This window comes from Salmo trutta, chromosome 20 (assembly GCF_901001165.1).
Source record: "Salmo trutta chromosome 20, fSalTru1.1, whole genome shotgun sequence".
Taxonomy (NCBI): domain Eukaryota; kingdom Metazoa; phylum Chordata; class Actinopteri; order Salmoniformes; family Salmonidae; genus Salmo; species Salmo trutta.
The window spans coordinates 54,581,048-54,653,136 of record NC_042976.1 but is presented as its reverse complement, the minus strand read 5'-3'; the positions used below and the strand labels follow the sequence as shown (position 1 = coordinate 54,653,136).

At 41.8% G+C, this 72,089-nt stretch overlaps 3 protein-coding genes across 3 annotated transcripts; 1 reads left to right on the top strand and 2 right to left on the bottom strand.

Moving 5' to 3' along the window:
- Nucleotides 1-1,603: 1,603 nt before the first annotated feature.
- Nucleotides 1,604-5,925, bottom strand: cln5 (CLN5 lysosomal BMP synthase). The gene is made up of 4 exons (XM_029703692.1): nt 5,755-5,925; nt 5,316-5,490; nt 2,826-3,051; nt 1,604-2,282 (listed from the first exon to the last, which is right to left on the bottom strand). The coding sequence occupies exons 1-4, from the start codon at nt 5,856-5,858 to the stop codon at nt 1,795-1,797; spliced, it is 993 nt and encodes a 330-aa protein (XP_029559552.1). The 5' UTR covers nt 5,859-5,925; the 3' UTR covers nt 1,604-1,794.
- Nucleotides 5,926-10,356: 4,431 nt separating this feature from the next.
- Nucleotides 10,357-15,693, bottom strand: acod1 (aconitate decarboxylase 1). The gene is made up of 5 exons (XM_029703691.1): nt 15,532-15,693; nt 15,115-15,276; nt 14,597-14,686; nt 11,731-11,930; nt 10,357-11,467 (listed from the first exon to the last, which is right to left on the bottom strand). Exons 1-5 carry the CDS (start codon nt 15,541-15,543, stop codon nt 10,504-10,506), a joined length of 1,428 nt encoding a protein of 475 aa, XP_029559551.1. The 5' UTR covers nt 15,544-15,693; the 3' UTR covers nt 10,357-10,503.
- A 32,974-nt stretch (nt 15,694-48,667) lies between these two features.
- Nucleotides 48,668-50,134, top strand: kctd12.1 (potassium channel tetramerisation domain containing 12.1). Its single transcript, XM_029701932.1, has one exon. It carries the CDS (start codon nt 48,725-48,727, stop codon nt 49,598-49,600), a length of 876 nt encoding a protein of 291 aa, XP_029557792.1. The 5' UTR covers nt 48,668-48,724; the 3' UTR covers nt 49,601-50,134.
- The last annotated feature ends 21,955 nt before the right edge of the window (nt 50,135-72,089 follow it).

Genomic DNA, 72,089 nt, shown 5'->3' with positions numbered 1-72,089 from the left:
TAAAATTGTATTTCAAATGCATCTTAAAGACAAAAGTTTTTTTGCTTTGTCATTATGCAGTATTGCGTGTAGATTTACAATGCAGCCTTGTTACAAGTTCTAACACTGGAATGTGTGTTTTTATTCTACACCTCGATTAGGCTGATGTCAAACCTTTTTGTTAAATGATTTTCAATTTGAGTGTCTTTATTTCTGTCACCTACACTTTCTCATTCTGATTTTTAACGCAGGTGGGATTTAAGGACGAGTGTGGATTTGTGACAATGACGAGAAGAGCAGCCACTCAGGGGTTTGACAGCTCCAACGCAGTTATACAAACGTTGCCTAAACAAAAACTGCTGATGAGAATCTCAGGACTGTGCATAGCAACACTATTATCCTGTCAAGTACACAAAACCCTTCTTGCAATGGCCTTTCTCAGCGCATTTTCAATCCCAGCATTCATAAACTATGCGTACATTTTTTAAACAAACACTCCCATACTGAAAAAAAAAAAATTAAAAAAAATTGCACTACATTCCAGCCAAATGGAAAGTTAAGAGGCTCAGCAATATGACATTGCCACGAGCAGCAGGATGAATTGCAGATGAGCGCAACGCAAGAAAATGCACTCAAAAAATATTTGCGCATGTGCACTTTACACTGCTCCAACGTGATAAATTGCAGGACCAAAACATTTACATTCTTACTTGTGGAAGTCCGGCAGATATTGCTGTGTACTTCGTGCATTGCTGTCTCTACCTAAAAAGTTGCAATATGGAATAGTTCCTTACAAGCAAAAACTGAAGCAGGACGTACCAGTGACTCGCTCAATACGGAAGTGGTCAGATGACACGGATGCTACAGGACTGTTTTGCTAGCACAAACTGGAATATGTTCTGGGATTCATCCAATGGCATTGAGGAGTATACCACCTCAGTCACCGGCTTCATCAATAAGTGCATCGACGACGTCGTCGCCACAGTGACCGTACGTACATATCCCAACCAGAAGCCATGGATTACAGGCAACATTCGCATCGAGCTAAAGAGCGTCCTGACCGATTGCCATATCAGGCGGTGATGCAACTGCTCAGCATCTGACCGTAAGGCGCTACAGAGGGTAGTGCATACAGCCGTACATCAGTGGGTCCAAGCTTCCTGCCATCCAGGACCTATATACTAGGCGGTGTCAGAGGAAAGCACCACAAATTGTCAGACTCCAGTCACTCAAGTCATAGACTGTTTTCTCTGCTACCGCACGGCAAGTGGTACCGGAGCGCCAAGTCTAGGACCAAAAGGCTCTTTAACATCTTCTACCCCCAAGCCATAAGACTGCTGAACAATTAAACATTTGGCTACCAGACTATTTACATTGACCCCCCCCCCCCCCTCCATTTGTTTTGTACACTACTGCTACTCGCTGTTTAATATCTATGCATAGTCACTTCACCCATACCTCAATGTACAAATTACCTCGACTCAGTACCCCCTGTAGATAGCCTCGTTATTTTGTGTTACTTTTTACTTTAGTTTATTTGGGGAATATTTTCTTAACTCTTTCTTGAACTGCACTGTTGGTTATTAAGGGCTTGTAAGTACGCATTTCACAGTAAGGTCTACAGTTGTATTCGGCACGTGACAAAGTTTAATATTGCGGTTCAATGAATGGCAAGTTCAATTAACGATAGTCCTTCGATCCATAGCTCCATCTGACTTTGAGTGGTCAAAAATGTTCCAGCCCCATCCCTCAGCTTTATTGCAAAGAAGTGGCTCGGCTGAAGTTTGGCTGAAAAACCAATTACAAATTGTGGCCTTACGGCAAAGGCACTTCCTCATACGTGATCTGCACATATGGAGATTTCATGGGTAAGTGCCAATATTCAAAGTTATAGTACAAGTAGAAGCTCTTCTCCTCTACCACCTTCTGATAAGCCTCCGCGAGACTGAGGACAAAGTCCATGTACGACTGGTGTGGTCGGAAAGGGTGATAGAACTTGCGGATGTCTTCGGCCAGGGTCTTCGCAGAAGGCTCCCTGAAGATAGAATCATCGTCCCCCAAGTAGGTCGGCTCCCCACTGTACAGGTAGATCTTAGTGTAGTTGGTCTGGAATCGGCTGGACAGCTTGGCTCGCTGTTGAGCAAGATACCTGTAGGTGCGATGGACGAACTGGGAGCAGTCGTAGGAGTCAAACCACACGGTGGCGTTGGGGCCGGGGTCTGAGCGGACCGTCCACGTCTCATAATAAATCCCAGTCTGGTTGTCGTCCTGGACCCACAAGGCCATCTCGTTGAACTGGCCACCTAGAAGGAGAGACAGTAATCGTTATTTATCATACCAGAGGGGAGTTTGGGTTTGCAAAACTCTAACATGCACAATAAGTAATTCATGCTGCATTCACACCCTATGCCTTCAGTGATTGCAGATCTAAAGGAATCAATATGGTGATGGTTACACCTAACATTCCAACCCCATTGATTAGTTATTTGTTGACTTTAATGTTAAAGTCTGGTCTTCAGCAGAGCATAGTAGTGATGATGGGCCTAGTTATTAAACAAAGTTAAGTGCATCACTCTCCACGTCCTCATTTTTACATTTAGCAGACACTCACATAGCAATTAGGGTTAATCTCAGGGCACATCGATAGATTTTTCACCTAGTTAGAACCTGATTAGAACCAGCGACCTTTCGGTTACAAGTCCAACGCTCTTAACCGTTAGGCTACTAGCCGCTCTTTAAATCACTAGGCTACCTGCCGATCCTAATGGATCAACCAGGCTGCCAAAAGATCTAAAAGACAATACTACCAGATTTCACATTGCCCTTGGCCTACTCAGTCTTGTTACCTGAGATCTCTCCCACTTTCTCCAAGGTGCCATTCTCAGACCAGTGGATGTCATCAATCCCCTCAAAGAAGCATGCAGCTCCCTGGTTGCACCAGAAGGGGTTGTTAGTCTCACGTCTCAGGTGAGGGAAGGTGCAGTTGCCCAGCTGGAAGAGTTCATACCACTCCATGGTGTAGTTTCTCCCCGTTTCAGCACTGCTGAACCCAATGGCATCATGCATGATATGCTAGGAGTGAGAGAATCAAATCAGTTACAGAGATTTGTAATGCACCAGAGATCTGTGTGTGTGTGTGTGTGTGTGTGTGTGTGTGTGTGTGTGTGTGTGTGTGTGTGTGTGTGTGTGTGTGTGTGTGTGTGCACATTTGGGTTTCTGTTATACAAAATGTAGTGGCAGACATTTCAATTTACCAGACATGAGAAATTTACTGGACCCACATGCATTGGGTGTGTAACCTGATTAGGGCGTCCACCCAACGATGCCCAGAATGACAGAAATCACATTTAGATGATGGTAATTGGGGCGGCAGGTAGCCTAGTGGTTAGGGCGTTGGACTAGTAACCGAAAGGTTGCAAGATCAAATCCCCGAGCTGACAAGGTAAAAATCTGTCTTTCTGCCCCTGAACAAGGCAGTTAACCCACTGTTCCCCGGTAGGCTGTCATTGAAAATAAGAATTTGTTCCTAACTGACTTGCCTAGTTATTAAATAAAGGTCAAATAATCTTAACAGAACATCAAGTCAGCCAACAAGATGAGTAATGAAAAGCAAAATCACTAGCCTATGCATAGTCAGTGTGTGAGTTTCAAGTTTGTGGAAGCAAATTTTCAACAAACATGCACATTTATAATAAAGCATTCCATGCATCTGCAGAGTTATGCAAGATAGCCTACTATTTGTAATGTGATGAGTAGATTGGATAGTCACAATTTAGACAATAACTCACTGTTTGCAAAAAAGAGGCGTGGGTGGCTGAGCACAGGAAAAACCCATTATATACACACACAATTCTACTACACTTTATATGACTGGAGACATTTGCAGAATATTTTTTTAATACGACAAATTACAGGGTAGCCTACTCTGACAAAAAGACCTTAAAAAAACGACATTGTCCATATAATAGGCCTACACAAATAGAATGACATCCAACTAAACTGGAGAAGAAAATGATTGTCCAAAAACTAACTTAAAATGGCACTGACACAACAATGATGAAGTGCATATACGCAGTCACCGGGGTTATGGCCAATGCTCTCCGCTGGTGCCAATAAGATGGGCTATAGGCCTACTGTTCGCTCAATTAAGTTGCATTTTTATAACAACATGACATGAGTATTTTCATTGTCTTCTCGTTACAGTAATAGCCATTTGCTTTCCAAACTACTGTATGTTTTCCTGCGCTAGAAATTAGATATTGCAATATGCCTGGCTTGGCCTCTACTTTTCACTGACAGTTGCAACTCAACAACTTGTATTTGCCGCCCATGCACAATTAATGCCTTCCCTTCCAACTGTAGGCAATGCGATTTAAAAAAATCCACAATTATAAAAAAAAAAAAAAAAATTAAGGCTAGGGAAAGCTAATGATCAATCCTCAAAATAGTAGCCTATTTTGAATGGTTTCATTTATTTCTGTATAGACAGGAGTAGGCTATAATTTTCGGAATTTACTTAGGGAAAGCTTCCCCTAGCCTTATGGACACGCCGCCTATGTCAATCTACTATCCCTCATAGTAGAAAAGTTTACTTATTCTATTGGTCAGGTGAAGAAGTCGGACATTGAGGTCCTGAGCTGGCATGGTTACACGTTGTCTGCGGTTGTGAGGCCGGTTGGACTGCCAAATTCTCTAAAATGACGGAGACGGCTTATGGTAGAGAAATGAACATTAAATTCTCTGGCAACAGCGCTGGTGGACATTCCTGAAGTCAACATGCCAAATGAACGCTCCCTCAAACTTTATACATCTGTGGCATTGTGTTGTGTGACAAGACTAGACATTTTAGAGTGGCCTTTTATTGTCTCCAGCACAAGGTGCACCTGTGTAATGATCATGCTGTTTAATCAGCTTATTGATATGCCACACCTGTCAGGTGGGTGGATTATCTTGGCTAAGGAGAAATGCTCACTAACAGGGATGCAAATACATTTGTGCACAAAATGAGAGAAATAAGCTTGTTGTGCACATGGAACACTTCTGTGATCTTTTATTTCAACTCATGGGACCAGCACTTTACATGTTGAGTTTATATTTTTGTTAAGTGTATTGCCATCAACTGGTATGCATCATTGAATAGGCTAAAACGCATTATTTCGCGTTCTTTTATTGACCCGAACAAAATCGGACAATACCAATTTTATTTATATATATATTTTTTTAAAAGCAGCTATTACCAGCCAACAGAAACCCTGGTGTGTCTCTGGTGTGAGTCACACACACACACAGTATGACAGCTGTGCAACTTCCCCCAAAAAACGAAACATACTACTTACCATTTTCCCCAGCAATGATCCATATTTAAACTCCCACACTGGAGCTTGCATCCGAAATACCGAGATGACATCCCAGTTATTCATGTAGGGGATCCGGCCATCCCTGTCGCCGGTGGGGCAGAAGGGGAACATGGCTTCACAGTACGAGTCCGCAGCGGGACGACAATCAAATCGCCTGTCAATGTCAATTACAGTTTGTTAGAGGGTTGGTTTGGTAGCTAGTTAGTGGTTAGAAAATATAGGTCTACACCAAAGATTATTATTACTAACCATTTATCTCCCTACACTGACAGGGCTTGAAAAAAATATAAAAAATCTTCGCTAGACAGGTATCACATGACATGTTGTCGAAGACAGCTCAACTTTGGCTAAACATGGATGGCAGCAGCTGTCTTACTTTTAATTTAACCTCTTAGAATTGAACATTTGCCATAACTACCTGTAAGGAATCGGCCATTCTTGCTTTCCATGGACACCTCGGGAATGTACAATCTCCAGATAGTAAAATAGGACTGAACACGTTAAAACCACCGTTGGCCTCATCTCAAGACACTTCTTTTAACCACAGAAGACAAGCAGACGTTTCCCACGTACTTCCGTGTTGCTGTCTCCTTTGTCTCTTCGATGAGGTTTATCGGCGTTTGGCATTCAATAAATGTTGCATTACCGCCACCTACTAGACTGGAGTATACTTTGCTTGAAAAAAATATAATGCAACATTTATTAATTAACAAATACCCTACCATCTAACCCTACACTCACTAAAACCCCACAACCCTACTCCACTATTTAAATCTATTTAGATTTAAATCTATTTAAATGTAATATTGAATTAAATTTAAATGTAATTTGAAAACTGAATGCAATATTCATTCAATTCAGTTTCAAATCATAATGATGATTCAATTTGTGCATTACAAATAAAAAAATATTGAATTCAAATTCAATGTCCTAACACGTATTCAAAATTATAAAATTAAAATACAATTTCTACCAGGCTCTGTCGCAGCCGGCCGCAACCGGGAGGCCCATGGGGCGGCGCACAATTGGCCCAGCGTCGTCCGGGTTAGGGAGGGTTTGGCCGGCAGGGATATCCTTGTCTCATCGCGCACTAGCGACTCCTGTGGCGGGCCAGGCACAGTGCACGCTGACCAGGTCACCAGGTGTACAGCGTTTCCTCCGACACATTGGTGCGGCTGGCTTCCGGGTTGGATGGGCATTGTGTCAAGAAGCAGTGTGGCTTGGTTGGGTCGTGTTTCGGAGGACGCATGGCTCTCGACCTTCGCCTCTTCCAAGTCCGTGTGGGAGTTGCAGCGATGAGACAAGACTGTAACTACTACCAACTGGATACCACGAAATTGGGGAGAAAAAAGCGGTAAATAAATACAATATCTGTTGGCACTGAAATCACTCCATAGACCCATGTGGACAAGAAGAATAAACTTGTCACCACCTGCACCTTCATGTGCAAGGCCCTGCTCCAGGAGATCTTCAATGCATCGGAGCCATGGTACAGCAGGATGTGCTCAAACTCGCCTGATTCAGACACTGCAGCATCAAAATTGAGGCTTGATTGTAAATCTCTGCCCTTCCTTGTGTTCATAATTGCTGATGTAACATGTCTGGATAGGGGAAAGTTTGCTTTCAGAAACAAGTCATGTCAGATCAGTGATGACCTTAATAAGGAAGGAATGAGAGTTAATTTTCAAACATGGCCATAGCCTCTCTTTTGTGTTGTGTGGCAGTAAGTGAAGCTGTATTGTAGATGTCTATAGTTATGAGAAGTTCTCTCAAAGTAGGAATATTTCCTACTGCTTTTAATAGTGGAAATGACTTATAGGTCAAATAGTGAAAGAGACTTGATCAAATAGTGTTTTTCCTTGCATTAAAATTGTGAACTGTATGCACATTTGTATTCGCATAACAAGAAACACATGTTAATCTCAGGTCTAAATGCGCACAATGCGCATTGAGTTCGGAATGTAAGCAGATTGACCTGAACACCTAGGTGGACTAGCTTGAATTTTATTCCTATCTTAGTTCAGTGTAAATGCAATCAGTTCAGCCTATCCACTGTGGTATAAATTCTATAGGAAGAGAGACTGCAGATTCTTTCAAACAACAACTTCATTATAAGATTTTCAGAAATTGAACAATTTCAACAATCACTCATATAGTTCCGAGTTGAAAAGCCCAACGAACACAGTTGTCTCTTTCCTTTCATAGAAAGTAAATCCTCTTATCTATGTGACAGTTAGCAGATGTGCAGAATCAGGGCCGGGAAACAGAGTTGTAAAAAGTAATTTAGCTGTGCAGATCAAGATAGCTGATATCGCCATTCTCTGTTCCTCCCGGCAATTCACACATAGCTAAATTCCTGCCGATTGTAAACACAGAAGGTCACATACTGCGGTCGCACCCAAGTGGCTCATAAATCTGTACGCTCAGATTTATGACTAAGTCACACAAGATCCGTTTGTGTCAGTAAATAAATACTTGCTTTTAACAATGGACAATTTTTAAGTAAAAAACAGCATAGTATGTCTAATTAAACATAGTATGTAATGAATATTAATTTCCTCTACAACACTCCACTTAAAAATATTCCCACATTATTCAAACTGTCTCAGTGTTCCACCTGTTGAATGTAAAATGAAAGAGAGTAAGGGCAGAGCAGACTGTATTAGATATTCCATTAAATATTGCAACATGGAATGAAAATGTAAGAGGACCAGTGCTTTTGAAATATATTTAGCAATGTTGTTACATTGTAGTCCTATTGCTGTTTCTTAATCAGAGCGTACATGATCTATAGCCTAGTTTTTTTTATTTTGCTATCATCATCAGCCAATATGATGACACCATTGCACGCTCGCTCTCTGTCCTTTCAAACTCCTTGCCAGTTCTTTTGGCTGCTGTATTTTAGGCCTACATTCAACAAACAAGAGCAAGCATCTCTCCTCAAATAGGCTGTTGGATATTAGTATAAAAACGAAATAAGTGTCTAGCTTTGGGCCTCCTAGAGAGCTAAGAGGAATGGCTGGGAGGCCGCAGAGGGCCAGGTGCGTAATTTTGCAAGAGAACAGTAGATGTGTAGCCTTCAAGTTAGAAGCTTATGCATATCAACCAAATAATTTATTAGCTAAATATTATGCCTAACATGCTGACCAAACCGATATGCTTTAATCATTATTTTGTTCCATCTCGGTCTGATAAGGTGTTTGTTGAATTTAGGAAGAAGGGACTGGCCACAACTGAAGACTTATACATAGATTAGACAATTAAAATCATTCATCCAATTAAATAATAAATTCAAACTCTCCCATTCACATTTTTTTCCGTTATCTACAAGTCAGACACTATATATAAGGGAAAATGTAAAATGTTGACACCATCCATGTACAACATTCGTTTTTATGAATTGCTACAGTGCCCTTCCAACTCAAAGCACTTTATCTCACAGTTTGTCTCCTTTTTCTCCAACTACACAGATATTGAGATCTCAGATGATCTATGGGGAGAAGTCCTGTCTATTGAGATCTCAGATGTTCTATGGGGAGAAGCCCCGGCTAGAATTCACTCCTGTTCTCAAAGAGACCTGGGGTAAAGAGTTAAATATTGAGATCTCAGATGATCTATGGGGAGAAGTCCTGTCTATTGAGATCTCAGATGATCTATGGGAAGAAGCCCTGTCTATTGAGATCTCAGATGTTCTATGGGGAGAAGCCCCAGCTAGAATTCACTCTTGTTCTCAAAGAGACCTGGGGTAAAGAGTTAAATATTGAGATCTCAGATGATCTATGGGGAGAAGTCCTGTCTATTGAGATCTCAGATGTTCTATGGGGAGAAGCCCTGTCTAGAATTTACTCCTGTTCCATCAATGCCAGATATCAATTGATGCTATACAAAGTCATGCATAGACTTCATTACTCCAAAACCAAATTACATAGAATTTACCCCCAGGTCTCCCTACTGTGCAACGAATGTAAAGCCTCATAAGGTTATTTAACTCATCCTTTTTGGTTCTGCCCCCTACTTAATCATTTTTGGAAGAACATCTTTGATTGGTATTCAAAGGTATATGAGAGGGCCATTGAACCTGATGCAGCTCTCTTTGGCTGCTCATAGTCTGTTCTAAGATCAACCTATGAGGAACAACAGACTCTGATGTTTGGAATGGTGGCTGCAAAAAATATTATCCTCACAGAATGGAAGTCACCCACTCCCCCTTGCTTCTGTAGATAGCTAGCATAAATGACTAACACCATTAACTAGAAAATATGTGTTTTTTCAGGACTAACTCCTCCAGCAGATTTCTCAAGATTTGGAGTCCGTTTCTGGACTGTCTGGACAGAGACTGACTGCGAACACTGACCCATAACGCTTATTGTTGTTGTAACTGTCATTGTTGCTCTAATCTTGTCCCATTTCTTGCTTAAGTAATACTTAATTTCATATGTCTGTTTTTTTTGTTTTTTTGTGTGCTTTTGTTTTGTATTAATTACAAAAGAAAATCCTTTAAAATAAAAGCTCCACAATACTTTTGTGCTAATATTCTATAAGAGGAACAGGAGCTCCAGCAGTAGAAAATTTGAGGTGCTGTAACTCAGCTCCAGTGAGCTCCTGCCCAAGTCAAGCACTGCATTGCAGTTGTTATTTGATTTGTTAAGCAAATTATAGCTACTGAATTTATTTAGGCTTTCCATGACAAAGACATTTTTATGATTTATTTGATTAATTTGTACAAATGTATACAATTTTCTTTTCACTTTGACATTGAGTTATTTTGTGTAGATCAGTGACAAAGAAAGGACAATTATATCCTACTTTGTAACGCAACAAAATTTGAATATACTGTATCCGATGGTCTGCTGTACAAATACAGTCATGCCAAGCATTATAAAATGGGCCTCTGAAAAAACTATGAAAGCACCACAATACCATGTGATGTTTTGGCTATATTTCATTCAGGCCTACTACTTGAATTGTGACTACGAACTAAGTTGCATAAATGGGAGGAAAAAGTGAGATCTGAACACAATGCAGACACAATGCAGCCAGTGTGCATGCATTTTAATACCAGGTGTAATTGCAAAAAATTCAAGGCCTGTGTTCGGAATGTAATCCTGTCACGGCTGTTCGACGAGGGATAATGCAAATGGGGTCTGAGAGAGTGCTGGGATTTTGGTTAGCCATGGTGTTCTCTGAAGAGATGGGTTGTCGGCCTGCTCATCTGCAGATATGATCTCAGCACCGTACAGTCCGGGCACTTCTCTATATTCCCTATAACGTCCACAACCCTCTCCACAGCTTCTTGGCTAAGCACAGTGGAGGCGTTCGCCTCGAATTTCCCAACTAAGTCCTCCTGACTCAATGGTTTCCTCCAGTGGCCGTAGAAGGTATTACACCTGGCTGTGACACTCTCCCCATGCTCCATCTCTACTGTCACCTCGCAGTACATCTTGTCGAAGCTGGGGTGGTTGTCTTGGGGGTTCTCAACTCTGACCTTGGCCAGGAGTTCCCTCAAGGCTGGCCTGTCTATCTGAGGCCCGCTGAAGGAGTTCACGGACACCTGGTTGTCCAGTAGGGCTGAGCAGGCATTGAACTGAAATGAATGCCTGGCCTGGTGCTCCATGGCTGGGAAGGGGCAGTCAATGTACCTGGAGGGAGGCACTCGGAGCACCACCTTCTGGACCTTACAGAGGTCAGGTTCTCCGGAGGCTCCAAGCTTAGCCCGAGCCGCCAAGGCGGCATCCACCACCCAGTGCATTCCCAGGTGGGCCGGGAAGCGCTTGATGGCCACATCCTGCTCTTCCAAAACCCATCGAAACCCACCACCACAACCAACATTAGTCCCAGGGAGCTCCGAGGGACTATAGTCTGAGTAGAAGACCCCGAAGCCGGACTCGAGATCCAGGATGGCCTGACTTCCCTCCAGCCCCAGCAGGGCGAGCTTGGCGGCCTCCAGGCCTCTGCGGGCGGCATTGCCAGTGTGGAGGGGTTTGGTCTGGGTAGCTGCATTGGCCATGGGGGCCCCCGCGGAGGAGGCAGCGATAGCCAGAGAGTGGACACACTGGGCTGGGGAGAGGGCTAGGAGCTTAGCTGAAGCTGCTGCACTGCCCATCACTCCCACAACAGCAGGAGGGTGGAACCTGGGAGAGAAGAATCAAAAGATTAGGATTGGGAGAAGATTGGGATTAGAAGCTCACCAGAAATGTGGTATTTTAGATTTGAGTGCAATAGCTAATGTGTGTAAAATACATCCTGTACAATGCATGTACTGTATATCTCTACTCACAAATATGATTTGAATAAGCACTTGTGACTACAAATATACAGTAATTATATTGGCAGTACAAAACAAACTGCCAACATGCATGCAAATCCACACATTTATTGGCATTCTCAATTATACCTTCTAGGTATATTGTGGGCCTCCTTGGAGAACCTCATGAGTCGCCCCTGCACCTCGATGCCTGCGTTGAATGCCAGCAGCAGGTCCAGGCCAGATGGCTGGGTGGGCAGGGTCTCTGACAGGGCCAGGAGGGCAGGGAGCACCGCCCCAGAGGGGTGGGTTGCAGGGTGCCACGTATCATCAAAGTCCATAGAGTGCACCTGAGGCGAGGTACATTCAGAGAGGTGAAACAGATAGAATAGAGCTGATACGATTACCTATTCTACATGACAGACACGCATATCTGATACTAAATGCATTTCTGTCTGAATGTTCTGTGACATTGCACCCTCCTGAACAGGCTCCAGAAGTGAACAAAATGTTCAAATTTGGCCATACAAAATGTGCTACCACAGTTTGCTCTATTGAACACAACCCAGTTCAGGATTACAGATACTTTGGAGAAACTAGATGATTACTTCTTGGATTACAAGGCAGAGACCACTATGACACACCAAGCGCGTTTGACTGATCCTTTTTGTCTTCTTCTAATGCCTCTTAAGGGGAAAGTATTCCAAGGTAACTGAAAATAATCAGATTGCGTTACGTAATCCAGAAGTTACGTTACTGATCACAATTTTTGGCAGGTTCTGTAAACGGATTACATTTAGAAAGTAACCGACCCAAGTATTAGGTCACTAACAACAAGTGAAACATACAGGGGGAATTGTGAAAAACGGAATAAAATGCATTCTCTTATTAATATTAACATCTTATAAATAGTAACATTTCAGAGTATAATGCGTCAATCAAATCTCAATTAAAATGTCAACATAATCTCAGCATTTGAATTGTTTTTCAAAAACAGGTTACATTTACCACAGAGAAAAATAAGGACAAAGGGAGGGATTGTAACGTGGGTCGTATAAAGGGGACCAAGGCGCAGCGTGTATAGTGCTCATATTTACTTTTAATGAATATACTTTTATACAAAACAACAAAACGACCGACAACAGTTCCGTCAGGTGAACTACACTAAACAGAAAACAACTACCCACAAAACCCAGGAAGAAAAACCCCTACTTAAATATGATCTCCAATCAGAGGCAACGAGGATCAGCAGCCTCCAATTGGAGATCAACCCAAACAACCCCAACATAGAAAAACTAGAACTTAAACATAGAACAACCCAAAACATCCCCTGTCACGCCCTGATCTACTCTACTACAGAAAATGACATCTTACTAGGGTCAGGACGTGACAGTACCCCCCCCCCCCACCCCAAAGGTGCAGACTCCGAATGCAACATAATCAAAACTCCACAAAACAACCACAAAACACAAAGGGAGGGTAGGGAGGGTGACAAAAGTCTATGACGGCTCAAATGCAGTCCACATAACCTTAACCTTCAGCATAGGAGGCGGCTCCGGTTCTGGGCGTACTCCCCGCTCCACCCGCTGATCCTTCTGCTTTATTACCACCTGACCGTGGATCGTTGTCGAAGGAACCAGACTGTAGATCATTGCTGGAGGCTCTGGGCTGCAGGCCGCCGCTGGAGACTCCGGGCTGCAGACCGCCGCTGGAGTCGCTGGAGGCTCCGGACTGAGGAGCCGTCATAATAGGTTCCGGACTAGTGACCGTTGTTGCTGGCTCCATGCCATGGATCATCTCTACAGGTTCCGCGCCAAGGATCATCACTGGAGGCTTCTTACCATGGATTATCTCTACAGGTGCCGGGCCATGGATTATTCCTACAGGCTTCGTGCCATGGTTTATCCCTACAGGCTCCGGACCATTTATAATTCCGCCAGGCTTTTTGCCAAGGATTATTTCTTCAGGTTCCGGGCCATGGAATATCCCTACAGGCTCCGGGCCATGGATCATCACTAGATGCTTAGTGCCATGGATCATCTCTACAGGCGTCGGACCATTGATTACCACTGGAGGCTTTATACGTGGAGCAGGAACCGGTCTCACCGGACTGGGGAGACGCACTGAGGACCGAGTGCTCAAAGCAGGCACCGGCCGTACTGGGTTATGGATGCGCACTGGAGGGAGAGTGCGAAGAACAGGCACAGGACGTACTGGATTCTGGAGGCACGCTGGAGGGAGAGCGCGAGGAGCAGGCACAGGACGTACTGTGCTATGGAGGCGCACTGGAGAAAGAATGCGAGAGGCATGCACATGTTCACCACAAAAAGCACGGGGAATTGGCTCAGGTCCCAGTCCTGGCCCAGCCAAACTACCCGTGTGCCCCCCCCCCCCCAAAAAAAACTTTGGGGCTGCCTCTCGTTCTTCCCAGGTAGGTTCCGATATCGCTCAATTACCTGGCCCCAAGTCCAGTATCTCCTCTCAATCCACTCCTGATGTGACCAGGTGTCCATTTCTGCCCGGGTACACCGCTTGATCCAATCATGGTGGGTAGTTCTGTAACATGGGTTGTATAAAGGGGACCAAGGCGCAGCGTGCTCATATTTACTTTTAATGAATATACTTTAACAAAACAACAAAACGACCGAAAACAGTTCCGTCAGGTGACATACACTAAACAGAAAACAACTACCCACAAAACCCAGGAAGAAAAAGCCCTACTTAAATATGATCTCCAATCAGAGGCAATGAGGATCAGCTGCCTCCAATTGGAGATCAACCCAAACAACCCCAACATAGAAACAGAAAAACTAGAACTTAAACATAGAAATAGAAAACATAGAACAACCCAAAACACCCCGTCACGCCCTGACCTACTCTACTACAGAAAATGACATCTTACTAGGGTCAGGACGTGACAGGGATTTGAATAGGAATATAATGAGATTAAGAGGAACATTGAAAGATAAATCACTTGATAAGTATATGGGTGTACACTGTATGTGAGATGTCTTACCGCTATGCCATTGACGAAGGCAGCATACTGGGGTGGCAGTGTCATCCCTGATCCTCCCCACACACTGCTCCTCTCCACTGATTTGAAGAACTAGGATCATACACCATCAACAGCATCAGAAACTCTGAGGGTGGACCGATTAGAAACCTGCCTCTAGTCAACCATATAAGTCCCCATTTTAGATTTCATTTTTTTGGGGTCTAAATATCACAATTGTGCAAAAAATATCTCGTACATTATCATTGTTAACTCAGGATATCGGGGCAATGGCATATATGGCATATATGGTATGTAGCATATGGCATGCATAACTATAAACATGTAAACAATTGAGAAAAAAAAGTATATACAATCAGAAACATATTTTGGTGTAAAAATATGACCATACTGTACAGTATATGCCCAGATTGATATCAAAGTTTACAGGCACGTGCCCATTGTGCCCATATACACTGCTGCTTGCCTGTTTCCTGTCTGTTGTGAAGTACAGTACTGTAGTTTACTTATATATAGTTTACCTGGCTGTACTGGAGAGCCTTGCTGAAGACCGCTGTACTGGTCCCCAAGAGCCCCACTCCCAACGTGTCCAGCATCATCCTCTTACTCCTGTGGATCACAGTATCTGTCAGGTGAACTGCGTTGAGGCTGGAGATGGCCGCGCCAAAACTCTCTGTGACACTCTGGAAGAGACAGAGGAGTTCACGTTTTATTGCTACCCCGACAGCAGTCAATTCCAACTGAAATCAATGGGGATAGTATGGAGCCCTTATAGCAATAGTAGTTATTCTCACTGTAGGCAAAGAACCCAAGTGAAGTAACATCAATTTTGTCTATCTAACTACTAGCACTTTGCAAATATGCCTTTGTCTTGCAGAATCTTGTGCCAAACAAAGTACACTAAAAGTTGTTGGTATAACATTGACATGATGGGATACCTTGCGTAGCATTGTGCCACCTCTACTATCCCTTGTCTCCTTTTGGCTGTGTACATGACCAGGGATCACTTTTATATCATAGGAGAAGGCCTTTCTCAATGCTGGTTTACAAACTTTCCAGAATTGCCAAACCAAGGCATGCTTACTGAGGTGTGGGAACTTTCATGACAACCAAAGACAGTTTATACTTCCACTTGTCTTTTTTGATTGCTAGTACGACATTTCATTCCTTTTATGGTCTTGTCCTAATGTGTTGTATCGTCTACGTGTTTATATTTGAGTATTGTCATGTACATTGTCCACAGTTCTTTATGATTGTCATGTCATTTCGCTCCCCCAAAAAACAAACAAACAGGGGATTTACATTTGAATCATTTAGCATATGCTCTCATCCAAGCAACTTAGTTGGTGCATTCCACTAAGGTATGTAAAACAACCACATATTACAGTCATTGGAAGTAAAAAAAAAAAAAAGCATTTTAAAAAGCTGCTATTAGAAAAATGAGTGCTAGAATGAAAAGATGAGGGGGGGGTCAGACATTTTCAGAAGATGGGGACAGTCTGATGGTTGTCATGGGGGAGCTTGTTCCACCATTGGGGTACCAGGACAGAGAAGAGCTTTGCCTGAGATGAGCGGGAGTTGGCCCCACCATCAAAGGGGTGGAAATGCAAAGCAACCAGAGGTGGCAGAATGTAATGCTCAGCTCTGGGTATAGTGACTGAACCAGAGAATTTGAAGACAAGGATTAGACTATCCATGCAGAAAAAAGTACTAATGCATTATTGTTTAATATTATAGTATTCTAGGAAAGCTTTAATAAATTTTATTCCAGCCATTTCACATGACTACTACTAGGGTCATGAGAAAAAGATCAGAGTTCACAGTGATTCTAATAAACAGACTTGAGGAACTCAAGCATGCGACTGCGTTTTGCAACTTCAGTTTTTTTGAGACCCCACACACACTGGAACTTTGACTCGGACTCTGTAATTTGTAAATCCAGGAATTTCCCCATTTCAGATTAATGGATATGGAAATGAAACAAAGCTACAATGTGAGCTAAAAGCACATTGACTAAAACCACGGCAGAATCCTAGACACAACAGCTTGCATGCGTGTATTCAGATTCCCCCTTGGAATGCCTAAAAAGATACCACATCAAATAACACATACTTGATATAGGCTACATGATATGTGTTTTTTGATGCCAGTGTCTTATTTTCTCTTTCTTACCCCTGTCCTGTGGCTGCCCTGCTTTCACATGAATTGTCTGAAAGGACGACAATGAGCCACAAAGGAGAAACACTGTGTTTCCACCTTGGGACCATCAGAGTTCGCTGTTGGACAGCTTTCTGTAATTGAAACGCTCAATTGATATTCTAAACCAATGACTCACTCATCCCCAGGGCCCAGTTTTTCAGAACTTTCAGAATGATCCGGACTCTGTAATGCTCTTTTTTCAATCCAGGATCAGATTGAGCTGGCTTTTTTTATACCAGTTTTTCAGAAAATAATCGGATAGGATTATTCTGATCCAGATAACAGAATATCAAGAACACAGAATCTGGATTTAATGGTTTTATCAGGCCTACATCTTGCCATCTACTGGATAGGTTATGGTACAACTTCTACACTGTCATAGGAAAACATATATGAGTACACTACATGAATAAAAGGTCCCTAAAACAACAAATAAAAGAGCCTGCATATCACTTATTTGACACTTGTTAATATAACAACTGACCACATACCTAAACTGCAGTCAAATGAACATAATGAACATTTGGTTTTCAGGAGTAATAGGGCATTCATGTGCTCGTGGGAAACTGTGTAACGGGAGGTTGTACATCCGACATGATTGTGTGCAAATGCTATTGAAGTCGGACCAATTTTTCAACCAATAAGATTTTAACTAGCTTGATAAGATAGCTAACGTTGCTAATAATAAAGTAAGCTAGCTTAACATTGACCATATGGTCAAACTAGCTACAATATCCACATTGATAAGTGTAATTGTCAAAAAAGGTGAAAGGTCAGTGCCGAAAAATCACAACTTGGCAACTCGGGTAACAAAATGTTTCCCACTTGTAATTACAATTTGGACGGTCTGATTTTAAACCTAACCTTAACTTAAGAAGTCTTAAGTCTTAAGGGGGTAGATCAGCTTTAATATTGCATATAGATTGTAGATAGCTGTCGGCGTATGCTAGCTATCCTGCTTCTCATGGGCCTGTGAAAGGTTCCACGAATTGTGTGAGGGGAAGGAATAGGCAGATTTCTCCATCCCCTTCTCCGGGCGTTGTATTGGACAGTTCAATGGTAAGAAATGTCTCAGTCTCTGGAGCAAAATCGTTGTTCTATCCAGGAGCACTAGTACAGGACCTCAATAAGCTGCTCACAAACATTTTAAACCTGCATCAGGAAATTGAGTCTATCATAGCTAATGTGGGATTATTATGAAGGGCAGCTCAGAACAGCTGACAATGGATTTTAAAGAACAAAATGGGACTGCTTGACACCAACAAACACCCCATAATATCTGGCCCTCTGACCTCCCTAAATCGTGGCATTGAACGTTTCAGCAGACTTTTAGCCCTGCATAACTGGCTACGAGACTAATGCAGCTCTGTGGGTGTACCATTTTTTGACAATTACCTTCTGGAAACAAAGCGAGTTTTATCATTTGGGTTCCTGGATCCTTTCATTGCATTATAAGGCTGCGTTGCGTCAATGATTTATCAATGACCCAAGCCCAACTCATTTAATCCCTACCATTGTGTCGCTGAGTTGTCATAATGCTTCAGCAAATGTACATTATCCCAGGGGCGTTGGAAGACACAATGTAAGTAACCTAATTTATGCCCCTCTAACTGCCCTGAATGCCTCTGCTGATCCTACAGCTATTGATGATTTCATCTATATTCCTGTTCCTATGAACCAGAGTTATACTGTTAGCACTGAGGCGGTGTGCCCTAATATGTCCACTGTGTGCAGCTCACCCTGCACTAACATAAATAACATGAGCATGTCTACTTTTGCTAAACTTCACAGTAAAGCAATGAAAACAATCAAGCATTCCTAAAAAGTACTAAACATAGCCCACATTAAACCTGTTGGGGCTAGGGGGCAGTATTTGCACGGCCGGATAAAAAACGTACCCCATTTAATCTGGTTACTACTCCTGCCCAGTAACTAGAATATGCATATAATTAGTAGATTTGGATAGAAAACACTCTAAAGTTTCTAAAACTGTTTGAATAGTGTCTGTGAGTATAACAGAACTCATATGGCAGGCAAAAACCTGAGAAGATTCCATGAAGGAAGTGGAAATCTGATTTGTGGAATCACCTTCAACACTTTGCCTATGAAACACACCGTGAGTTAGGATTCATTTAGCACTTCCTAAGGCTTCCACTAGATGTCAACAGTCTTTACAAAGTGGTTTGAGTCTTCTCCGGTAAAAACTGACCGAACGAGAGGCCTGGAAAGTTGGTCATAGGGGGAGGGCCATTACTACTATGACGCAGGCGCCCGTGGGTACCCTCTCGTTCCGAAACGTTTAGTAAGACAATGCAATCGTCCGCCTTGAATATTGTTGAAGCTCTGATTGAATAAGGCCCTAAAGATTTATGTTATACAACGTTTGACATGTTTGAACGAACGTAAATATATATTTTTTGCACATTCGTGACGACAAGTCCCGCGTGCATCGTACATTTTGAGTAGCCTTCGGAACGCGCTAACAAGAAGGAGCTATTGGGACATATATTATTAACTTTTTCGAACAAAACTACATTTGTTGTGGACCTGGGATTCCTTGAAGTGCCTTCTGATGAAGATAATCAAAGGTAAGTGAATATTTACAATACTATATTTGATTTTAGATGACTCCAAGATGGCGCTAACCTGTATCGCCTAGCCTATTTTTCTGAGCATAGCACCTCGTTTATTGCAAAGTGTGATTTCCCAGTAAAGTTATTTTTAAATCTGGCAATGCGGTTGCATTCACGAGATGTTAATCTGTAATTCTTTGTATGACAATATTATATTTGACCAATGTTTTTCGAATAGTAATTTTGTAAATTGCAGCGCTGATTCACCGGAAGCATTTGAGGGCAAATTTTTCTGAACGTCATGCGCCGATGTAAAATGCTGTTTTTATATATAAATATGAACTTTATTGAACAAAAAATGCATGTATTGTGTAACATGATGTCCTAGGAGTGTCATCTGATGAAGATTGTCAAAGGTTAGTGCTGCATTTAGCTGTGATTTGGGTATTTGTGATGCATGCTAGTTGCTTTGAAAATGGCAGTGTGATTATTTTTGGCAGGGGGGTACTCTCCTAACATAATCTAATGTTTTGCTTTTGCTGTAAAGCCTTTTTGAAATCGGACAACGTGGTCCGATTCAGGAGAGGTGTATCTATAAAATGGTGTAAAATAGTCATATGTTTGAGAAATTTAAGTTATAGCATTTATGAGGTATTTGTATTTCGTGCGACGCGATTCCACTGGCTGTTGACTAGGGTGGGACGCAAACATCCCAGGTTCCCAGACAGGTTAACATACGTAGCTTAAGAAACAAGGTTCATGAAATCAATAATTTGCTACTAACAGATGACGTTCATATTCTGACAATCTCTGAAACTCACTTAGATAATACCTTTGATGATACAGTGGTAGCAATACATGGTTATAACATCTACAGAAAAGACAGAAATGCCAACGGGGGCGGTGTTGCAGTCTATATTCAGAACCACATTCCTGTAAAGCTTAGAGAGGATCTCATGTTAAATAATGTTGAAGTAATACAGCTACAGGTTCATCTGCCTACTTAAAGCCCATTCGTGTGGGAAGCTGCTATAGACCACCAATTGCTCAAGTTCAGTATCTGGATAACATGTGTGAAATGCTTTATAATGTACTTTGTTATATCAACAGAGAGGTATATTTTCTGAGTGATTTAAATATTGACTGGAATTCTTCAAGCTGCCCACTCAAGAAAAAGCTTCAAACTGTAACCAGTGCCTCAGTCAACCTACCAGGGTTGTTACAAACAGCACATGAATGAAATCATTAACATCTTTACTAATGCTGCAGAAATTTGCTTTAAAGCAGTATCCAAATCCATCAGATATAGTTATCACAATATAGCCATTTCTAGGAAAACCAAGTTCCAATGGCTGGGCCTAATATAGTATATAAGCAGTGGGGATTTTAGCAGGTAAATCTTCAAAATTTAAAAGGCACTCGCACATCTGAGCTATCTTTTTTTCAGGTCCATGGTAACAGTTGACTAACATAGGAAAAAAGAAGAATCCTGTACACTGCTCTTGATAGTCTCACTGCTCTTTAATAAGCTTTACATATCGGCCTCAAGGCCTTTGTCAAAGCTTTTGTGAGTTGTTTTTAATTAGCACTCTTTTGTAGACATAGCTCCACCCACTTCTATTCCATGCATCGAATGGGGTTGGAGTCGAGGGAAAATAAGTGTTACCATATATATATATATATATATATATATATATATATATATATATATCAGCTATGTTTTTTTTAAACAGAAAACAACTACCCACAAAACCCAGGAAGAAAAACCCATACTTAAATATGATCTCTAATCAGAGGCAACGAGGATCAGCTGCCTCCAATTAGAGATCAACCCAAACAATCCCAACATAGAAATAGAAAAACTAGAACTTTAACTTAGAAATAGAAAACATAGAACAACCCAAAAACACCCCCTGTCACGCCCTGACCTACTCTCCTATAGAAAATGACCAGGATCAGGACATGACAATGGTGCTGAAAAGAAAGCTCGGCTGTTGGGACAGCTTTCTGTAGGCCCCAACAGTTTGTGGGCACCGTTTGTCACTGTTATAGTGCAATTAATGTATTGTTTAGTGTTGTGTAGTGGCTTTGCTGGCATGCATCTAAAACAAACAAAAAAATTTCCCCACAAAGATTTACATGCTGAGAAAAAAGAAGAAACTCGCACACTGCTCTTGATAGTATCACTTCTCTTTAATAAGCTTTACATATGGGCCTCAAGGCCTTCCTCAGAGCTTTTGTGACATAGCTTCACCCACATCCGTTCCCTGCATCGAATGGGGTTGGAGTCTAGGGAAAATAAGTGTTACCAAATATAACAATGTGCATTTCATAAATATTCAAATAAAGTGTGTACATAAAACATATTAAACACGTCTGTAAAACCACAATGAGGACATCGACCCACCAGGTAAGTTTTTATAAATCATTTGGTACAGCGCAATAAAAATGTCAAGAGTAATCTGAAATGGGAGCATTAGTTCATGTTCACATTTACAACATAACATACATAGGCATTTTAAGACCTTTAGAAAATAATGTCTCTTTTGCTCAGACTATTTTTTATATCACCTCCTCTGTCTGACCTTAACTTTCTCTATGCCACAAAATCTAAAGGTAGAAATGTCATGTTTTAGGTCATTAAAATGTACTGCGACTGGATAATCCCTGTCGTTTCTCCTGATTGAACTTTTATGTTCATTAATAATTCTCTCTTTGAGAGAACGAGAGGTGTTACCTACATAGCAAAGCCCACATGGACATTTAATAATGTAGATAACATGGGTGGTGGAGCACGTAATAATGTCAATTATTTGGAACCGTTTTCCTGTATATGTGTGGCAGAAATATTCACACTTCATCATATTGCTGCATTGTGCACAACCTTTGCATTTATAGCTACCATTCGGAAGAGGGCGTAAAAGAGCCTGGCTGATTTTCTTTTGTGGCTGGCAGTTGGCATGGACCAATTTATCGCGTAAATTGCAACCTCTCCTATATATAATGTGTTGGATTCTTAAATTCAGCTGGCAAAGCTGGGTCTGATGATAAAACATGGCAGTGTTTCTTGACAGCATCTCCCACTTTTCGTGAGTTCAAAGTATATGTGGTGGTGAACATTACAGAGTGTTCTTTAGCTGTAGTGGGTCTTTTTTGTAGCAGTTCATCTCGTGTTTTCCCCAATGCCAAATTAAGAGTTTCATCCACACGTGGAGAGTTGCCTCTTCTTAGAAACCTGTTGCGCATCTCCGCTGCTTTTTCTAGATCGTCCTCTGTGGAGAGTGGCATATACGGCGCAGTCTGAAAAACGGGTTTCGTGGAAGTCCTCTTTTTAATTGCTCAGGGTGGAAGCTGTAATATAATATTTCTGTCCGTTTCTTTTCGATACAGATTTGTAAACAGGGTTCCATTTGATTTCTCAATCCACATGAACACGTTTAGTATCACATTCAATAGTGAATTTGAGATTGGGCTCAATGTCATTGGGTAATGCCATAAAGTCTGACAGCTTTTCTCTCGTTCCTCCCCATATGCAAAACATTTCGTCAATATATCGATACCACTTCAGGACTTTATTCAAAAACGGATTTTCGTTTTCATAGTTTTTCTTTTGTAATAGTATTTTTATTGGAATTTCACAATTTTCACCCATATTAGGAGATACAAAGACAAAGCAAAAAACAGCACTCACTTACACATACCTGCATACACACACACACACACACACACACACACACACACACACACACACACACACACACACACACACACACACACACACACACACACACACACACACACACACACACACACACACACACACCATCTTCCTCTCCCCGCTCGGCGCTTCTCTCACCCCATCCCCATCATTGCGTCTCTCAATACATACATTTTAAACAAACATACAAACAGAAAATAAACAAAAAAGCTCAGTTTAAACCAAGAAGTTGGTTTCCACACATGGAACGTACAGTGTAATTCTGAAATACATAGATCACCACCATTCTAAGAGAATCCTTGCAGCATAATAGCTGATACCTCAGGTTCTAGATCATTTAGATAAGGTTCCCATACTTTGCATTCTAAAACAGATCAGTTTTACAATGTGCATGTCAGATATTCCAGTGGCACCCATTCAAATAGTATCTTATGCCAATCTTTAATAGAAGGAAGCTTATCACTAATCCACTGTAAGAGGATGTTTTTCCTCGCTGCGAAGGTAAGGCTGGTGTAAAGCCTCCTCTTACCCACAGAGTAACATGCCTACTAGGGAGACCTAACAGTAAAGAAACTGGGTCCAATTCTAGATCAACCCCTAGGATCTTTTCAATTTCTTGCAGAACACCAGACCAGTATCTTTGTTTATGGTCATGTTCCAAATTACAATGTGTTAGAGTGCCTGTATCAGTTTTACATTTCAGACACTGAGGAGAAGAGGAAGAGGGGCTAAAAGCATGTCTGCGATTTGAGGATATATGAAATCTGTGTATTATTCTGAATTGGATTGCTCTAGTACGATTACATAGAGATATTGTTTTTGCATATCTCCAAATGTCCTCCCACATCTCTTCGTCAATAGTAACAGACAATTCTTTCTCCCACACTTGTTTCACCCTCTGTGTATCGACAGCAGAAAAGGACCTTAAAACCTCTTACATCTTCATGTTCCGCTAGCGGAACGTCTGCTCCAATATCCAATGATGGGCGGGGCGCGAAATACAAACTCCTCTAAAGCCGAAAACTTCCACTTTTCAAACATATGACTATTTTACAGCTATTTAACCTGTTTGGGATAGGGGGCAGTATTGAGAATTTTGGAAAAAATATGTGCCCATTTTTAATTAACTGCCTCCTACACCAACTCAGAAGCTAGAATATGCATATTATTGTTCAGGTTTGGATAGAAAACACTCTGAATTTTCTAAAACTGTTTGAATGGTGTCTGTGAGTATAACAGAACTCCTATGGCAGGCAAAAACCTGACAAGGTTTCAAGCAGGAAGTACCCTGTCTGACAAGGAGTCGTGCGTCTTGCATCTGTTTATTGAAAAGTAAGGATCTTAGCTGTAACGTGACAATTCCCAGGGCTCCAATAGGCTCTCAGAGCCCGGGAAATAACTGAAGGTTGACGAGGCAGCCTCAGGCTGAAACACATTATCGGCTTTGGCAAGTGGCGGCTCAGAGGACCTTTGAATGAGGCGCGTGCACGATTCGCTCCTGAGGAGAAATTTAATTCGGCTGTTTAGGCTCAATGCATATTCCCGGTCGGAATATTATCACTTATCTACGAGATAAATGGCATACAAATTGGTTTTAAACAGCGGTTGACATGCTTCGAAGTACGGTAATGGAATATTTAGACATTTTTGTCACGCCAATGCGCCATGCGCGACACCGTGATGAAGCATTCTGATAGTGTCTAGAACTCACGAACAAAACGTCGCTGTTTGGATATAACGATGGATTATTTGGGACCAAACCAACATTTGTTATTGAAGTAGAAGTCCTGGCAGTGTATTCTGACGAAGAACAAGCAAGGTAAGAACATTTTTCTTATAGGAAATGTGATTTTGGTGGAGCCTGACCTGGGTGGGTATCTAAATAGCTAGCCCTGTGATGCCGGGCTATGTACTTAGATTATTGCAAAATGTGCTTCATCCGAAAAGCTATTTTAAAATCGGACATATCGAGTGCATAGAGGAGTAATGTATCTATAATTCTTAAAATAATTGTTATGCTTTTTGTGAACGTTTATCGTGAGTAATTTAGCAAACTGTTAGTAAATTCCCCGGAAGTTTGCGGGGGTTATGCTTTTTCTGAACGTCACATGCTAATGTAAAAAGCTGTTTTTTGATATAAATATGAACTTGATTGAACAGACATGCATGTATTGTATAACACAATGTCCTAGGTGTGTCATCTGATGAAGATCATAAAAGGTTAGTGCTGCATTTAGCTGTGGTTTGGGTTTATGTGACATGATATGCTAGCTTGAAAAATGGGTGTCTGATTATTTCTGGCTGGGCACTCTGCTGACATAATCTAATGTTTGGCTTTCGTTGTAAAGCCTTTTTGAAATCGGACAGTGGGGTTAGATTAACGAGATTCTTGTCTTTAAATAGCTGTAAAATAGTCATATGTTTGAGAAATTGAAGTAATAGTATTTCTAACGATTCAAAAATCACGCCACTGGATTTCAGTGGCTGTTACGTAGGTGGGACGAGTTCGTCCCACATGCGCCAGAGAGGTTAAAGACAAGACTCTCCTTTATCTAACCACACTGTCCGATTTCAAAAAGGCTTTACAGCGAAAGCAAAACATTAGATTATGTCAGCAGAGTACCCAGCCAGAAATAATCAGAAACCCATTTTTCAAGCTAGCATATAATGTCACATAAACCCAAACCACAGCTAAATGCAGCACTAACCTTTTATGATCTTCATCAGATGACACACCTAGGACATTATGTTATACAATACATGCATGTCTGTTCAATCAAGTTCATATTTATATCAAAAACCAGCTTTTTACATTAGCATGTGACGTTCAGAACTAGCATTCCCACCGAACACTTCCGGTGATTTTACTAAATTACTCACGATAAACGTTCACAAAAAGCATAACAATTATTTTAAGAATTATAGATACAGAACTCCTCTATGCACTCGATATGTCCGATTTTAAAATAGCTTTTCGGATGAAGCACATTTTGCAATAATCTAAGTACATAGCCCGGCATCACAGGGCTAGCTATTTAGACACCCACACAGTTTAGCCTTCACCAAAATCACATTTCCTATAAGAAAAATGTTCTTACCTTGCTTGTTCTTCGTCAGAATGCAGTCCCAGGACTTCTACTTCAATAACAAATGTAGGTTTGGTCCCAAATAATCCATCGTTATATCCAAACAGCGGCGTTTTGTTCGTGCGTTCTAGACACTATCCCAACGCTAAATCTCGGTCACGAGCATGACGCAGAATGTGACAAAAAATGTCTAAATATTCCATTACCGTACTTCGAAGCATGTCAACCGCTGTTTAAAACCAATTTTTATGCAATTTATCTCGTAGAAAAGCGATAATATTCCGACCGGGAATCTGCTTGTCTGTAAACTGAGGAAAAAACCGAAAGCCGGGGGCGGGGCATGTCGCGAGCGTAGGCATTTCCCCACTGAGAGACCACTTAGCTTTTGCTCTCCTTTGTTTCAGCCAGGGCTTTGAATTACGTCATTCCTGTTTTTCCCGGGCTCTGAGAGGCCATTGGAGATGTGGGTATTGTCACGTAACAGCAGAGATCCTTAGTTTTTGGAAGAGATGTCAAAGAAAGAAAATAAATGGTCAGAGAGGGCATATTCTAGTTTCTGGGCAGGACTAATAATCAGATTAAATCGGGTACGTTTTTTATCCAGCCGTGAAAATACTGCCCCCTAGCCATAAGAGGTTAAAGCATCATAAAACTGCCATACAGACATTTACCTTGTGGGGAAAAAAAGCATTCTTTCAATGACAGACACATCAGGGTTACCAATTAAGGTGGTGCTCTTCAAAATATAATGTCTTTCTTGTAGGAAGCGGAAAAAGTCCTGCTTTGGGAGTCGGCATTTCTCAACCATCTGCTCAAATGACAATAAAATCTTATCAGCAAATAAATAATTTAGTCTACGTGTGCCCTTATTAAGCCAAAAGTTCAAGCCAGCATCCAGCAATCCTGGACCAAAATCTGGGTTGTTAAGAATTGGGGTAAGAGCAGAGGTTAGTTTGGACCTTCCCAAAAAATGTTGAACTGACCTCCATACTTTGAGTGTGTTAAGTGTAATGGGATTATTGCAGTGATCTGTTACAGACTTGAAACTTCTGAAAAAAAAAAGATCCTGTAAGGGGTATTTTGAAAGAAATACCCCTTACAATGTCTCAATGTCTAACCAAATAGAGGAGTCATCATTTGTGATCCAACCAGAAATATAACATAGGTGGGCACACCATTGATAGAACCTGATATTGGGCAGGTCCAAGCTGCCCATAGAACTTGGCAGCTGCAATATTGCCATCTTAAGTCTTGGCTTGCGTTTACTCCATATAAAGGAGCTTAGCCATCCATTTACATTCTGTATTACCTTATTGGAGAGTAATACTGGGATCATTTGGATTGGGTAAAGTAGTCTAGGTAAAATGTTCATTTTCAAGAGGGACATTCTACCCAACCATGAAATTGGAAGAGAGTTCCAGCGCTCCAGATCCTGTCTTATTGTATCAAACAAGGGAACAAAATTGGCTTTGTACATTTGCTGGAATTTAGGAGTTACAAATATACCCAGATACGTAAAACCTGAGGGAGACCATTTAAAAGGGAAGGGGGAGAAGTATTAGGTACAGAGTGAAGGTTACCAAGTGGCATAGCCTCTGAATTAGTTAAGTTATTCTTGTAGCCAGAGAATTCGCTGAATAATTCAATAATATTAACAAGAGATGTAATTGAAGTCTCGGGACTAGAGATGAATATCAGGACATCATCAGCATACAAGCTTATTTTATGGTGAACATCACCAATGAGCAGCCCCTGTATAGAAGACGTTACCCTGATGGCCTCGGCCAGTGGTTCCATGGTGAGTGCAAATAGGAGAGGGGACAAAAGACAGCCCTGTCTGGTACTTCTATGTATAGAGAAGCTATTGTCCTTAGCCCGTTAGTAAGGACAGCAGCCCGAGGATCATCATATAAAACTTTCACCCATTTTATAAAGTTGTCCCCTAGACCAAATCTAGTTAGAGCAAAGAATAGGTAAGACCACTCCACACGATCAAATGCTTTCTCAGCATCTAGGGAGAGAACAAGACCATCCATAGCACTTCGTTGGTAGCCTTGAATTAAATTAAGAAGCCGCCTGACATTGTTACATGACTTACGGCCCTTAAGGAAGCCAGTTTGGTCTCCTTTCAGAATTAGTGGCAGTGAGTCCTCTAATCTTGTGGCTAGAATTTTAGAAAGCAATTTTCTATCCACATTCAGAAGAGAAATGGGTCTGTATGAGGAACAAGACTCTGGGCATTTTCCCTTTTTGAGAATAAGTCATATGTTGGCTTCTCTCAGTGTTTGAGGGAGCTGATCACTTGAAAATGAGTGGTTAAACATATCACGCAATGGCTCAAGGATCAGGCCATGGAACTCCTTATAGAACTCACTACAAAACCTGACTGGTCCTGGGGCCCTACCATTTTGCAGATTCTTAATTGCGAACATTATCTCTTCCTCGGTAATAGGGGCATTAAGGAGAGACCTCTGTTCTTCGGAGATAGTAGGGAGCTCAATCTTAGATAATAAGTGCTCCATTAATTTGGGTGCGTCATTTGTCAGTTCTGAGGCATAGAGATTTGCATAAAATGTAATTTATCAATTTATTTTCAAATATATGATTGCCATCAGAATCAGAAATAGTAGCAATTGTCTGTGAGTCAGCTCTCTTTATAGCTAGGTTCGCCAAGTACTTTCCTGGCTTAAAGCCATGTTCATATAGCTTTTGCCTGACAAATCTCATTTTCTTTTCAGCATCCTGTGTTAGGAGAGAGTCCAATGTTGATCTAAGGACTGATATTTCCTTTAATCAACCCTATCTCAAAACCTGAATATGAATACCTCTGCTGCAAATGTGCCATACGTCCATGCCTGTACATTTTGCCGAAATTACACAAACCTAAAACAAAACAAGGCAATTATCCCAGCAGACCCATGGTTGCAGGAATAAGCTCAAAGCCATTTTCAAACTTCGTAGACTCTATAGACTTCATAAACCAGACCTCACCAATAATGGGCTTAATAGAAGACTGTATTTTGGTCACATTAGATGTTGAGAGTCTATATAACAGCATTCCCCATACGTGGGCTGGCAGCCCTAGCTCATTATTTGAGAGAAAGAGATACTAACAAATACCCACCAACATACTTTATTCTAGAGCTGGCTGAATATGTTTTGACGTTTAACTATTTAAATTTGATGATGAATACTACCTCCAAATGAATGGAACAGCGATGGGCTCCACATTTGCTCCGAGCTATGCTAACCTTTATGTGCCTTTTTGAAGAACGGTTTGTTAACAATGAAAACAAATAATTAGGAACTAAAGAGAAGGACTACATTAAAACTCCCACTCCTGCCCTATTAATAGGTCTTGCTCCAGATTAGAGCATATATCCCTTTGGAACACCTGTGTGGGATCAACACTCTGTTGTCTATAGAAACGTTCATTACTGAGTTGCTCTGAATCTCTTCTTTGTATTTTTCATAGTCTAAAACGACCACAGCACCCCCCTTATCTGCAGGTTTGATAACCAAAGATGAATCTTTCATTAGTACAGTAAGTGCCTGTTCTTCTGTCCTAGTGATGTTCTTCTGAATGTGGTGTGTTTTTCTCGTATACACTGACATGGCTTCTTGTTCGACAAACCTACAATAGGTATTAATCGAGGAGTTGTTATTAACTATAGGACAGAATTTGCTTTTAGGCTTAAAATGGGTACCAGTTCTTTGTTGGGTTTCTAAGCCAGAAACAGTGTTTTGAGAAAACACATGCATAAATGTAATCTTGTGAAATAATTTAAACAGATCTACTTTCGTATCAAATGGTTTGTCTGTGCATGTAGGAACAAAAGAGATAAGACTGAGTCTTAGATAAGACTCCCCACAGCCTGTGTTCCTGATCCCTTCTTTGACCGCTTGCCTCTCCTACGTCGTTTCTCTTCTTTTGTGGAGCCTTGTTGTACTGTTTATGATGAAGTGTAAATATTTCTGCCACCCACATATAGAAATACGGTTCCAAATAAATTACATTATTACGTGCTCCACCACCCATGTTATCTACAATGTCCATGTGGACTGTGTTATGTAGGTAACACCTCTCGTTCTCTTAAACAAAGAATTAGTGAACGTAAAAGTTAAATCAGGAGAAACGACAGGGATTATCCAGTCGCAGTACATTTTAATGACCTAAAACATGACATTTCTACCTTTAGATTTTGTGGCATAGAGAAAGTTAAGATATCAGACAGGGGAGTGATATAAATAATACTCTGAGCAAAAGAGAATGTTTTTGGATTTTCACCCTCCAGACATTATTTCCTAAAGGACTTAATGATGAAATGCCTATGTATGTTATGTTGTGAATGTGAACATGAATTATGCCCCTATTTAAGATTACTTTGATGTACCCAATTCGATGCATGGGACGGATGTGGGTGGAGCTCAAAACAGATGAATGACGGGTCACCACTCTGTATGAGGTCATACAATACGTTTTGTAGTGATTCCTATGTTGTTGATGTAAAGAATATGTGTTGGTCTGTGGTGTGTAATGAGGAGCAACCAGATGCTGCACTTGACTCATTCATGAAATTGCTTATTCCAGTTGCTAATAAGCATGCACCCATTAATAAAATGACTTTAAAAACTGTTAAATCCCTGTGGATTGATGAGGAATTGAAAAATGATATTGTTGAGAGGGATGAGGCAATAGGAGTCGCAAATAAGTCTGGCTGCACAACCGATTGGAAAACGCACTGCAAATTGAGAAATCATGTGACTAAACTGAATAAAAAGAAGAAACTATACTATGAAACAAAGAAAAATGATATATAGAATGATTGTAAAAAACACCTTAAATGACATTTGTGGCAATTATGCAACGTAGACGCAGGGAGTCAGGAAGCAAGTGCAGTTAGTGAGTTTAATGACAAAGAATGTTGAACAATACAAAACAAGAAAAGCGTCTAAACATGGACGTGACAAATTAAGGTACTCAGCTCCAACATTCATTGAATCAGATGGCCCATTCATCACAAAACCCACTGATACTGCCAATTAATTACTTTAATGATTTTTTCACTGGCAAGATTAGCAAACTTTCTTCCAGGTACGACGACAGTGGCGGACAAACATCTGGGCTGATGGTATGCTGACCTCTTTCTCTTGCTCAGGGAAGAGCAGGGGGCTGATAACCCATGGAACACTCAAAGGGCGAGAGACCTGTGGCAGTGCAAGGAAGGGTGTTGCGGGCATATTCGACCCACACTAGTTGCTGGCTCCAGGTGATGGGTTTGGCAGGGAAGAGTCGTCTCCAGGTCTAGGTTGGCTCGCTCAGGCTGGCCGTTGGACTGGGGGTGGAACCCGGAGGTCAGGCTGGCCGACGACCAAATGAGTGTGCAGAATGCCTTCCAGAACCGGGATGAGAACTGAGGACCCCGGTCGGAGACCATATCAACTGGGAGTCCATGGATTTGGAAGACGTGCTGCACCATGAGCTGGGCTGTCTCTTTGGCAGAGGGTAGCTTTGGCATAGGAATGAAGTGGGCGGCTTTGTCAGAATGGCGGTGTTGCCATCAGATGGGGGAAGACCCATGACAAAGTCCAGGGATATGTGAGACCAGGGACGGTGAGGGACAGGCAGTGGTTGAAGGAGACCAACCGGAGCTTGCCAAGGCATCTTGTTCTGTGCACAGATCGTGCACGCGACAAACGCGGCGACGTCAGGAAGCATAGTAGGACAAAAAAAGTGTTGTTGCACAAAGGCAGGAGTGGGCCCACTCCAGGACTGAAGAGCGGACTGCGTCAGGAATAAACATCCGGTCATCTGCCCCCCCCCCCCCCCCCCCCGGGGTTCGGCTGGGAAGGCTGCGCCTCACGAACCTGCTTACCTATTCCCAGCTGAGTGCCGTCGCTAGGCACGAGGTGGGAACAATGGTCTCAGGTTCCGGGGTTGTAGCCGTGGGGCTATAGCGGCATGACTGTGCATCCGGCTTGATGTTCTTGGATCCCAGGCGGTATGAGAGGGAGAAGTTGAACCGGGTGAAAAGCAGGGCCCATCTGGCTTGCCTGGAGTTGAGGCGCTTTGCGGTGCGGAGATATTCCAGGTTCTTGTGGTCGGTCCAAACAATGAACGGATGTTCCACCCCCTCCAGCCAGTGCCTCCACTCCTCCAATGCCATATTCACCGCGAGAAGCTCATGATTCCCCACATTGTAGTTCCTCTCCGTGGCTTTGAGGCGATGGGAGAACTTGAGGTCCAGGGCAGAACGCTGTGACAGGACAGCCCCCACTCTGACATCCGAAGCATTGGCCTCAAGCACAAACTGGCGGGACGGGTCAGGATTTTCCAAGATGGGGGCTATGGTGAAATGGTGTTTGAGATCCCAGAACACCCAGTCGGCAGCTAGGGACCACGTGAACAGAACCTTTGGAGAGGTGAGTGCAGACAGGGGCGAAGCTAGGGTGTTTTAACCCCGGATAAAGCGGCAAGAAAAGTTTATGAATCCCAGGAAACATTGCAGTTGCACCCTGGACGTAGACTGGGGCCATCCACCACCGCTCTCACCTTCCCAGGATCCATCTGTACACTCCCTGCAGCGATGATGTAACCCAGGAAGGGGATGGTGAGGCGATGGAATTCGCACTTCTCTGCTTTTACAAAAAGTGCATTTTCCAGCAGGCGTTGGAGAACCTGTCGGATGTGGTGCATGTGTTCTTGGGCGGAATGGGAGAAGACAAGGATGTCATCGAGTTAGACAAAGACGAAAACGGTAAGAGGGGTTCCCGGGAAACCGGGGTGGCCGGGGAGGCAGCGCTGCTAACAGCCGGTTACTGAGGGGCTGGGAGGTTACTGTCGTGGTAGGCTGCCTAACAGACAACCCGTGGAATTGCTCCAGCAATGTGTTCAATGCTCGGTCATGGCATTCGGCCAAGGTCTGGAACCCTTCCATAAGATCACGAAGTAACTCCTGGCGCCTTCCAATGGTGGCTTCTTGGGAGAAGATGGCGTTGCGGCGCTGGTACGAGTCTGCTGTGTCAGTCATGGCCAGTTCGTACTACCACGTTTTAGGGAAGACCCAGACGCAGACAGTGTTGAAGTAACAAAAGTTTAATACTAGAACAGGGGGCAGGCAATACAACAGGTCAATGGCAGGCAGAGGTCAGTAATCTAGATTAGAGTGCAAAATGTACAGAACGGCAGGAAGGCTCAGGGCAGGCAGAATGGTGAAAACCAGGACAACTAGAAAACATGAACTAGAAAGAGACAGGAGCAAGGAGAAAAATGCTGGTAGGCTTGACGAACAAAACGAACTGGCAACAGACAAACAGAGAATACAGGTATAAATACACTGGGGATAATGGGGAAGATGGGCGACACCTGGAGGGGGGTGGAGACAAGCAGAAAGACAGATTAAACAGATTAGGGTGTGACAAAGCATGACATGCCAGCAACAAGTGCTGACATTACATATCAAAGTAAAACTGATCAAATTATGAAAGACAAGCATTGTAATTTCGAATTCTGTAAAGTGACTGAGGAAGAAGTGAAAAAATTATTGTTGTCAATCAAGCCCCAGGTTCCTACAATTTGGATGGAAAATTACTGAGGATAATAGCAGCCGATATTGCCACTGCTATTTGCCATATCTTCAATCTAAGCCTACGTCAAAGTGTGTGCCCTCAGGCCTGGAGGGAAGCAAAAGAATATCCGTTACCCAAGATTAGAAACTGGCTCATTTTTTTTTATTTTACATTTTAGTCATTTTATCAGACTGTCACGTCCTGACCAGTAATAGGGGTTATTTGTTTTTGTAGTTTGGTCAGGACGTGGCAGGGGGTATTTGTTTTATGTAGTTCGGGGTGGTTGTGTGTTTAGTGGGGTGTTTGATTTATTATTCCGGGTTTTTGGGCAATGTTCTATGTTTATGTATTTCTATGTTTAGTCTAGTCATTTGTATTTCTTTGTTTAGGTAATTGCGGGTTGGACTCTCAATTGAAGGCAGGTATTTTCTTGTTGCCTCAGATTGAGGGTCCTATAAATAGGTATGTGTTTGTGTTGGTATTTTGTGGGAGATTGTGCTGTGTATAGCTTTGTGCCTTACTGGCCTGTTATTAGTCGTTGTGTTTTTTTTTGTGTACGTGTTGTTTTGGTTCACCTTCTTGTTCATTTAATAAAAGAAGATGAGTGCACATTTCCCCGCTGCGTCTTGGTCCACTTCAACCTACGACAACTGAGACACAGACACTCTTATCCAGAGCGACTTGGGTAAGAGTTAACTTCTTGGGGCTATGTGGGACGTTAGCGTGCCACCCGTGGCGCACCCTATCAACAGCAGGTGCATTTCAAGAGCGGCAAATTTGAAACCAAATAAATGTCAAAATTCTAATTTCTCAAACATACAACTAACTTACAGCCTTTGAAAGATAAACATCTCCTTAATCTAACCACGTTTTCCGATTTCAAAAAGGTTTTACAGGGAAAGCATAAAGTTAGGTTATGTTAGGAGAGTACATTGACAATAGCTGTGTGTAGTGTATTGTCGATTCAAAGACAGGCGTCACCAAAACCATAAAATCAGCTAAAATTATGCACTAACCTTTTACAATCTCCATCAGATGACACTCCTAGGACATTATGTTAGACAATGCATGCATTTTTAGTTCTATCAAGTTCATATTTATATCTAAAAACAGCGTTTTACTATGGCGTTGATGTTCAGGAAATCGTTTCCCTCCAATACCGGCAGTCAAGTCATGACAACAAAATAATTAATTAATATTAGAAAACATTGGTAAAATATTATATTGTCATTCAAAGAATTATAGATTTATCATCTCTTGAACGCAATGGACTTGCCAGATTTAAAATTAACCTTACTGGGAAATCACACTTTGCAATAATCTGAGCACTGCGCCCAGAAAAATACGCATTGCGATACAGACTAACCGCCATGTTGGAGAGATCTAAAATCGAAAATACTATGTAAATAATCCGTTACCTTTGATTCTCTTCATCAGATGTCACTTCCAAAGAATCCCAGGTCAATAACGAATGTAGTTTTGTTCAAAAAAGTTCATCATTTATGTCCAAAAACCTCCGTGTTGTAGCACATGATCTAAGCCAGCCGGACTTCACTTCACATCACGAACGGAAAAAATATATTTACGTTCGTTCAAACATGTCAAACGTTGTATCGCATAAATCATTAGGGCCTTTTTTAACCAGAACATGAATAAAATTCAAGGCGGACCATTGGGTTCTCTTTTAAAACGTTTTGGAATGAGAGTACCCACCATCAACTCGCACGCCAGGTGTCTAATGGGCCATCGCCATTCCAAAGCTCTTCTTCAGTCAGATCTCACTGTAGAAGACTCAAAACACTTTGTAAAGGCTGGGGACATCTTGTGGAAGCAATAGGAAGTGCCAAAACATTCCTCACCCCCTTTGTTTTTCAATGGTATAGGCTTAAAGTCAATTCAACACATCAGGTATCCACTTCCTGTCAGAATCTGTCTCAGGGTTTTGCCTGCCAAATGAGTTCTGTTATACTCACAGACACCATTCAAACAGTTTTTGAAACTTTAGGGTGTTTTCTATCCATATATAATAAGTATATGCATATTGTAGTTACTGGGTAGGATTAGTAACCAGATTAAATCGGGTACATTTTTTTATCCAGCCGTGAAAATACTGCCCCCTATACCCTAACAGGTTAAGTGCCTTGCTCAAGGGCACATCAGCAGATTTTTCACCTAGTTGGCTCGGGCAGAATTACCTGCTAATCATAGTCTTCTGATGGAAAAACATACAGTTGAAGTCAGAAGTTTACATACACTTAGGTTGGAGTCATTAAAACTCGTTTTTCAACCACTCCTTGTTAACAAACTATAGTTTTGGCAAGTCTGTTAGGACATCCACTTTGTGCATGACACAAGTAATTTTTCCAACAATTGTTTACAGACAGATTATTTCACTTAAAATTCACTGCAGCACAATTTCAGTGGGTCAGAAGTTTATGTACACTAAGTTGACTGTACCTTTGAACAGCTTGGAAAATTCCAGAAAATGATGTCATGGCTTTAGAAGCTTCTGAAAGGCTAATTGACATAATTTGAGTCAATTGGAGGTGTACCTGAGGATGTATTTCAATGCCTACCTTCAAACTCAGTGCCTCTTTGCTTGACGTCATGGGAAAATCAACAGAAATCAGCCAAGACCTCAGAAAAATATTGTAGACCTCCACAAGTCTGGTTCATCCTTAGGAGCAATTTCCAAACGCTTGAATGTACCACGTTCATCTGTACAAACAATAGTATGCAAGTATAAACACCATGGGACCATGTAGCCGTCACACCACTCAGGAAGGAGACGCGTTCTGTCTCCTAGAGATAAACATACTTTGGTGTGAAAAGTGCAAATCAATCCCAGAACAACAGCAAAGGACCTTGTGAAGATGCTGGAGGAAACCGGTACAAAAGTATCTATATCCACAGTAAAACGAGTCCTATATCGACATAACCTGAAAGGCCGCTCAGCAAGGAAGAAGCCACTGCTCCAAAACCGCCATAAAAAAGCCAGACTACGGTTTGCAACTGCCAATGGGGACAAAGATCATACTTTTTATAGAAATATCCTCTGGTTTGATGAAACAAAAATAGAACTGTTTGGCCATAATGACCATCGTTATGTTTGGAGGGAAAAGGGGGAGGCTCGCAAGCTGAAGACCACCATCCCAACTGTGTAGCATGGGGGTGGCAGCATCATGTGGTGGGGGTGATTTGCTACAGGAGGGACTGGTGCACTTCACAAAATAGATGTCATCATGAGGTAGGAAAATTACATGGATATATTGAAGCAACATCTCAAGACATCAGTCAGGAAGTTAAAGCTTGGTCGCAAATGGGTCTCCAGTTAAACAATTAGCAGGGGTTGTAAAGCCATAACACATACAGTATAAGTGTCTTATATCGTCTGGAAGCTTAAATTCCTGTTAATATTACTGTACTGCCCAATTTACAGTAGCTATTACTGCTAAAAAATGCCATTCTATTGTTTGAGGAGAGCTCCTAACAACAAAATACATTTTGTTTTATCGCGATAGGTTTGATAAATTCAACTCTGAAAGTGAAATGTGTACTTATATTCTGAAATCTTGCTCTGATTTATCATCCCAAGGGTCCCAGAGATAACATGAAGTCTCGTTTTATTAGATAAAATCCTTTTTCATATCCTGAAAAGGTCCATATAGCATGCACGATCGATTTCGTATTTCCACTCGTTCAATATACAAAGAAAGGAGTCTGTGAAAATCTAACCCTAAACGTTGTTTCAACCAGTCAAATTATGTTCGTATTTATTCCCCAGAGATCCTAGAACGTAACCAGACTTCCATATATCATTAGGAGTGTAGTATATCCTATAGGACACCAAATTTGGTCAGAGAGTGATGCCTTCATGGCGCAATGTTGACACGGGCGGTCTTCACTTGATTAACTTTGTCAAATAAGCACCAATCGGGGTCAAACAAACCTAGCTAGATAGCCAATGAGCTGGGCTTTACAAGAGTGTGTGGAAATCCCGTATCTGTCGCACAATTTTGCTGCTAACCTTGTGCAACAGCTAGTCTTTTCCTTTTGGACAAAAATTGTTATGAGTTATGAATTTATGAAAACTGTGTGTTTTGCAAATGTTGAAGTTACAATACGGCTACTAATATTGGAAAAGGTAAATCAAAGTCCAAGTATACAGGTTTGACAATATTCTTGCAGAAAAATGTAATGTAAATGTGTCCTTCACGATTTGCCCAAATGTTCCTGGGTGACTTCACACTAAACGTCATGTAGCTTGCTCATACTTCAAGTTATCAGTCTGAAACTTTGCTCATACACTGCTGCCCTCTTGTGGACACCATTGGAATTACCAGAGTGATGGCTAGATTTCGCACCTTTCTGTTGCATCTCAAAGAAGGTGGTATAAAAAAAAGTTTTTTTTTTTCTTTGTATTTTCTTCTACCAGATCTGTTCTGTTATGTTCTCCTACCTTCAATTCACATTTCCACAGACTTCAAAGTGTTTCCTTTCAAATGGTACCAGAATATGTATATCCTTGCTTCAGGGCCTGAGCTACAGGCAGTTAGATTTGGGTATGTCATTTTAGGCAAAAATGTGTGTGTGTGTGTGTTTGGAGCGAGTAGTCGCACTTCGCTTCGCTCCACAGGTAATATTACATTTCATTACATTACAACGGTTTGATTTGTTTGATCTGAGCAATTTTTCTTAGCTAGCTACATAGCCGTCTTTGTATAAAAGATAATTGTGTAGTTTAGAGTAATTAGAGTAACTATCGAGGTTAGCTAGCCAGCTATTTTCGTCCTTCTAACGTAGTCAACACTGCTAGCTATCCAACTAGCCAACTTCTACCGACTAGCAGCACTGTAGAAACTATTACATTACAACGGAACGACTTGATTGGTGTAGTGTTAGCTAGCTACATAGTTGTCTTTGCTGTCTTTGTATCTAAGATAATTGTGTAGTTTAGAGTAATTATCGAGGTTAGCTAACCAGCTATTTTCGTCGCCGCGCCGCGCCACCATTCTCCTGCCTAGTCAACAACTGCTAGCTAGCTAGTCAACTTCTACCGACTAGCAGCACTGTAGAAACTAATACATTACAACGGAACGATTTGATTAGTGTAGTGTTAGCTAGCTACATAGTTGTCTTTGCTGTCTTTGTATCTAAGATAATTGTGTAGTTTAGAGCAATTATCGAGGTTAGCTAGCCAGCTATTTTCATCCGCCGCGCCGCGCCACCGTTCTCCTACTTAGTCAACAACTGCTAGCTAGCTAGTCAACTTCTACCGACTAGCAGCACTGTAGAAACGAATAATACAGTACAACGGAACGATTTGATTAGTGTAGTGTTAGCTAGCTACATAGTTGTCTTTGCTGTCTTTGTATCTAAGATAATTGTGTAGTTTAGAGTAATTATCGAGGTTACCTAGCCAGCTACACTTTCAAACAAAGTCAACAACGCAGCCACTGCTAGCTAGCCTACTTCACCAGCCAGCAGTACTGTATCATTTTAATCATTTTAGTCAATAAGATTTTTGCAACGTAAGCTTAACTTTTTGAACATTCGAGACGTGTAGTCCACTTGTCATTCCAATCTCCTTTGCATTAGCGTAGCCTCTTCTGTAGCCTGTCAACTATGTGTCTGTCTATCCCTGTTCTCTCCTCTCTGCACAGGCCATACAAACGCTTCACACCGTGTGGCCGCTGCCACTCTAACATGGTGGTCCCAGCGCGCACGACCCACGTGGAGTTCCAGTCTCCGGCAGCCTCTGGAACTGCCGATCTGCGGCCAACAAGGCAGAGTTCATCTCAGCCTATGCTTCCCTCCAGTCCCTCGACTTCTTGGCACTGACGGAAACATGGATTACCACAGATAACACTGCTACTCCTACTGCTCTCTCCTCGTCTGCCCACGTGTTCTCGCACACCCCGAGAGCTTCTGGTCAGCGGGGTGGTGGCACTGGGATCCTCATCTCTCCCAAGTGGACATTCTCTCTTTCTCCCCTGACCCATCTGTCTATCGCCTCCTTTGAATTCCATGCTGTCACAGTTACCAGCCGTTTCAAGCTTAACCTCTACGGGCAAGGGGGCAGCATTGAGAATTTTGGAAAAAATATGTGCCCATTTTTAATTAACTTCCTCCTACACCAACTCAGAAGCTAGAATATGCATATTATTGTTCAGGTTTGGATAGAGAACACCCTAAAGCTTCTAAAACTGTTTGAATGGTGTCTGTGAGTATAACAGAACTCCTATGGCAGGCAAAAACCTGAGAAGGTTTCATGCAGGAAGTACCCTGTCTGACAAGGTGTTGTTGTTCTTGCTTCTGTTTATTGAAGAGTCAGGATCTTAGCTGTAACGTGACAATTCCTAGGGCTCCAATAGGCTCTCAGAACCCGGGAAAAACCTGAACGATGACGAGGCAGCCTCAGGCTGAAACACATTATCTCCTTTTCCAAGTGTCCCATCAGTGGACAATAGAATTAGGTGCTTGCGCGATTCGCCCCTGTGGAGTATTTTCATTCGGCTGTTTAGCTAATTGCAGATTCCCGGTCGGAATATTATCGCTTTTCTACGAGATAAATTGCATAAAAATTGATTTTAAACAGCGGTTGACATGCTTCGAAGTACGGTAATGGAATATTTAGAAATTTTTCGTCACGTTCTGCGCCATGCGCACGACCGTGATTTAGCATTCTGATAGTGTCTAGAACGCACGAACAAAACGCCGCTGTTTGGATATAACGATGGATTATTTGGGACCAAACCTACATTTGTTATTGAAGTAGAAGTCCTGGGAGTGCATTCTGACAAAGAACAGGAAAGGTAAGACCATTTTTCTTATAGGAAATATGATTTTGATGAAGGCTAAACTTGCCGGGTGTCTAAATAGCTAGCCCGTGATGGCTGGGCTATGTACTTAGAATATTGCAAAATGTGCTTCATCCGAAAAGCTATTTTAAAATCGGACATATCGAGTGCATAGAGGAGTAACGTATCTATAATTCTTAAAATAATTGTTATGCTTTTTGTGAATGTTTATCGTGAGTAATTTAGCAAATTGTTTGTAAATTCCCCGGAAGTTTGCGGGGGGTATGCTTTTTCTGAACGTCACATGCTAATGTAAAAAGCTGGTTTTTGATATAAATATGAACTTGATTGAACAGACATGCATGTATTGTATAACATAATGTCCTAGGTGTGTCATCTGATGAAGATCATAAAAGGTTAGTGCTGCATTTAGCTGTGGTTTAGGTTTTTGTGACATTATATGCTAGCTTGAAAAATGGGTGTCTGATTATTTCTCGCTGGGTACTCTGCTGACATAATCTAATGTTTTGCTTTCATTGTAAAGCCTTTTTGAAATCGGACAGTGTGGTTAGATTAACGAGAGTCTTGTCTTTAAATAGCTGTAAAATAGTCATATGTTTGAGAAATTGAAGTAATAGCATTTCAAACGTTTTAAAAATCGCGCCACAGGATTACACTAGCTGTTACGTAGGTGGGACGAATTCGACCCGCCGGTCCCATAGAGGTTAACCTGTTATGGTATAGGGGGCAGTATTTTCACGGCTGGATAAAAAAATGTACCCGATTTAATCTGGTTACTAATCCTACCCAGTAACTAGAATATGCATATACTTATTATATATGGATAGAAAACACCCTAAAGTTTCTAAAACTGTTTGAATGGTGTCTGTGAGTATAACAGAACTCATTTGGCAGGCAAAACCCTGAGACAGATTCTGACAGGAAGTGGATACCTGATGTGTTGAATTGACTTTAAGCCTATGCCATTGAAAAACAAAGGGGCTGAGGAATGTTTTGGCACTTCCTATTGCTTCCACTAGATGTCACCAGCCTTTACAAAGTGTTTTGAGTGTTATACTGTGAGATCTGACCGAACAAGAGCCTTGGAACGGTGATGGCCCATTAGACACCTGGCGTGCGAGTTGATGTTGGGTACTCTCGTTCCAATACGTTTTAAAAGAGAACCCAATCGTCCGCCTTGAATTTTATTCATGTTCTGGTTAAAAAATGCACTAATGATTTATGCGATACAACGTTTGACATGTTTGAACGAACGTAAATATATTTTGATTCTCTTCATCAGATGTCACTTCCAAAGAGTCCCAGGTCCATAACGAATGTAGTTTTGTTCAAAAAAGCTCATCATTTATGTCGAAAAACCTCCGTGATGTAGCGCATGATCTAAGCCAGCCGGACTTCACTTCACTTCAAGAACGGAAAAAATATATTTCTGTTCGTTCAAACATGTCAAACGTTGTATCGCATAAATCATTAGGGCCTTTTTTAACCAGAACATGAATAAAATTCAAGGCGGACCATTGGGTTTTCTTTTAATACGTTTCGGAATGAGAGTACCCACCATCAAATCGCGCGCCAGGGTGAATAATGGACCATCACGTTCCATGGCTCTTATTCGGTCAGATCTCACTGTAGAACACTCAAAACACTTTGTAAAGGCTGGGGACATCTTGTGGAAGCAATAGGAAGTGCCAGAATATTCCTCCTTCCCTTTGTTTTTCAATGGCATAGGCTCAAAGTCAATTCAACACATCAGGTATCCACTTCTTGTCAGAATCTGTCTCAGGGTTTTGCCTGCCAAATGAGTTCTGTTATACTCACAGACACCATTCAAACAGTTTTTGAAACTTTAGGGTGTTTTCTATCCATATATAATAAGTATATGCATATTGTAGTTACTGGGTAGGTGTAGGAGGCAGTTAAAAATGGGCACATATTTTTTCAAAAAATTCTCAATACTGCCCCCTATACCCTAACAGGTTAAGGAATACCTATTTAGGAATACCTATTTAGCGTCTGCTAAATGACTTAAATGTAAATGTAAATGTAAAGAAAAAGGTGGCTATCCCTAAGAAGTTTTAAATGTACATGGAGAGCTAACATAAATAATGTATATAAATCTCTCATGGCTCAAAGTGGAAGAGAGATTGACTTCATCGCTACTTGCTTTTGTAAGAATGCACTGAGGTGTCTGTTTAAACTACTAGCACACAGCTCAGACACCCATGTGTACCCCACAAGACATGCCACCAAAGGTCTCTTCACAATCGGCAAGTCAAGAACAGACTATGGGAGGCACACAGTGCTACATAGTGTCATTGCTAAATGGAACTCTATTCCACATCAGATAACTGATGCAAGCAATATAATCATATTTAAAACAGATAAAATACACCTTATGGAGCAGCAGGGACTGTGAAGAGACACACACACACACAGGCACACATACACATGATAAGACATACACTCTACACAGACTTGCACATGGATGTTGTATTGTAGATATGTGATAGTAAAGTAGTGGCCTGAGGGAACACAATGTGTTGTGGAAAGTGTTATGAAATGTCATATTTGAAATTGTTTATAACTGCCTTAATGTTGCTGGACCCCAGGAACTGCCTTGGCAGCAGCTAATGGGGATCCTTAATAAATACAAATAGAAATTAGTCAAAAAGAGGGTGTGTTGTCCTGCTCCTGAAATCTGCCACTGCATTCATCCCAGTCATCAGCAACAGAGAATTGGGGTAGGTACATGTCTGACATCAATGTCTGCGCAATTACTATGATAATTAAATTATGTAATTTATATGGCAATGTATAAATAATGCAATATATGTCACAACAGGTCTAAATATATGTCATGACAGGGTTATGACCATATTATGACAGGTTATGACATGGCTATGACCGTGTCATAACGTGTTATGATGCTGGGTGTCAAGTAAAGGGTTACCCATTTGTATATAAAATAAATGTATTCAAATTGGTAACAACATTAACAGCAAATTAACAACATAATTGACAATAGAAGTATATAACCAAATAAGACCATCATTACAACACTAATCTAAAACAATATTGTGTGCCTGTGTGTGTGGGGTGTGGGGGAGAAGAGTCAAAGAGAGACAGACTTAAAATTGGGTGGGATTGGGTAGAATTCTAGATCTATGATTAGGGGCAACTCTATTTGAGGTAAGGCGGTTAAGAGCCCGGTAATACACACAACGGGAAAGTTTAATCAGGAGAGCATACAGGAGAAAGAAGTCAGTAAAGCATCAGGTGTTCCTCATGGGGATCCGTAACATTCCTCCTCAGTTCTGATTGTTAGCTCTTCTCGCCTTTAATTATGACAAGCATAGAAAAATAAAGAATAGAATGAGACAGAAAGCACCAGGGCTGTTACTCTGTGGATAAAAAGACAGGTAACAAGGGACATATCAAGCTGGTGTGTGTGTGTGTGTGTGTGTGTGTGTGTGTGTGTGTGTGTGTGTGTGTGTGTGTGTGTGTGTGTGTGTGTGTGTGTGTGTGTGTGTGTGTGTGTGTGTGTGTGTGTACTTACCTCCTTAGAGGTCTTCATTCAAACTCAGTGAGCTCTTGGAAGAAGGGGGCATTGTAGAGGTTGAGAACAGCTGCTTCCTCTGGGCCACCTTGTCCTGTTCTGACCCGACTTTCATACTCACACAGCAACGGTGTAGGCAGCCTGGCGCACCTTCAATAAAACTAGTTAGGGACGTCAAAAAAAGTCAAATGTCAAAGGCTCTTCAACCACGACTTAGAAACCTAATTTCAATTGTACATTATTCCTTACATAGAGATAGATGTATGTTGCTCTTGGGATTTCTAAAAAAAAGTATTCATGCAGTGCCTTGCAAAAGTATTCACCCCCTTGGCATTTTTCCTATTTTGTTACCTGTAATTTAAATTGATTTTAATTTGGATTTCATGTAATGGACATACACAAAATAGTCAAAACTGGTGAAGTGAAATGAAAAAAATAACTTGTTTCAAAAAATTTGTCTAGATAAAAAATGGAAAAGTGGTGGTGCATATGTTTTCACCTTTGCTATGAAGCACCTAAATAAGATCTGGTGTAACCAATTACCTTCAGAAGTCACATAATTACTTAAATAAAGTCCACCTGTGTGTAATCTAAGTGTCACATGATCTGTCACATGATCTCAGAACATATACACACATGTTCTGAAAGGCCCCAGAGTCTGCAACACCATTAAGCATGGGGCACCACCAAGCAACCGGCACCATGAAGACCAAGGAGCTCTCCAAACAGGTCAGGGACAAAGTTGTGGAGAAGTACAGATCAGGGTTGGGTTTAAAAAAATACATCCCACAGAACACCATTAAATCCATTATTAAAAAAAATAAGAATATGGCACCACAACATACCTGCCAAGAGAGGGCCGCCCACCAAAACTCAAGGACCAGGTAAAGGGGGCATTGATCAGAGAGGCAACAAAGAGACCATCAAGGGAAAACGCTATGTCTGATGCAAACCCAACACCTCTCACCACCCCGAGAATATCATCCCCACAGTGAAGCATGGTGGTGGCAGCATCACGCTGTGGGGATGTTTTTCAGTGGCAGGGACTGGGAAACTGGTCAGAATTGAAGGAATGATGTATAGCACTAAATACAGGGAAATTCTTGAGGGAAACCTGTTTCAGGCTTCCAGAGATTTGAGACTGGGACGGAAGTTCACCTTCCAGCAGGACAATGACCCTAAGCATGCTGCTAAAGCAACACTCGAGTGGTTTAAGGGGAAACATTTTAATGTCTTGGAAGGGCCTAGTCAAATCCAATTGAGAATCTGTGGTATGACTTCCGCTGTACACCAGCGGAACCCATCCAACTTGAAGGAGCTGGAGCTGGAGCAGTTTTGCCTTGAAGAATGGAAAACAATCCCAGTGGCTAGATGTGCCAAGCTTATAGAGACATACCACAAGAGACTTGCAGCTGTAATTGCTGCAAAAAGGTGGCTCTACAAAGTATTGACTTTGGGTGGTGGGGGTGAATAGTTATGCATGCTCAAGTTCAGTCTTATTTCTTGTTGGTTTCACATTAAAAAAAGATTCTGCATCTTCAAAGTGGTAGGCATGTTGTGTAAATCAAATGATATGAACCCCCCAAAAAATCTATTTTAATTCCAGGTTGTAAGGCAACAAAATAGGAAAAATGCCAAGGGGTTGAATACTTTCACAAGCCACTGTACATGTATATATACATATATATATATATATATATATATATATATATATATATAAATTGATTTTAAAAAATCACTTACAATTCAAAAGCTCTTTGATGGCATGACCTAGCCACCTCAAACAAACATTGCACAGCTTTTGGGTCAAACATTTACAAAGAAATGTATTTTACCTTCATTTATTAGTTACATTTCCGACTTTTAATAATTTCAATAGCTCCTTGATCACATGACCTAAGCACCTCAAACCAACTTTGTATTGTTCAAAGGGGAGGGACACATATTGCACTGCCTTTGGTTTTCCCCAAAAACACTTACATGATTCAACCAAATGACTTTAGCAACCTCATTTTAACTCTAATTTATTCCTTACATAGAGCGTTATGTTGCACAACCTTTGTTTATTAAATAAAATTATTAAAATGTTACAAAAAAAATTATTTATATACACCACCATTCAAAAGTTTGGGGACACTTAGAAATGTCCTTGTTTTCCATGAAAACATACATGAAATGAGTTGCAAAATGAATAGGAAATATAGTCAAGATGTTGACAAGGTTATAAATAATGATTTTTAATTGAAATAATAATTGTGTCCTTCAAACTTTGCTTTCATCAAAGAATCCTCCATTTGCAGCAATTACAGCCTTGCAGACCTTTGGCATTCTAGTTGTCAGTTTGAGGTAATCTGAAGAGATTTCACCCAATGCTTCCTGAAGCACCTTCCACAAGTTGGATTGACTTGATGGGCACTTAATACGTACCATACGGTCAAGCTGATCCCACAACAGCTCAATAGGGTTGAGATCCGGTGACTGTGATGGCCACTCCATTATAGACAGAATACCAGCTGACTGCTTCTTCCCTACGGGCTAGGGGGCAGTATTGAGAATTTTGAAAAAAATATGTGCCCATTTTTAACTGCCTCCTACACCAACTCAGAAGCTAGGATATGCATATTATTAACAGATTTGGATAGAAAACACTCTGAATTTTCTAAAACTGTTTGAATGGTGTCTGTAAGTATAACAAAACTCCTATGGCAGGCAAAAACCTGAGAAAAATACAACCAGGAAATGAGAATTTTGTGGCTGTACTATTTTTGAGTCATTGCTAATAGATCACACAGTGACAAAGGATTCATTTCGCACTTCCTACGGCTTCCACTAGATGTCAACGATCTTTATAAAGTTGTTTGAAGCGTCTATGATGAACAGAGACCGGATGACAAGGAAGAGAAGTTGACGTCCCTGGGATGTCGTCACTTCATTATTGCGCGCACCTGCGGGTTCATGTGAGTTCATGTGAGGCGAGACATTTTTCAAAACATTTTTCAAGACACAGGAGAGGTCGGGTTGAAATATTACTGATGTTTCACCTTAAAAATGGCCCTAAAGATTGATGCTAAACAACGTTTGACATGTTTGAACGAACGTAAATAGATTTTTTTTAAACTTTTCGTTGTGACTTCCCCCCCGCCCTACCTTTGAGGAGCCTACTGAATGCTCACAACATGGAACATCTTGGAGTTATTTGGACATAAATTATGAACTTTGTCGAAAGAAACCACATTTGTTGTGGACCTGGAATTCCTGGAAGTGCCTTCTGATGTAGATAATCAAAGGTAAGGAATTATTTACAATATTATTATTGATATTAGATGGTTACAAGATGGTGCTAACCTGTATATCCTAGCCTATTGTTCTTAGCTTAGCACCCCGTTTATTGCAAAGTGTGATTTCCCAGTAAAGTTATTTTGAAATCTGGCAATGCGGTAGCATTTACGAGATGTTAATCTATAATTCTTTGAATGACAATATTATAATTTACCAATGTTTTCGAATAGTAATTTTGTAAATTGTAACGCTGATTCACCGGAAGCATTTGAGGGAAAAAAAAATCTGAATTTCACCGCTACTGTAAAATGCTGTTTTTGGATATAAATATGAACTTGATATAACAAAAAATGCATGTATTGTATAACATAATGTCCTAGGAGTGTCATCTGATGGAGATTGTCAAAGGTTAGTGCATAATTTTAGCTGGTTATCTGCTTTTGGTGACGCCTGTCTTTGAATTGACAAAACATTACACACAGCTATTTTCAATGTACTCTCCTAACATAACCTAACTTTATGCTTTCGCCGTAAAGCCTCTTTGAAATTGGACAATGTGGTTGGATTTAGGAGATGTTTATCTTTCAAATGGTGAAAAATAGTTGATTGTTTGAGAAATTGAAATTATTAGATTCTTGCAGTTTTGAATTTCCCGGAATGGTCTCTTGACAATAAATCTCAATACCGGGATCAGGTCCCCAACAGGTTAATGCATAGTATGAAGCTGTGCTTTGGGTCATTGTCCTGTTGTAGGAGGAAATTGGCTCCAATTAAGCGCCGTCCACAGGGAATGGCATGGAGTGACATCCTTCCTTCTTCAAGATCCCTTTACCCTGTATACATCTCCAACTTTACCACCACCAAAGCACCCCAGACCATCACATTGCCTCCACCATGCTTGACAGATGGTGTCAAGCACTCCTCCAGCATATATTCATTTTTTCTGTAAAACTAATTGGATTTGCAAAAAGTCATCAACAGAAGGGTATTTTGTCTTGTTTTCCACAAACGTTTAACCTAAATCCAATGACATGGTGGCATTTGTTGTTGATTTTACATTGAATTCATGTTAGTTTAAATCAAAACTAAACTTTGAACTGACGTCTGTGCCCAGTGGGTCCTGTCTCCCCTAGTCTCACTATTGTCATAGAATGCAGTCATAGACTAGGCCTACTATAGGTCTATTGTTAACAGTCATCATTCAAATCAGCTGTCTACTCTCTCCTCCCACACCGACAAGCACAGCATTACATAAACAAACCGCTAGACTTTCTGTCTCATTATTATAGGGATTCCAGTCGGTGACAGTGACACAGAACTGCGCGTAAAGATGGCAATGACGGACACAGAGCAGGGGAGCTCTAATCGAGCCGAGTCTGGGTCCCCATTCTCTGAGATAATTGAACTGAATGTCGGGGGACAGGTGTATGTGACACGGCACATAACTTTGGTCGCCGTCCCAGACTCGCTCCTCTGGACCATGTTCAGCAAGAAGGCTCCAAAGGACCTGGCGCGAGATGGCAAAGGGCGCTACTTCTTGGACAGGGACGGTTTCTTGTTCCGTTATATTTTAGACTACCTGCGGGACCTCAACCTGGTGCTGCCTGATTATTTCCCCGAGAAAAGCCGGCTGCAGAGGGAGGCTGAGTTTTTCCAGCTGCGGGACCTGTCCAAGCGCCTGAGCCCCAGGATGAGCAAAGTGAACTCCATCAACGAGGAGATTTGCCAGAGCGACACCGAGGAGGGTGCGCTTCAGTGCGGCACCGGGTCCTCCGGCGTTGGCATGGAAACTTTGCGCATGATGACTGCAATGAGCAGCGCTCACTCCCAGTCTCTGGAGTCCAGAAAGTCGGGCTACATCACAATTGGATACAGGGGATCGTACACTATAGGGAGAGATATCCAAACCGATGCCAAGTTCAGGAGAGTGGCGCGCATCACGGTGTGCGGGAAAATTTCCCTTGCCAAAGAGGTGTTCGGGGACACTTTGAATGAGAGCAGGGACCCCGACCGGCCACCGGAGAGGTATACCTCCCGTTACTACCTGAAATTCAATTTCCTTGAGCAGGCGTTTGACAAGCTGACCGAGGTTGGCTTTCACATGGTGGCTTGTAGCTCCACGGGCACATGCGCCTACACCAGCAATGACCCAAACGAGGATAAAATCTGGACGAGTTATAACGAGTATGTGTTCTGTCGGGACTAAATTGTTAATATGGTCACCACCTGAGCCCACCCGCTGCCAACAGAAAATTACTGTTTTGTGTTTACTCGTGCAAATAGGCATCTCATAATTTCTTTACATATTTAATGGCAAATAGCCACAGTCTATAGGTCAATACACACTAACCTAGAATTCCGGATGTTATCATATGTTAATTTGCCTTGTGGAGATGGCTATTGAATTAATTCATTTAATGACATTTTACACACGCACATGTAACAGATGTCCCATGAAGACAAGAAGACAGGTCATACTTAATAATTCTCTTGAGTTGTGTTTTTAAAGAAAGGACTGTCCAGCCAGCGATCCCAGATTGGTGTTTATTCTGAAGATAGACACAAAGAAGCACATTAGATGTGCCGGACAACAATATGTTGATGGCTGTAGATTAGTGATTTGTCTTTTAGCATGAAAATAACTGTGAATTAGCAGGGACCATTACAATTAGGGCATGCTAGCTAACTTGCGCTTACAGCAATAACATACAAAAGCACACCCCAGGAAGCCCTCAACATCTAACAGGTAACACATACACACACACACACACACACACACATATATACACTAATTATACAAAACATTAAGGATACCTGCTCTTTCCATGACATAGACTGACCAGGTGAATCCAGGTGAAAGCTATGATCCCTTATTGATGTCACTTGTTAAATCCACTTCAATCAGTGTAGATGAAGGGGAGAAGACAGATTAAAGGATGTTTAAGCCTTGAGACAATTGAGACATGGATTGTGTATGTATGCCATTCAGAGGGTGAATGGGCAATACAAAATATTTAAGTGCCTTTGAATGGGGTATGGTAGTAGGTTCCAGGTGTCAAGAACTGCAACGCTGCTGGTTTTTCATGCTCAACAGTTTCTCATGTGTATCAAGAATGGTCCGCAACCCAAAGTACATCCAGCCAACTTGACACAACTGTGGGAAGCATTGGGCCAGCATCCCTGTGGAACGCTTTCGACATCTTGTAGAGTCCATGCCCCAATGAATTGAGGCTGTTCTGAGGGCAAAAGGGTGGGTGCAACTCAATATTAGGAAGGTGTTCCTAATGTTTGGTATACTCAGTCTATCTATTTATCTGGAAATGTACATAGTGAACTCATACACATTGTAAATATGAAAATAGGATAGAGTATTTCAGAACGTGACCTACTGCTTGTATAGCAATATCAGACTGGTAAGAATTGACGTTCGAAATCCCCTATCTGCAAGCATGACCAATGGCATAACATCTTACTGACATGTAAATTCAAGCAACCAATACGAATATATATTAACATACGCATGCACTTGATTCACACGGGAAACTGTTGAGTGTTTTCCTCCCAGCAGTGTCGTAGGTCTTGACACAAACCGGTGCACCTGGCACCCACCACACCCCATTCAAAGGAACTTGAATCTTTTTTCTTGGCCATTTACCCTCTGAATGGAACACATACACAATCAATGTCTCAATTGTCTCAATGTTTAAAAATCCTTCTTTAACCTGTCTCCTCCCCTTCACTTATTAGATGTGGATTTAGTGACACCAATAAGGGACCATAACTTTCACCTGGATTTACCTGGTTTACCTATGTCATGGAAAAACAGGTGTTCATAATGTTTTGTACACTCAGTGTATACATGCCACCTTTCAGTTATTTCATAGACCGGTCACCATGGTTCCCTGCCACTGACTGGTAACCTTCAGTATTGTTTTCTGAATCCAGTCTTGTTAAAAAATAAATAGAGTTGATTTATGTAAGAGATGATTTTGAATGTCCAAGAGTAATAGACATACATGTATTTCTACTTTATTTTGTATACTAGAACTTCTACCGAGCCTTCTATTGACCTGAAATAACTCCCTTTATTAGCCTACTAAGACCACATCTCTGCTGAGCTGACAAATGCAAATTCCTGTAGTAATAATAATGGTGTTGTAATGAAATTGGGTTATTTATCTGTGCGAGACTAGGCAATCAAAGCATTTCTCCCTGTCCCAATTTGCATGACAATGTTAAATTAACCCCATCAGACTGCACTTTGTGATCCATAAAGTTAATACAACAGCGTATAGACATGGCAGAACGTTATTGTACTATTTTACAGCATTTTAGTCAGTGTAATTCATTCATTAGAGGCTTGCTTTACCAAATAATGTATTTTCTTCTTCATCCCACAGTAGACTGATTGCCCAAAAATATGCATTTGTTTTGTTGTGTTGCATATTTGTTAACTTGTTCAGATACTGAAATAAAGTCTTATACAATTCTAACATATTCTCTACGCTAAGTTTACCACTGACTGAAGACACTATGCTGGATCTTTCCTATTGTTCCTTATCCATAAGTGGTTTCCATTTCTGGAGAGAGGGGCCATTACCCCTAGAGGGTTGCAGGTTCTAATACAGGGCTGTCGAGAGAAATCTGGTGGGAGTGAGCATCAGCATTCCAGGTGACACCTACTGCCATTGTGCCCTTGATCAAGGTACTTAACCCCAAAACCGCTCAAGGGTTGCTGCTCTGCGACAGACTGTCATGTGTGGTGTGTCAGGTTGGGAACTAGTGTGTCACTTCATAGAAATGATCTCTTCATCGAAAGATGTTCTTGAATGATCGGAAGATTCATTGCCAAATCACATCTCTTTACTATCCGATTGCAGCGTTTTCAAACTTTGTACATCATACATTACTTTTACATTTTGTGGAGAGCCATAATAAGAGCATAGGCCTATAAAACCAATCATACTCATATCATTCTCTCATCATGTTGGTGACAAGGGTGAGTTCTGCACTGGGAACAGAATGGTTGACTCTGTTGTCCTGCCCTCCAGGACACCTACAGCACCCGATGTCACAGGAAGGCCAAAAAGATCAACAAACACCCGAGCCACTGCCTGCTCACCCCGTTACCATCCAGAAGGCGACGTCAGTGCAGGTGCATCAAAGCTGGGACCGAGAGACTGAAAAACAGCTTCTATCTCAAGGCCATCAGACTGTTAAACAGCCATCACTGGCACAGAGAGGCTGCCGCCTACATACAGACTCAAAATCATTGGCCACTTTAATAAATGGATCACTAGTCACTTTAAATAATACCCCTTTAATAAAGTTTGCATATCTTGCTTTACTCATCTCATATGTTCGCTACCGTTCAAAAGTTTGGGGTCACTTAGAAATGCCCTTGTTTTTCAAAGAAAGCTAATTTTTTGTCCATTAAAATAACATCAAATTGATCAGAAATACAGTGTAGACATTGTTAACGTTGTAAATGACTATTGTAGCTGGAAACGGCAGATTTTTTATGTAATATCTACATAGGCGAACAGAGGTCCATTATCAGCAACCATCACTCCTGTGTTCCAATGGCATGTTGTGTTAGCTAATCCAAGTTTATCATTTTAAAAGGCTAATTGATAATTAGAAAACCCTTTTGCAATTATGTTAGTTGAGTATCTGGAGCATCAGCATTTGTGGGTTGGATTACAGGCTCAAAATGGCCAGAAACATAGGACTTTCGTCTGAAACTCGCCAGTCTATTCGTGTTCTGAGAAATTGCCAAGAAACGGAAGATCTCGTACAACGCTGTGTACTACTCCCTTCACAGAACAGCGCAAACTGTCTCTAACCAGAATAGAAAGAGGAGTGGGAGGCCCCGGTGCACAACTGAGCCAGAGGACAAGTACATTAGAGTGTCTAGTTTGAGAAACAGATGCCTCACAAGTCCTCAACTGGCAGCTTCAGTAAATAGTACCCGCAAAACACCAGTCTCAACGTCAACAGTGAAGAGGCAACTCCGAGTTGCAAAGAAAAAGCCATATTTCAGACTGGCCAATAAAAATAAAAGATTTAGATGGGCAAAAGAACACAAACACTGGACAGAGGAACTCTGCCTAGAAGGCCAGCATCCTGGAGTCACCTTTTCACTGTTGATATTGAGACCTATCTTCAGTTTCTTGGCAATTTCAACTACTTCAAGGTCTCAGAGCGAGTGACGTCACCGATTGAAACGCTATTAGCGTGCAAAGTCAGAGGAATCTGTTCTGTTATTTAATTCAGGTCAGATGGATAAAGACATGATCCCACTCTGATACGTATATTAACCTGTTTGGGATGGGGGCAGTATTTTCACGGCCGGATAAAAAACGTAGCCGATTTAATCTGGTTATTACTCCTGCCCAGAAACTAGAATATGCATATAATTAGTAGATTTGGGTAGAAAACACCCTAAAGTTTCTAAAACTGTTTGAATGGTGTCTGTGAGTATAACAGAACTCATATGGCAGGCCAAAACCTGAGAAGATTCTATATGGGAAGTGCCCTGTCTGACAATTTATTGGCCTTCTGTAGCCTCTTTATCAAAAATACAGGATCTCTGCTGTAACGTAACATTTTCTAAGGCTTTCATTGGATCTCAGAAGGCGCCAGAACGTGGAATGATAACTCTGCAGTCTCTGGGCGAAAAACAGTAGGGGTTTTGGAGAGTGGTACTTCTGAGAACAATTGCACTGGAGCGCGCGTGCATGTGACGACTCCATTTTCTTCTTTCAGTGTTTGAACGGATACAATGTTTCCCGGTTGGAATATTATCGCTATTTTAAGAGAATAATCGCATAAAAATTGATTTTAAACAACGTTTGACATGCTTCGAAGTACGGTAATGGAATATTTTTACATTTTTTGTCACGAAACGTGCCGGCGCATCATCCTTCGGATAGTGATTTGAACGCACAAACAAAATGGAGCTATTTGGATATAACTATGGATTATTTGGAACCAAAACAACATTGCGTGTTGAAGTAGAAGTCCTGGGAAAGCATTCTGACGAAGAACAGCAAAGGTAATCCAATTTTTCTTATAGTAAATCTGAGTTTGGTGAGGGCCAAACTTGGTGGGTGTCAAAATAGCTAGCCATGATGGCCGGGCTATCTACTCAGGATATTGCAAAATGTGCTTTCACCGAAAAGCTATTTTAAAATCGGACACCGCGATTACATAAAGGAGTTCTGCATCTATAATTCTTAAAATAATTTTTGTTTTTTGTCAACGTTTATCGTGAGTAATTTAGTAAATTCACCGGAAGTTTTCGGTGGGTATGTTAGTTCTGAACAAAACATGCTAATGTAAAAAGCAGGTTTTTGATATAAATATGAACTTGATTGAACAAAACATGCATGTATTGTATAACATAATGTCCTAGGAGTGTGATCTGATGAAGATCATCAAAGGTTAGTGCTGCATTTAGCTGTGGTTTTGGTTTTGTGACATATATGCTTGCTTGAAAAATGGCTGTGTGATTATTTCTGGCTGGGTACTCTCCTTTTTGAAATCGGACAATGTGGTTAGATAAAGGAGAGACTTTTCTTTAAAATGGTGTAAAATAGTCATATGTTTGAAAAATTGAAGTTTTTTGTAATTCGCGCCACTCTATACCATTGGATATTGGTGAGGCGTTCCATAGCGGAACATCTGTCCCTAACAGGTTCAGATTTTGGTGTTGTGGATGCCTAATCCACACAATGCTTTTTCATTTACATTACATTTACGTAATTTAGCAGACGCTCTTATCCAGAGCGACTTACAAATTGGTGCAGTCACCTTATGATATCCAGTGGAACAACCACTTTACAATAGTACATCTATATATTTTTTGGGGGGGGAGGGTAGTGGGGGGGGGGGGGTAGAAGGATTACTTAATCCTATCCCAGGTATTCCTTAAAGAGGTGGGGTTTCAGGTGTCTCCAGAAGGTGGTGATTGACTCCGCTGTCCTGGCGTCGTGAGGGAGCTTGTTCCACCATTGGGGTGCCAGAGCAGCGAACAGTTTTGACTAGGCTGAGTGGAAACTGTGCTTCCGCAGAGGTAGGGAGGCGAGCAGGCCAGAGGTGGATGAACGCAGTGCCCTTCTTTGTAGGGACTGATCAGAGCCTGAAGGTACGGATGTGCCGTTCCCCCCACAGCTCCGTAGGCAAGCACCATGGTCTTATAGCAGATGCGAGCTTCAACTGGAAGACAATGGAGTGTGTGGAGCTGCGGCGTTCTGGATGAGTTGTAGGGGTTTAATGGCACATTCAGGGAGCCCTGCCAACAGTGAGTTGCAGTTATCCAGACGGGAGATGACAAGTGCCTGGATTAGGACCTGCGCCACTTCCTGTGTGAGGCAGGGTCGTACTCTGCGAATGTTGTAGAGCATGAACCTACAGGATCGGGTCACCGCCTTGATGTTAGCGGAGAATCACGCCAAGGCTCTTAGCACTCTGGGAGGAGGACACTATGGAGTTGTCAACCGTGATGGCGAGATCATGGAAAGGGCAGTCCTTCCCCGGGAGGAAGAGCAGCTCCATCTTGCAAAGGTTCAGCTTGAGGTGGTGATCCGTCATCCACACCGATATGTCTGCCAGACAAAGAGATGCAATTCACCACCTGGTTATCAGAAGGGGGAAAGGAGAAGATGAATTGTGTGTCGTCTGCATAGCAATGATAGGAGAGACCATGTGAGGATATGACAGAGCCAAGTGACTTGGTGTATAGCGAGAATAGGAGAGGGCCTAGAACTGAGCCCTGGGGGACACCAGTGGTGAGAGCACGTGGTGCGGAGACAGATTCTCGCCACGCCACCTGGTAGGAGCGACCTGTCAGGTAGGACACAATCCAAGAGTGAGCCGTGCCAGAGATGCCCAACTCGGAGAGGGTGGAGAGGAGGATCTGATGGTTCACAGTATCAAAGGCAGCAGATAGGTCTAGAAGGATGAGAGCAAAGGAGAGAGAGTTAGCTTTAGCAGTGGGGAGAGCCTCCGTGACACAGAGAAGAGCAGTCTCAGTTGAATGACCAGTCTTGAAACCTGACTGATTTGGATCAAGAAGGTCATTCTGAGAGAGACAGCAAGAGAGCTGGCCAAGGACGGCACGCTCAAGAGTTTTGGATAGAAAAGAAAGAAGGGATACTGGTCTGTAGTTGTTGACATCAGAGGGATCGAGTTTAGGTTTTTTGAGAAGGGGTGCAACTCTCGCTCTCTTGACGATGGAAGGGACGTAGCCAGCGGTCAAGGATGAGTTGATAAGCGAGAAGGTCTCCGGAAACGGTCTGGAGAAGACAGGAGGGGATAGGGTCAAGCGGGCAGGTTGTTGGGCGGCAGGCCGTCACAAGTTGCAAGATTTCATCTGGAGAGAGAGGGGAGAAAGAGGTCAACGCATAGGGTAGGGCAATGTGAGCAGGACCAGCGGTGTCGTTTGACTTAACAAACGAGGATCGGATGTCTTCAACCTTCTTTTCAAAATGGTTGACAAAGTAATCTGCAGAGAGGGAGTAGGGGGGGAGGGGGAGGGGGATTCAGGAGGGAGGAGAAGGTGGCAAAGAGCTTCCTAGGGTTAGAGGCAGATGCTTGGAATTAAGAGTGGTAGAAAGTGACTTTAGCAGCAGAAACAGAGGAAGAAAATGTGGAGAGGAGGGAGTGAAAAGATGCCAGGTCCGCAGAGAGGCTAGTTTTCCTCCATTTCCACTCGGCTGCACGGAGCCCTGTTCTGTGAGCTCGCAATGAGTCGTCAAGCCATGGAGCAGGAGGGGAGGACCGAGCCGGCCGGTCATAGCCTAGCATTACTTACCAATTGTGTTGAATTCTTTTAGGTACGTACCAGAAAGTATCCAGTCAGGCAGCTTGAAAAAGATGTGTCACCGTCCAGGCCGATGTCACAGCAGTGGCATGGTAGGGAGATGATAATAAATGCATTATGTACCTTTCATCACCAAAGCCATGTTAGCATTCACTGCATTGCACAACCATGTTGTTAGTATCATAATGATATTTGGAAATTCAAATACAATATTTAGTTAATAACTATTGATTGTAATACCTCCAGGGTCCTGTGGTGAAACGACTGCTGTGCATGGTATTGGGCAAAAGCTTTCTTCCCGGGACGTGTTCACAAAGCGTATTCAGAGTAGGAATAGTGATCTAGGACCAGCTGTCATATGCGTCGATGAAAGGGGACCAAAGCGCAGTGGGTATAGTGCTCATCTTCTTTTATTATCGTAATAGAGTGAACACTTAAACAAAAATAACAAACCAACAATCAACAGTTCCGTAAGGTTCTCAGACTATACAGGAAACAACCACCCACAACCCACAGGAAAAAAACAAGCTGCCTAAGTATGGCTTCCAATCAGGGTTAGAGGCAGATGCTTGGAATTTAGGGTGCTAGAAAGTGGCTTTAGCAGCAGAAACAGAGGAAGAAAATGTGGAGAGGAGGGAGTGAAAAGATGCCAGGTACGCAGGGAGGCTTGTTTTCCTCCATTTCCGCTCGGCTGCCCGGAGCCCTGTTCTGTGAGCTCGCAATGAGTCGTCAAGCCACGGAGCAGGAGGGGAGGACCGAGCCGGCCGGGAGGATAGGGGACATAGAGAGTCAAAGGATGCAGAAAGGGAGGAGAGGAGGGTTGAGGAGGCAGAATCAGGCGATTGGTTGGAGAAGGATTGAGCAAGGATGGAAGAGGAGAGAGTAGCAGGAGAGAGAGAGCGAAGGTTGCAACGGCTCAATACCATCGGAGTAGGGGCAGAGTGAGTAGTGTTGGAGGAGAGCGAGAGGGAAAAGGATACAAGGTAGTGGTCGGAGACTTGGAGGGGCGTTGCAGTGAGATTAGTGGAAGAACAGTATCTAGTAAAGAGGTCAAGCGTATTGCCTGTCTTGTGAGTAGGGGGGGACGGTGAGAGGGTGAGGTCAAAAGAGGAGAGGAGTGGAAAGAAGGAGGCAGAGAGAAATGAGTGAAAGGTAAAAGTAGGGAGGTTAAAGTCATCCAGAATTGTGAAGGGTGAGCCGTCCTCAGGAAAGGAACTTATCAAGGCGTCAAGCTCATTGATGAACTCTCCAAGGGAACCTGGAGGGCGATAAAGTTAAGCTTGAATGGGCTAGTTACTGTGACAGCATGGAATTCAAAGGAGGAGATAGACAGATGGGTCAGGGGAGAAAGAGAGAATGTCCACTTGGGAGAGATGAGGATTCCAGTGCCACCACCCCGCTGACCAGATGCTCTCGGGGGTATGCGAGAACACGTGGTCAGATGAGGAGAGAGCAGTCGCAGTGTTTTATGTTGTAATCCATGTTTCCGTCAGCGCCAAGAAGTCGAGGGACTGGAGGGTAGAATAGGCTGAGATGAACTCTGCCTTGTTGGCCGCAGACCAGCAGTTCCAGAGGCTGCCGGAGACCTGGCATTCCACGTGGGTTGTGCGCGCTGGGACCACCAGGTTAGAGTGGCAGCGGCCATGCGGTGTGAAGCGTTTGTGTGGCCTGTGCAGAGAGAAGAGAACAGGGATAGACAGACACATAGTTGACAGGCTACAGGAGAGGCTATGCTAATGCAAAGGAGATTGGAATGAAAATTAACTAAACGACTGGGGAAGCGAGAGAGCAGGGCCTCCCTCACTAACCATTCAAATATAACTTTTCCAACTTCCACTTTAGAAATTATAATTGATGTAAACTACAGTGGTTCAGTGTTTACAGGAATAGGCTCAAACCTAGTTTATTCAACTAGATAACTTGGTACAGTATTTTTCCGTGAAACCCACCCAGTGCACCGTGTCCTATGACGCCGTAGCTAACTAGCATGCTAGCATCCAATAACACACGGTTAGCACCAATACTTGGTTACAACAAACTACCAATGGATCATTCGTGTCCGTGTCTAGTTCCTTTCATAACGCAAATATCAGATTCATATTTTTAAAAAGGCCGGCTTGTTTTAAGGCCGGGATTCAATCCGAAAACGCTTTAAAGTGTGCTTGACATTTAAAGGCAATTTCCAATTGAGCCGACATCTGCTGTGTTTACCTTGAATGCGATCAACTTTGCCGTTACAAGCTGCATTGTCTACAAGATCGGATTTAATCCCGGCCTGGGATGGATGCTCGAACTGCCCTATGGCCAGTCTGTTTCTGACTGATAGGCTCAGTATCCAACACTGAGAATGGATCATCTTTCATTAGCGGGAACAACCCCACAGCTGATTCAACTCATGCATTAAACTTTACATGCTCCACAGCCACTCCACATGTACATGTTCAGGAGATGTTAGAATCCCTTTCACTCTTCTGTTTTTAACACACATTGGGCTGTGTGTGATGTCTCGGTGCAAAATGGAGCAGCTGGGCTCTTTTATGATGTCATTATCATTTCAAGTGTAAATAATCAAAGGCTCCAGCTGCAGACAGAAGAGTAGAGATGGAGAGAGAGAAGAGATAGAGAGAGGATCTGCCATGAGAGAGTGAAAGGAGAAATTGAGTTGAGCCATAGAGAATGATAGAGGCCTCTAGTGCCATTGGGGGTTTTGCCCATTTTAATGTAATCAACTAGGTGGGACTTCCAACTTCATTGGCTGATCCCTCCTGGTGACCCTGTTGGCATCATGTCCAGGAGGGATCAGCCAATCGTGAAGAAGAAAATTGACTACTTTTAAAATGGAGATAGCCTCAATGGCGCTGCCCATGCTGTCACAGACACTATAATGGCACAGATACAAAGATGAGTCCTCTATCTCTCTCTATGAGTAGTATGGAAGCGCACTGATTGGAATCATCCTCGTTGGTTAGGATGTGTTGCACCTGTCGCCTTGTTTAGGTGACAGGTGATATTTAAGAGCTGCAGTGTAAAAGACATAGGGGGCATGAGAGATGTTGGAAGCGCTACATGGCGATTTAGCATGTCCTATTTAAGTGTTTTTTTTCTATCTTGTTTTCATGCCCTAAAAAGTTGGCGGGGGCTTTCTTTTCCTTTAGTTTGTCTGATATCAGGTACACCTAGTGGGTGTTTGTTACTCAAGTATTTTTAGCCAGCACCCCCATGGATGCTTTTGACAACCCATTTTAAAACCCCACTTGTTTTGGTTGTTAGTGACTCATTTGCTAGTTACCTTTTTTCTGTTGATAGATGATTTTGGGTTTGTTATTAGGGAGTGTTTAAAAAAAAGAAAAAAGAATTGAGGTTTTGTCCGGCATCTTGTGCCCCTGCTTTTTTTTATTTTTGTAGTCGCTAAAATTACTCTGAAGCAGTGAATTTTTTCTTAAAGATGAACTCTGATTTGGGTGCATTTGTGGGAAACCCTCCTTGACAATCTACATAAATGTACCCCATAGGTCTCCCGGCTGCGACAGAGCCTGAACTCGAGCCTAGAATCTCTAGTGGCACAGCTAGCACTGTGATGCAGTGCCTTAGACCACTGTGCCACTTGGGAGATGCAATCTTTAATTTTGGAGGGTGTTTTCCCTGTCTGACAATTCCGTAGCTGGTTACACTGTGTTAAAGGTGTGGTGATAGGTTGCATGGACTTTCCTTTTGTATAATGTGGAATTTGAGTCTGATATTTTTACTTGGTTGTAGGAGTGAGGCCTAGCCCAAAGGGGGTCACATTCATTTTGGGCAATTTGTCTGGTGGGAAGGTTGTGCCAAATACTCTCGTTTGTAAGGAACCCAGAGTAGAGGAACCTGATGGGTTATCAGAAAAGTACCAGCGTGTGCTGTTACACGTGTCAGGTCTAAGAAGATTGCAGCGAGCAAGTCAACCGTTGAGGATGTCAGCGATCCCCCAATGTTTGATCAGTCAGACATGTGTGGTCCTGATTTCAGTAAACCTCCTGAGGTGACCTCTCCTTTTGAAAACCTCAAAGGTAAGTGAGTTTGTAGGACTTCTGAAAGAAGAGAGGGTCCCTACACTCTTCAATGTCTAGGAAGCAGCTGATTGCTGTACAGAGTAAAGATGCTTCCCTCCCCACTCTTTTTGCTGAGATACTGTATGTCCAGAGAAGTTTGATTAAGTTTGTGTTGACTACTTTGACAGTGTTCGGACGATGAAATTACATTCACGCCATTTCTTGGCAAGACGATTGGCCCAGTGTATCTCAAATTGATGTTACAGTGAGGTTGCCTTACGACGGTAGTATGGCGTCAAAAAGACATGACTGTATTTGGCGTAACTTCTTCTGGTCTGAAACAGGATGTTGGGGTTCACTGTAAATCTTGTCACGCCTGCCAACGGACGGGTAAATCAAACTGTGCCGGTTGCACATGTTCAGCCTATTCCTGCTTTTGACAATCCTTTTGACAGGATTCTGGTGGACTGTGTAGGCTTGGCCCTAATATATGTGTTCTGTCACCTGGAGTTGCATGGAAAATGGTCCAGGAACACAAGGAAAGCACAAAGGACTATACCTAAGGACTAGTCGGCCATTCCCCCTCTGAGGAGCCAAAATGTATCTCTGTTACAGTAGCCAGAGGACTGAGTAATACAATACAATTTCAAAGCTTTTACTGAGTTAGTTCATATAAATTAGGCCTATGGATTTCACATGACTGGTCAGGGGTCATAGGCCCACCCACCCAAATTCATTAGGCCCTAATCAATGGATTTCACATGACTGGAAATACAGATATGCGTCTGTTGGTCACATGTATCTTAAACATTACAGCTTCCAGGAATTGTATACAGATCCTTGTGACATGGGGCCATGCATTTTCATGCTGAAACATGAGATGGCGGCGGATGAATGGCACGACAATGAGCCTCAAGATCTCGTCACGGGTATCTCTGTGCATTCAAATTGCCATCGAAATAATGCAACTGTGTTCGTTATCCGTAGCTTATGCCTGTCCATACCATAACCTCACCGCAATCATGGTGCACTCTGTTCACAACATTGACATCAGCAAACCGCTTACCCACACGATGCCATTCACTATCTGCCCGGTACAGTTGAAATCGTGATTCATCCGTGAAGAGCACATTTCTCTAGTGGGCCAGTGGCCATCAAAGGTATTTCTCCACTGAAGTCAGTTACAACGCCGAACTGCAATGAGCTGAAGACCCTTGTGAGGATGATGAGCACGCAGATGAGCTTTCTTGATGGTTTCTGACAGTTTGTCCAGACTTTCTTTGGTTGTGCAAACCCACAGTTTTATTAGCTGTCAGGTGGCTGGTCTCAGATGATCCCACAGGTAAAGAAGCCAGGTGTGGCTTCTTTACCTGTGGGCTAGCCGTGGTTACACATGGTCTGCTGTTGAGGCCGGTTGGACATGCTGCCAAATTCTGTAAAACAGTGTTGGAGGCTTATGGTAGTTAAATGTTAATTTCTCTCTGGCAACAGCTCTGGTGGACATTCCTGCAGTCAGCATGCCAATTGCACACACCCTCAACTTGAGACATCTGTGGCATTGTGTTGTGCCAAAACTGCACATTTTAGTGGCCTTTTATTGTCCCCAGCACAAGGTGCACCTGTAAGGATCATGCTGTTTAATCAGCTTCTTGATATGCCACACCTGTCAGGTGGATGGATTATCTTGGCAAAGGAGAAATGCTGACTACCAGGGATGTAACACATTTGTGCAAAACATTTGAGAGAAATGGAAAATGTCCGTATGGGAAATTTCTGGAATCTTTTATTTCAGGTTCATGAAACATGGAACCAACACTTTACGTGTTGCATTTTTTTTCCAGTGTATATGAAACTTCTTCACTGAGGTTAACTCTGACACTATCTATATGGATGTATGATCTCTGTGGTAACTTGTATCTGTACAGGGTGAACTCTACACTGCGTGCACAATTATTAGGCAAGTGAGTATTCTGATCTTATCATTATTTCTATTCACATTTTCGAACTCCAAACCATATGAACTTGAATGCTTATTGGATTTAATCATGTTCAGGTGATATGTATTTGTGTAATGGAGGGTGTGGCGAAAGTGAATAACACCTTTATATCAAGGTGTGCATAATTATTAGGCAGCCTTACTATCAGGTAAAATGGGCCAAAAAAGAGATTTAACTGACACTGAAAAGCCAAAAATGTAAAATGCCTTTCAGACGGCTGCGACACTCTTTAAATGGCTAAACTATTGAGGCGTGACCACCGGACAATCAAACGTTTTGTTGCGAATAGTCAACTGGAGCGCAAAAAAACACATGGGGAAGAAAAGGTGCAAATTAACTGCAAAAGACTTGAGAAGAATTAAACGTCAAACTACCAGGAACCCATTATCCTCCAGTGCCACCGTATTCCAGAACTGCAACCTACCTGGAGTGTTCAGAAGTACAAGGTGTCAAGTGCTCAGAGACATGGCCAAGGTCAAGAAGACTGAAACAAGACCACCACTGAAAAAGATTCACAAGTTGAAGCGTCAAGATTGAAAAATCTTGTCTTCAGGTATTTCTTTGCCCAAAGGTTTTATGGACAGATCAAATGAAAGTGACTCTTGATGGACCAAATGGATGGGCCCGTGGCTGGATCAGTAATGGACACAGGGCACCACTTTGAGTCCGGTGCCAGCAAGGTGAAGGAGGGGTACTGGTATGGGCTGCTATCATTGAGGATGAGGTAGTTGGACCTTTTCAGGTTGAAGATGGACTGAAACTCAACTCCCAAACCTACTGCCCGTTTCTGGAAGATTTATTTCATCAAACAGTGGTACAGGAAGATGTCCTCAGCATTCTAGAAGACCATGATCTTTATGCAGGACAATGCTCCATCACATGCATCCAAGTACTCCACTACTTGGCTAGCCAGCAAGGGCCTCAAAGATGCCTGAATAACGACCTGGCCCCCTTCCTCACCTGACTTAAATCCTATTGAGAAATTGTGGGCCCTTCTCAAACGTGAGATTTACAGTGAGGGAAGACGATACACCTCTTTGAACAGCATTTGGGAGGCTGTGGTTGCTGCTTTAGCGAAAATTGATCGTGAACAGATCAAGAAACTGACACTCCATGGAAGGCTCATGGCAGTTCTTGAAAATAAGGGTGGCTATATTAGTCACCGAATATTTTTGAAAGGACAAAAATGTTATATAATTTGTCATTTTGTGTTATCTGTTACACTTACTCTAAAAATTGAGAATCAACAAGTGAGTTGAGAGAAATTGTTTTTGTAATTTAGTTGCCTAATAATTCTGCACACTTGTGTCTTTCTCAGGGAAATATAGAACTCACTTTTCCTTTGTTAAACATTCAGGTTTGAGGTTCAATAACATTTTGGATTGACTGAGAGCATTGTGTTTGTTCAACAGTAAAATTAATCTCGATGAATACAATTTGCCTAACAATTGTGCACGCAGTGAATATTACACTATCCAAAGGGATTTTATTGTCCTCTCAGGAATTCTGTCTATTTACTTAAGTCTCATCTCACACAAGCCTTTAGATGCTTATTTTTTTATTGCGTCTACGCAAAGCAATGCTCATTCACGTTTTGATTTGGCCTTTGCACTCCCAGTCAAAGAGCTTAGCCATGTTTCTTCATTGAAACTCAAATTCAACCGACAACACAATTAATGGACTAATGGCAGTGTTTTTGGGAAACGTGGGTGTTTTTATGCTGCGGTTGTCTTGGTTGTGTATAGGACAGGTTTCAGCTTTAGCTATTACAATATATAGACATTTTCTCAAAGCATGGTGCGAGTGGGTAATTATGGAGCAAATTATATTGCAAACTCTCATTGATAAATATACTGAATTGTTTGAGGAATGTTAGATTCTACCCCAATGTTAACTCAAAATGCAGTTGCCTGGGGCTCTGACTAACTGTAATTCTAACATAGCCGGGTAGACTGTGACGATGTAGTCTCAGACATTACCCTTTAAGTCTTGTGTGGTAATCAGTTGTCCATCAGATGTTTTATTTAATCTTTATTTTAACAGGGAAGACAATGAGACCTAGGACATTAAAATAGTCATGGGAAGCACAAATAAAACTGTTACATTCCTCCATAAATAAGTCCCCAATCAATACTTTAAACTGCCCGAACGGCGCCAAAAGATGAAATGCATTTCAAATTTTGTTCCAGCACTGAAACTAAAAGCAGATTTACCCAGCTTTGTAGAGAACCTCAAGAGTTAACCAACTGTCACCTGTAACAAAACGAAGGGCACTAGGGTTGATGGCATCCCAAAGATTTAAGAGTAGTAGCAGCTGCCCTTTGATAAATATCACCATAATCAAGAAGAGATGAAAGGATTAACTGTAATTAGAGAAAGGCACAATGTGTTTTTGTAGAAAAGTTAACTTTAAATCTTAGCTTCTTAACCAGCTCATCCATTTATTTTTTAAACGTCAAATCCATATCAATCCAAATGCTTAAATCTTTATATGCGGGAACACGTTCGAATGGATAACCATCCAATGATTGAACATGTAGTTAATCTGAAACATTCCTACGAGAGTTTAATAATAACATGTATTTAGTTTAACCCGTATTTGATTTCTTTGATTTCTTTGTTTATAACAGTAACATGAAAAACAAACAGAACAGCCAGAGGGATTACACAAAGAAATAGGAAGATAAAAAATAAAAATAAAAATGTATACAATTATACGAATCCACATATCAAATACACATGTTTTAAATCAAAGGGATTCCTGCATAGATATAAAATCGGAATTTTGACACAGCCAGATCGACAGTCGGGGCAATGGCATACATAATAGTATCATGGGCATATTGATGAAGTTTACCTTTTTTTTTATTTTTTATTTTTTTATTTTTTATAGATTGACCAATGATGATGATAATATACAGTTGAAGTCAGAAGTTTACATACACCTTAGCCAAATACATTTAAACTCAGTTTCGCAATTCCTGACATTTAATGCTCATAAAAATTCCCTGTCTTGGGTCAGTTAGGATCACCACTTTATTTTAAGAATGTGAAATGTCAAAATAATAGTAGAATGATTTATTTCAGCTTGTATTTCTTTCATCACTTTTCCAGTGGGTCAGAAGTTTACATACACTCAATTACTATTTGATAGCATTGCCTTTAAACTGTTTAATTTGGGTCAAATGTTTCAGGTAGCCTTCAATAGGCTTCCCACAATAAGTTGGGTGAATTTTGGCCCATTCCTCCTGACAGAGCTGGTGTAACTGAATCAGGTTTTTAGTCCTCCTTGCTTGCACACGCTTTTTCAGTTCTGCTCACAAATGTTCTATAGGATTGAGGTCAGGGCTTTGTGATGGCCTCTCCAATACCTTGACTTTGTCCTTAAGCCATTTTTTGCCACAACTTTGGAAGTATGCTTGGGGTCATTGTCCATTTGGAAGACCCATTTGTGACCAAGCTTTAACTTCCTGACTGATGTCTTGAAATGTTGCTTCAATATATCCACAATTCTTCCTCAATGTGCCATCTATTTTGTGAAGTGCACCAGTCCCTCCTGCAGCAAAGCACCCCCCACAACATAATGCTGCCACCACAATGCTTCACGGTTGGGATGGTGTTTTTCGGCTTGCAAGCCTCCCCTTTTTTCCTCCAAACATAACGATGGTCATTATGGCCAAACAGTTCTATTTTTTTGTTTGGTCAGACCAGAGGAAATTTCTGCAAAAAGTACAATCTTTGTCCCCATGTGCAGTTGCAAACCGTAGTCTGGCTTTTTTATGGCGGTTTTGGAGCAGTGGCTTCTTCCTTTCTAAGCGGCCTTTCAGGTTATGTCGATATAGGACACGCTTTATTGTGGATATAGATACTTTTGTACTTGTTTCTTCCAGCATCTTCACTAGGTCCTTTGCTGTTGTTCTGGGATTGATTTGCACTTTTCACACCAAAATAGGTTCATCTCTCGGAGACAGAACGCATCTCCTTTCTGAGCAGTATGATGGCTGCGTGGTCCCATGGTGTTTATACTTGCGGACTATTGTTTGTACAGATGAATGTGGTACCTTCAGGCATTTGAAAATTGCTCCCAAGGATGAACCAGACTTGGAGTTTTTTGGGGGGATCTTGGCTGATTTCTTTAGATTTTCCCATGATGTCAAGCATAGAGACACTAAGTTTGAAGGTAAGCCTTGAAATACATCCACAGGTACACCTCCAATTCATTCAAATGATTTCAATTAGCCTAACAGAATCTTCTAAAGCCATGACATCGTTTTCTTGATTGATTGAATATGTCTGGAAACCCACCAGCTAGCTGGTCTGTGCATGCTCTGAGGACGCGGCTAGTGATGCCGGCAGCCTTGCGAGTGTTAACATGTTTAAATGTCATACTTGCGTCAGAGGGAGAGCCCGCAGTCCTTGGTGGTGGGCCGCATTGGTGGCACTGTGTCATCAAAGTGGGCGACGGTGTTTTGTTTGTCTGGAAGCAAGGTTTTCTTTGTGGTGTGTAATTTCCTGTAGACCCTGCCACATGCGTCTCGTGTCTGAGCCTTGAATTGCAACTTTTTTTCTTCCCTATACCGTCATTTCACTTTGCTTGCCTTGCGGAGGGAATAACTACACTGTTCAGCCATATTCCCAGTCATCTTTCCGTGCTTAAATGTGGTTTGCGCGAATGTAGCCATCTGGTTAGGGTAGGTTTTGCATGAATGCAGGTTTCTGGTTAGGGTAGGTTTTAATAGTCACAGTAGGTACACCATCTCCAATGCATTTCCTTTATAAACTGACTCCACGTATAAATCAATATTATTGAGGCTACCCTGAACATGTCCAAGTCCGCGTGATAAAAACGATCTTAAAGCGTGGGTTCCGACTGGTCAGACCGGCTTTGAATAGTTTTTGTCATGGGTACATCCTGTGAGTTTCTGCCTATAGGATGGGAGGAGCAAAATTGAGTCGTGGTCAGATTTGCCGACAGGAGGGCGTGGGAGGGCCTTGTATGCATTGTGGAAGTTAGAGTAGCAGTGATCCAGTGCATTGCCCACATGCGTGCTACAATCAATATGCTGACAGAATTTAGGTAGCCTTGTTCTCAGATTTGCTTTGTTAAAATCCCCAGCTACAATAAATGCAGCCTCAGAATGTATGGTTTCCAGTTTGCATAGAGTCCAGTGACGTTCCTTGAGGGCCATCGTATCGGCTTGAGGGGGGATATACACGGACGTGACAATAACCGAAGAGAATTCTCTCGTGAGACAATATGGTTGGCATTTGATTGTGCAATTCTATGTCAGGTGAACAAAAGGACTTGTGTTCCTGTATGTTACGATTACACCATGAGTCAGTAATCATGAAGCATACACCCCTGCCCTTCTTCCCAGATGTTTATTTCTGTCGGCGCGACGCATAAAGAATCCCGGTGGCTGTACTGACTCCGACAACATATCCCGAGAGGACCATGTTTCCATGAAACAGTATGTCACAATTCCTGATGTATTTCTGGAAAGCAACCCCTTGCCCTAATTTCATCTACCTTGTTATCCTGTCTGGGAACCTAGTCAACAGCCAGTGGAATCGCGTTGCGCGAAATACATACCTCATAAATGCTATAACTTCAATTTCTCAAACGTATTACTATTTTACACCGTTTTATAGATGCAGCTCTCCTGAATCGAACCACATTGTCCGATTTCAAAAAGGCTTTACAGCAAAAGCAAAACATTAGATTGTTAGGAGAGTACCCTGCCAAAAATAATCACTGCCATTTTCAAAGCAACTAGCATGCATCACAAATACCCAAATCACAGCTAAATGCAGCATTACCTTTGACAATCTTCATCAGATGACACTCCTAGGACATCATGTTACACAATACATGCATTTTTTGTTCGATAAATTTCATATTTATATATAAAAACAGCATTTTACATCGGCGCATGACATTCAGAAAATATTTTCCCTGAAATGCTTCCGGTGAATCAGCGCTACAATTTACAAAATTACTATTCGAAAACATTGTTAAAATGTAATATTGTCATTCAAAGAATTATAGATTAACATGAATGCAACCGCATTGCCAGATTTAAAAATAACTTTACTGGGAAATTACACTTTGCAATAAACGAGGTGCTATGCTCAAAAAAATAGGCTAGGCGATACAGGTTAGCGCCATCTTGGAACCATCTAATATCAAATATACTATTGTAAATATTCCCTTACCTTTTGATTATCTTCATCAGAAGGCACTTCCAGGAATTCCAGGTCCACAATAAATGTAGTTTTTTGTTCGAAAAATTAAATTTATGTCCCAATAGCTCCTTCTTGTTAGCGCATTCCGAAGGCTACTCATAATATACGAGGCGCGCGGGACTTGTCGTCACGAATGTGCAAAAAATATATATTTATGTTTGTTCAAACGTTGTATAACATAAATCTTTAGGGCCTTTTTCAATCAGAGCTTCAATAATATTCAAGGCGGACGATTGCATTGTCTTACTAAACGTTTCGGAATGAAAGAGTACCCACGGGCGCCCGCGTCATAGTAATGGCCCTCCCCCTATGACCAACTTTCCAGGCCTCTCGTTTGGTCAGTTTTTACCGGAGAAGACTCAAACCACTTTGTAAAGACTGTTGACATCTAGTGGATGTCTGACATCTAATGAATCCTAACTCATGGTGTGTTTCATAGGCAAAGTGTTGAAGGTGATTCAACAAATCAGATTTCCACTTCCTGCATGGAATCTTCTCAGGTTTTGGCCTGCCATATGAGTTCTGTTATACTCAGACACCATTCAAACAGTTTTAGAAACTTTAGGGTGTTTTCTATCCAAATCTACTAATTATATGCATATTCTAGTTACTGGGCAGGAGTTGTAACCAGATTAAATCGGGTAAGTTTTTTATCCGGCCGTGCAAATACTGCCCCCGAGCCCCAACAGGTTATCTAGAGACTGGACATTGGCAAGTAATACACTTGGAAGCGGTGGGTGGTGTGCACGCCTCTGACCAGAAAGCTGCTCCGTCGACCTCTTCTGCGGCAATGTTTTGGGTCAGCCTCTGGAATCAGATCAAATATCCTGGGTGGTGGCGCGAACAAAGGATCCATTTCAGGAAAGTCGTATTCCTGGTTTTAATTTTGGTAAGTTGACGTCGCTCTGATATCCAATAGTTCTTTCCGGCTGTATGTAATAACACTTAAGATTTTCTTAATGTAAGAATTAATTCATTAAAAAAACTGCATAGTTTCCTAAGGACTAGAAGTGAGGCGACCTTCTGTCGGCACCATCTTGCAATCTTCTGGTCAGAACTCTACACTGCAATCTGGGTCTCGTGCAGTCTGGCAGTGTCTTGTGTGTGCTTTGAATTTGATAGTGACTTTGTGTGAAGTAATTGCTTCCATGCGACATGTTAATGTGTATAATGTGCTATTCCATTTTTTTTTGCTACTCCTGCTGCACACAGTTCTGACCTAGAATATGTGGACATTACAAATACCCAGGTGTCTGGTTAGACTGAACTCTCCTTCCAGACTCACATTAAGCATCTCCAATCCAAAATGAAATCTTGAATCGGCTTGTTATTTCGCAACAAAGCCTCTTTCACCCATGCTGCATACCCTCATGCAAACATACCCTCGTAAACCTGACTATCAATCCTTGACTTCGTCGACGTCATTTACAAAATAGCCTCCAACACTCTATTCAGACTGCGTCCAATTTGTTATCACAGTGCCATCTGTTTTGTCACCCGAGCCCAAATACTACCCACCCCTGCGACCTGTATGCTCTCGTTGGCTGGCCCTCGCAAAACCCACTGGCTACAGGTCAACTACGTAGATGTTTCTATTGTGTTATTGATTGTTCAGTTTTTTTTCTTCATTTGGCATAAACACAATCAGTCATGTTTTCCTCTTATTGTCAAACAAATCACTTCAAAGAGCAGGCTGTAGGCTAAATAATTCCAGCATCTAAACTGTGCACTCGTGCCATTTGATTAATATAAAGAGACATCTATTTATTTATTTTTATTTATTTATTTTATTTCACCTTTATTTAACCAGGTAGGCAAGTTGAGAACAAGTTCTCATTTACAATTGCGACCTGGCCAAGATAAAGCAAAGCAGTTCGACAATATACAACAACACAGAGTTACACATGGAGTAAACAACATACAGTCAAAAATACAGTAGAAAAAAATAAGACTATATACAATGTGAGCAAATGATGTGAGATAAGGGAGGTAAAGGCAAAAAAAATGCCATGGTGGCAAAGTAAATAAAGTATAGCAAGAAAAACACTGGAATGGTAGATTTGTAGTTTGAAGAAAGTTCAAAGTTCAAATCTAAATAATATGGTGCAAAGGAGCAAAATAAATAAATACAGTAGGGGAAGAGGTAGTAGTTTGGGCTAAATTATAGATGGGCTATGTACAGGTGCAGTGATCTGTGAGCTGCTCTGACAGCTGGTGCTTAAAGCTAGTGAGGGACATAAGTGTTACAAAACACCAAGTGTAATGACCTTCTGCAATTGTCATTACACTCTTGTAGCCTGAATAAATTGATGTGTTTTGCTGACAAAAGAAAAGTAGAAAGAAAATTTGGGACCCCTGAAAATGGGTTGAGATACGGATCCTGGGATGACAAGTGCAGCCATTTGGATTATTGTTTTGCTTTAAACCATGCTGGGGGGGTTAACTTAATTTGGAATAAACGTTTATTTTAATATTTACTACCAGCAGTAAATATTGAATTACAAACATAGGATAATGATTAAATTAGCATTATTTAGAGACTCCCCCAAAGTTTGACTTTGTTGCATTAAGGGGGACATGTCTCATTCAGCAGGTCTGAGA

Excerpts from the sequence above, each read along its gene's own strand:
- cln5 (XM_029703692.1), bottom strand. The coding sequence starts at position 5,858 with ATGAGGCCAACGGTGGTTTTAACGTGTTCAGTCCTATTTTACTATCTG. Across the intron at positions 5,491-5,754 it reads GAATGGCCGATTCCTTACAG|GCGATTTGATTGTCGTCCCG; the intron begins GTAGTTATGGCA and ends TGACATTGACAG. Across the intron at positions 2,283-2,825 it reads GAAAGTGGGAGAGATCTCAG|GTGGCCAGTTCAACGAGATG; the intron begins GTAACAAGACTG and ends CTCTCCTTCTAG.
- acod1 (XM_029703691.1), bottom strand. Across the intron at positions 14,687-15,114 it reads AGGCTCTCCAGTACAGCCAG|TTCTTCAAATCAGTGGAGAG; the intron begins GTAAACTATATA and ends GTATGATCCTAG. Across the intron at positions 11,931-14,596 it reads CCTTCGTCAATGGCATAGCG|GTGCACTCTATGGACTTTGA; the intron begins GTAAGACATCTC and ends ACCTCGCCTCAG.
- kctd12.1 (XM_029701932.1), top strand. The coding sequence starts at position 48,725 with ATGGCAATGACGGACACAGAGCAGGGGAGCTCTAATCGAGCCGAGTCT.